Source organism: Helianthus annuus, chromosome 6 (assembly GCF_002127325.2).
Source record: "Helianthus annuus cultivar XRQ/B chromosome 6, HanXRQr2.0-SUNRISE, whole genome shotgun sequence".
In the NCBI taxonomy this organism is placed as follows: domain Eukaryota; kingdom Viridiplantae; phylum Streptophyta; class Magnoliopsida; order Asterales; family Asteraceae; genus Helianthus; species Helianthus annuus.
In genome coordinates, this window is record NC_035438.2 from 38,283,732 (window position 1) to 38,355,820 (window position 72,089).

The window sequence follows — 72,089 nt, forward strand, 5'->3', positions numbered from 1 at the left end:
TGGTTTCGATTTTGATTTCGTCATTTTTCGATGAAGAAGATCGAAGAGAGTTTTTGTGAAGAAGAGTGGGAAACTGCTTTGTGAAGAGAATATTTGGAATTCAATTCGACAGTGTGAGCCCCTGTTTGGGTTTAATCAGGGTTTTATTTTAGGGAAAAAGTGAATGCTGATGTGGCAGCGGTTATAATGATCTGACGGCTAAAAAACTGACCACGTGCCAACCCTTGATGAAATGGTAAATAATGGAGGACAATTGTTTTGACAACCACTGATGGATCAAGCATCAGTTGTTACAACGGTAATGAAATGAAGCAGGGTGTATCAGTGGATAAAACAATGATTTTAAAACATCAGTGTTTTTGAAAGAACAGAGGTTGACTATCAGCAGTGGACAGATTTTAGAGAGCAGATGTTGAGGCACAACAGCATTTAAGGTTCAACAGTGGTTAAAGACAATAATGAGAATCATTAGTATAACAACTGTTTGTGCAGCAGTGTTTTGACTTTTGACAAATAATTTTAGCATCTGCTTGTTCAGATGTAGGAATTGATTTTGTCTTGTGAAGGCACAATATCTTATCTAACATCTGTTGAGCACCAGAAATGCTATTCTTAACAAAATACATTTTAGATGTATATTATCAAGATTAAATTGCCAGCAGTTATCTACAGAAATTTTTGTTCAAGGTTTTGCCAAATGTCCATTATTCCAAACAGTGGTTTAGCATCCCCGATGATGAAGACATTTCTACTAAAGCTACTCATTTTGTGTCTAATTACTTGAACTAGAACATGAGTGTCTCAGTAGTTCAAAATCAATTTGCAATCAATTTTTGATCTGTGACAACCAAACTTGAGCTTAACATGACCTTGATATGTGTGCCATTTCCTTTTGATCAGATTTAAGGATAGTAATTTCACACAAAAATAAGGAAATTGCATCCTAACCAGAGATGAACTTTTACTATCAAAAATGAGTAAAAGTACAAAATATATTTTATAAAAATTAATATATATCTGGTTTTATTTAGAGAAAAACACCTTAAAAAAATTAAGGATGTTTTGAAAATCATCAAAAGGATCTGACAGCTTTTCAAAAAGTTCATGATCATATCATTCTCAAGTTATTTTGACCATTGTTTGGGGTCATTTTCTTGTCAATTGATTGTAAATTCTTCTTTTAAGGACAATCACTGGGGATGTTATTGTTACCTGAACAATTTCTGTATTAATGAATGCACACAGTTGCATGATTCCATTGTTTTACCCATCTTTAACCTCAAGAGTGTTTTATGCTTATACTCTTTTCTTTTGATTTCAAAAGTTTTGACTTAAACACACTTTGAGATTTGTTCATTTTCTTTTTCCCTTTTACCCTTCCCATTCACAAGTACGGAAATACTCACTGGGAGATGTTGTTTTGAAGAAGTTTAGTCCAGAATCATTTTGAAGTAATGTTTTGAGAGATCTGGCCACATTTGTACATGTTTTATTACCAGATCAAGCATTACGTATGATTTGGACTGTTTTGACACCTTATTTTCTTAATGTGTTTTGACAAAGTTGATTTGGTCCTTTTGAAGATTCTCAACCTGCCTTTGAGCACATAAGAAATTTTGACTAAAGCTTTATTTCCCTCTTTCTATGTTAGCAAAACACTAATGTTTATATGAACATAGGTTTTGTTAATCTGAGGTACATACTTTAGTATAAACTCATCACAAATCCCATAACAATAGTTGAAATCAATTTTGAATGAAGATCTACCATAGTTACCAGATAAGTTTTTCAGATCTGGAAACTATGAGTGATTTGTGCATGAATATCACTAGTTGTATGAGATCTGTGAATCTTATGACATCTTGGTTGTTTTACAGAGTGTTTGAGTCATCACTTTGAACATGATTTCTTGTTACTCTGTTTTTCAACTAAAATACGACCAACCTTTGTATCAATTAATTGTGAGCTGAACTGTTATGTCAAATTGATTGTTAGATCGAATTTGACTGTCCAAGCTCTGATATAATTGTTAGGATCTGAGGCTGTCATGATTATGCTTGTTTGTATGAATTTGACAAATCAATGGATATAAGGCAATGTAAAGTGCAGCGGAAATGAATACAAACTTTATAAACATAATCAAAGAAGAGAATAGTTTGATAAACACATGCTTTCTCATTAAGTTGAATGAGTACAATGAAAATCAAAAGATTACAAGCATGCTTACAATACTAAGCTCCCCCTCAGCCTGATGCCCCAAGGTTGGTTGTACAAGATGAAAGGATTGAATTGAGGAGAAGAACTCACTCAAGACGATCAAATGTAACAGTACAGGGTACTGTTCCATTTATAGACAATCCAATCCACTGACGCATCTCAGCTGACGTCACCATGAAAGTGACATCTAACAACCTAACAAACTCTGTCTACTTATCTATACAACTACTGCTTTGCTAACTACTGATATTGCATTACATTACATGAGATGAATTAAACTGCTGCTGCATCATTCTACTGCTGTGAACCCAGCAGTACTTGTTATGATCAGCAGTGCTTGACTCAAGGCAGCAGATTGAACAGCAGAGCTTTTAGTCTTCATCAGTCATTGAGTAGAATCAGCAGTTGTAGGTCAGCAGATGTTTATAGAGGCAGTACTTTGGAGCATATCAGATGTTTGAGCCACATTCAAGGGGAAAGCAAAGTGTAAACTGCTGCTTATTGTTAGTCCACTGATGTGATCCGGTTTTGGCTTTACATTATCTGTTCCTCTGGTAGGGTTCAATCCCAACAGTCATTGGTGCCACTTGCTCTGTGGTGTCAGTCCCACTTGCCTCGTGGGCAGGATGCGGTGTCGCGCCGCATCGCTGCCTGCGGTAACTGTTGTTGTTTCTGAGTTCTCACTCTGGCGAAGATTGCGGGATGCGGTGCCAAGCCGCATCGCCACTTGTGGTGACTGTTGTTGTTATCCAGATCCCTTGTCGTGACGAAAATGTTCATAGGATGCGGTGCAAGGCCGCATCGCTATGCGTACACCCATTTTCATACACAAGGTAAGTCTTCTTCTTATCACTTGACCGATTAGATTCGACCGCTGTGTTCGCGCGTGCCCGCACGGACACTGATAAGTTCTTGCTGGTGGGGGTTTTTGATAAGGGTAATGGTCACTCGTGGTCATGCTGACGCGAGATCTGGGACCATACCCCTTCAGAACTAAAGCTGAAGTACACGTATCCTACATCAAGAATGTCCAACTAGAGAAGCTAAACTACCATACCTAAACACTCAACATGTCTTGTTCAATATGTAAGTCTGTATCAAGTTGTTTGATATATCAACTTGATCGGGGTGTCACGCCCCGGTCAAAGATAATATTTATTTACCCAAATTACCTTATCTATGAGTTAGTGGTAGTATGGGGTCGAACCACGAAGAGTTTATGGTTTAAGTTGGGACTTGGTCGATTATTTAGTTGAGAAACTTTTGAAGCTTGCAAGTTTGATTTATTTCTTTGTTTGTTGGTTTGTTTAAAAAGATGTCGGAATGTACCGACAATGTGTTATTAACTACTAAAATTGGGTTGCTTAAAATGATGCAAAAACTTGAATACTTGATTGAAAACAATAATTTGGAACAAGGTTCACACCCAGTTTGGTAATTGTGAAACCTAGGGTTCCTACATTTTTAAGATTCAATTTAGTTGAATTAATTTATTAATGGATTTAGTGTCACGTGACTTAGGTTCCAAGAGCTATCAACGTTCAAGAACGGACCGCAATGCACTTTGTTACCAAGAACATGTAAATCCTATCCTATGATAAGGCATAATTGCACATATTCATTTCATAATTCACTCGACAATTCATGAATTCAATATAAATGCATGACAACTATCAAAAGATTCAAATTCTTAAGCTACTTGTCACAAATCATTGAGTAAATTACAAAAATCGTCCTTTATGTTAACACCAGATTGCAAATTATGTCCTTTATTTTCAAAAAGTACAAAAAAGTACTCGATGTTTGCAAACCCTTGCATGTTATGTCCTTTAGCCCTAACTCAGTTAGTTTTCATTGTTTAATTAGGTAACACAAGAGTATTTTAGTCTTTTTACCCTTTTATTTAAACATTTTAATAAACAAAACAAAATATAAACTTAAAATATTAATATAACACACATATATACCCTTCTCTCTCTATCCCCTCTCTCTACCTATCTCTCCTTTACATCATCTGCAACCACAACTTCCATGGCTCAATCACCGCCACCCTTAGCCACCACCTCCCACCACCACTCCCACCCCAACCATTAGTAACGCCGTCCACCCTCAACCATCAATAACTCCGGGCACCCTCAAATCCGGCTACTCAATCTCTCTCTCTCTCTCTCTACACACACACATACTTGTTCTCTCTCCCCCTCTCTCTCTTGAGTCCACCATCGCATACCTACAGATCAGTGGTGGTTGAGATAGATCTCATAGTTGTGGCCTTTAGAAAACAAATCGGTGGTGTTGGTTTAATCGGTGGTGGTCGTGGCGGGCGTGGGTGGTTGAGGTAGACCTAGTGGTTGTAGCATTTAGATAACAGATCAGTGGTGAAGTGCTTGATCAGTGGTGATTTGTGGTCTTTATGTTTTCTTGAACAATCGGGGGGGGGGGGGTTATTGTGGGTTTGATTGAATCGGGTATAACTCAGGTTTTGATAATTAGGTATGTTATAAAGATTGTAATGGAATTGGGTCTTGGATTTTGATTTGAGTTTGGTGGGGAGTGTATACAATGATAGCAGGTGTTTCTGATTAAAGTTTTGTGATTGGGTGTGTCCGGCATTTGGTGGTGGTGGTAGGTGGGTGGTGGCGGCAGGTAGGTGGTGGCCGGTGGGGGTAGGTGGTCATGGGCGATGGATAATTATATAATTTAGTATTTAAGGTAAAATGACCAAGATACACTCATGTGGGGTCCATTTAGTTAGATTTAACCATGAAAAGTAACTGAGTTAGGGCCAAAGGACATAACATGCAAGGGGTTGCAAACATCGAGTATGTTTTTGTATTTTTTGAAGATAAAGGACATAGTTTGCAATCTGGTGTCAACATAAAGGACGTCTTTTTGTAATTTAATCCAAATCAAATCATAAACATAATGTAAAAAACCCTAGGAATTCTTACAAAAACCTACACCGGGGTGAAACCCGGGAGATTAGCCGCTCATGGTGGACGAAACACAATCGCCGGATGTTGGAAACACGAAGGAGTCCATCTTGATTTTTGAAATGATAAAGGTTGAAGTAAGGGTTTAGGTTTGTTGATGGTAGAATGGTTTAGTGGTGAGAATGGATTGGATGATTGTGGTGTCACACCCCAACGGATGGCGGAAACATCAGAGCGAGATGAAAACGAGATTGTAAGAGAGTTCCTAACGACTATTTGTGACAAGGATTTAATAAGCAAAATTCATTTCATTACTAAATCAAAGATACAATGTTTGGAAGCAAAATACAACATCTTGTAACATAGAAATCAAGTACAATACATGAACTAAAATTTAAAGTGCGTTTCTAGACGTTCTACTAGATTTCTTTCAACATGACATCATCACGATTGTGCAATACTTATTAAAGTACATGTCAACACAAAAGAGCGTTGGCAAGCATACAAGTTTGAATTACTAGCATAAGTATAAAAAGTTTAAACAAATCCGCATTGCATAATCGTGTATTAAGGCATATCATTACAACACTAGCATGCATCACATAATTGCCAACCCAAAGATTCCACTAGCGTAATCTTGTCATCACAACGACAAAACCGTTTTTGTATAACTTAACATGACACAAGAATACGGGAGGTATGCTACTCCTATAGCGCTATACATGTTAAGGTAGGCTCGTATGAAGTTAATGACAAAGTATAGTGCAAGAATGGCTTCTAGCCTGTATGAATTTATAAGCATCATGTATTAAGCATGTATAAAGGATTGTTTGTTTATGTCAAGCATGTTTGTATGTGATTGTACGAATTTAATAAGTTATATGTATTGCACCTCAAAAGTGTCTAAAATTAAAAAAGGGTCATGTATACTTACGATTTGCGTAGAGTTTCCACGAAAGTGAGTCAGATGAGTTCTGAGTTTGGAGCGCCAAAGTTACCCTAAAAGGAAACGGAGGAGTGTGTTGATTAACGGATTGGATTAGGATTTAGAGTTAACATATAACATGAATAAACGAAAAGTAAAGTACCATGAGAATGGTCATGCAAGGAGGTAGGATGAATTCCATCCATTTAACCTCATTATATGATTCACCAAAGCACATAAACCATCAACTTTGTTGATGATTTCGGTTATTCATGAATATGAACTAAAAATGAAAAGTACATAATCTACTAAATCTTAAAACAACCAAGAGAGCAAGCTAGATGTGTGCATCCCAAACATGGAAAGTGTTTGGGACGTGTTGTAGCTTTGTCTCTTTAATGGAAATTGTTTTGAGACTTAGTGTATGAATCTAAGCTAAAAGTATAAACAAGTGAGGTAGTGGAACAAGTTTGGATAGCCAAGGCTTCCATGGTTCACACATTCACCAAAACACAAGTTATTCAACGTAGAAGGTTGAAAGCTTGGATTGTCACACCCCAACCGATGACGGAAACATCGGAGTGAGACGAAGATAGATTGCTCATCACACATAGCACTAGAATTTGCGACAAGTATTTAAATCATGAATTTCATTTTATTACTATAAGAATTCGTTTACAACATGGAAAGGAAAATACAATTACAACAACTTGAAATGAAAGAATTACATTACAAATAGTATACAAAATTTAAAATGAGTATCTAGGCATCCTACTATGTTCCATGCATTGTCAATATCATCGTTAAACCTGTAACATGTTTAAAATAAAGTGTCAATGCGAAAGCATTGGCGAGTACACAAGGTTTGTATAAATATAGCATAAGTATAATGTAACGCCCCAAAATCTGAATGTTAATATTTGTCGGATGTTCCTTTATGACACGTCATGAAATAAATAACTAGGCTATTTAACCTAGTTAAGGGTATGGTCAAAAGTATTAAGTAATGAAAGGTAGTGTCAGTTATATTTTAAAGGAAAACCCGAGGGGCTAAAGTGGAACAAATGAAAGTTGTTTACTAATTAAAAGATCGACACACACACACAAACACACATACGTGTGTGTTCGTGAAGCTTCAGGAGCTCTCAAGAACTCCAAACCCTAAACATGAAAGATCATCCAAATTGAAAGGCTAAATGATGCTTAAATCTATAACCGAGCATGGATTAATGATCACCAACATGAGGAGATCATAAGGTATGTTTTAAATTTAAGATTGGTGATCATGGGTGAAGTGGGTTATGCTCTAATCCGTGAGATAATATGAAATTGATTATGTATAAGGGTTAGAAACATCATATAGAACCTGGGTTATGTAAGGTTTGTGTTAATTTGAAGTTTAGATGCGAAACCCGTTTGTTATGGTGAGGATGATGACTTGAATCACCATTTATGTTTAATTCTTGTTAAAAGAATGATGTATTATGTGGGTATGATGAATTATTGTTAGATGAAAGTATAGGAATATGATGATGTTATGTTCAATGTTCATTTGGTATGATACATGATGATTAGTAATTGATTTTGGTGAATTATGAATGAGGTTAGAAGGATATGCATGAATTAGTTGTACATTAAGCTTAGATGTTAGTACGCACACAAGGTGTTTGATGAAATGCCTAAACGAAAATAATATGTGAAATCCGTACTATACGCTTGAATGATGTGATGAATATATTGGATTGTTTGATTATATTAGTTTCGACTTAAGAATAGTTATAGAACGAATGAGAATTCTAGAAAAGGGTAAACTTAAATGATATTGACGTTAACTATGAAGATGTTGTTATGAACGGAATGGTATGTATATATGTATATGTAACTATTTGATTATGCGACCAAATATGTCCTACAAAATGAGTATGAAGCGTAGATGGCATAATGACTATGGTCTAACATGTTAATTTGTGAATGAATGTGTGTCTAAGTTGGAAAATTGAAATGCTTGATGGTTGACCTTATGGAAAGTCAACAATGGTAGGAATGTTGTAAGGTGGATCTCTTATCATAAATGTACGGTTTAGGAAGTCAAAGTGATGCACGGTATATTCATAGCAAGATATGTAATGGCATGTTTATATTATGCGAGTAAAAAGGATCTCATTGTTAATCTATGCTATGAGTTGCAAGAAATCCACTAATGAAAGTCAATTATTGAGCATAGATTTATCGTGATTGATTCTATGTGTGGCCTTGTTTACTAACAAGGGTATCAATGTATGGTTATGTAAGGATGGATAGCATGTCTACGGGCTCAAGTATGGAGGCTAACGGGTCAAAAGGAAGCATGGAACCTATGCTTGAACTTGGGCGCACAAGGTAAGTGACATCCAACTCACTTCTTAGTATACATAAGAACCTTCTTGTTATAAATGAAGGGAAGTCATGTATGGTATGGAATGATTGAAGGTATTAAGATAAGTATTAATCTAGATAGTCGAAGATAGTTTGTGGGACTAAACGGGTTGAATAATTATGTATAAGTAAGGTATCGGTAATGAAATTCATTAAGAATGTGGACCCGAGGCAAGGATTCTTAGTCTAAAATGTAGGGAAAGGTTTTACGGACAATTGGAAACAAGTTATGTTGATATATGCATGAACGGGTCAAAATTTGGTAAAAGGGTAATAAGCCGAAGGCTTATAAGTCATAAAGTTAGGTAGTCCATATATTGGATTTTTACTCTATGTGATAGAGAATTAAATTACGGTCGCGTAGGAAAAAGAATCGGGTAAAACGGATCAAAAACGAGCAAGTTATGCGAGTTTTAGTGTGAAAGATGGGAGCTGATCTGGGCACCACCGTAGCTTACGGTGCCACCGTAAGCTACGGTGGGAACTGGGCATTTATTCCTGCCGTAAGGCAGACTAGAACTACCGTAAGCATTTGGGGCCACCGTAAGCTACGGTAGCCACCGTAGCTTACGGTGGAGGTCTGATGCAAATGTATTGTTTATGTAATTTCTTCGTTTTTCCTCGAACTCGGACCCCGTGAACCCATTCCAAGCCTCGTTAAGTCTTTATAATGTTCCTTAACCCTACCAAATGGCTTGGTAAGTTACGGATGAGTATGAAACTCACTTTTAAGATCCGAAATATATCTGAAAGATATTTTAAAAGCATTTATGACATGTGATTCAGTTCGGGATGTGTGAGCGTGTACGCGGGGTAATGAATTAAGTATGTGAGTAGGTATGCTTGTAGGTATTAATGTATGTATGTATGTATGTATGTAAGCACCTAAGTAGGTAAGTTGTACGCCGTAATGTATGCATGTATGTAAATATGTGAGTAGGTGTGTTTGTACGTAGTAATGTATGTATGTATGCATGTAAGTAAGTATGTGAGTAGGTATGCTTGTAGGTATTAATGTATGTATGTATGTATGTATGTAAGCACCTAAGTAGGTAAGTTGTACGCCGTAATGTATGCATGTATGTAAATATGTGAGTAGGTGTGTTTGTACGTAGTAATGTATGTATGTATGCATGTAAGTAAGTATGTGAGTAGGTATGCTTGTAGGTATTAATGTATGTATGTATGTATGTATGTATGTATGTATGTATGTATGTATGTATGTATGTATGTATGTATGTATGTATGTATGTATGTATGTATGTATGTATGTATGTATGTATGTATGTATGTATGTATGTATGTAAGCACCTAAGTAGGTAAGTTGTACGCCGTAATGTATGCATGTATTACGTAGTAATGTATGTATGTATGCATGTAAGTAAGTATGTGAGTAGGTATGTTTGTATGTAGTAATGTATGTATGTATGTATGTAAACATGTAAGTAGGTATGTTTGTACGCCGTAATGTTTGTATGAATGTAAGTATGTGAGCAGGTATGTTTGTATGAAGTAATGTATGTATGAATGTGTGTAGGTATGTATGTACGTAGTTATGTATGTAATGCATACGTGGTTTCAATACACTTAAGTATTGACGTTATTAACAGTGTGCCTCGAGAATGAAATGTGGTGCAGGTACTCCATCGAGGTTCGCTAAGGATTAGGCACCCGGATGGAATGACTACATCTAGAAAGATAACGGATGGAAAGAATATGTGGATAGAACAAATCGAGACTACACGATTAAGAATCTTGTTTGTATATAATGTATGCTAATGTTTCGATTGTATGTGGTGGGTGCAGGTAGTACGAATCACAGATTTTCATCACAAGGAGTAGCGATCAAAGACCGAGTCACAAGTCAGATTGTACGGGAATACTTGACTATGTAAATTGATAGTTATAAGTTATGCTTTTGTTATGTAAATGAGTATAAAAGATGCATATAATGTAAGAAAGTGTCTCATAATGAACTTGCTAGTAGGTCAAAACGTTTTTAATGAAATAAATTTTTATGGAACGAATTTCCGCTGCGTCTTTTCAGTTATAACGTGTTAGGGTGTTACAAGTTGGTATCAGAGCCCTGGTTTGAGAGAATCAAGTAACGGGAGGTAAATACTTGAACTCAAACCGGTGTGCTCTCGTGACCAAGAGCCCGTACAATCCAAGACTCGATTGAAGCCTAAAGGCAACAGCGAATGTAAGTAAGTATTAGATTATGTAATTGAAGGATACTAATAGTATGTTATGTGAAGGGTAAGCGCAATTGTTGAGAGAGATGAACTGTGAATGCGGTCTGGGACCGGCATCAAGGCAAGTAATGAGGCGAGTTGACCCCAGGTACGTAAATCTAACGTGTGGGCGTATGAAATGGTACAGTTAACCAAGTGAAAGAAAAATGTTAAACAAATTATAATAACGACATGGTAAATAGGTTTTGAAAATGTCACACATCCCGAAACTAAATCCTTCGGACATAAGGTGGCGATTACGCGAAGACACGAAACTAGTACGTGGAAGGTGTACCTGGCCAGTACACAAGAAACGTATGACGTTTGTGAGACCGCGATAATTGTTACAGGTATGTCCGATAGAATTTGGTAGCGGCTAGGCGTGTGGGTGAAATGGGTAGTAAGACTCTCGGAAGGTTGAGAGTACTATGTAAGGGTGAAAGGTATAAGTGATAAGAATGAAATATTGAGTCGATAAGAAAGTATGGATTGATAATTTATGAATGCAATGCTTGAATCCACGAAACCGATTCAAGGGATGAAAGATACGAATGATGCAAATCCCTTGCGGATTTGGTTATGCTAAAAAGGGTTATGATAAGCTATACAAGTCGACCGGTTCAAGTTGAACAAGTCGAGTAAGGATAAGGTACCATCTGTTTAGAACGGGTGGTCGTGAATGCAATAATAAATGTATGAAGCTCAACCCGTTATACGGGTAGAACGAAAGATTTATGTTGAAAGCAATTAACCCGATGTTACCGGGTTGTAAGTGGTATGCTTGAATCTCATTAGAAAGCATGAATGAATGTTTGAATCCGTAAGGCGGATTCAATGAATGAAAAAGCATGAATGATGCGCCTGAATCCGTGAGATGGATTCAAAAATATAAAAAGATGAAATTAATCCGCCTAAGAAGATGTCGATAGTTTGACCATGATTGAGTCGAACGAGTCATAGAAATGAGTATAAAGTAAAAGTGATGGTATAATAGACGAAGTTTTGTATAAGCTATGTGTTAGATGTGTTAGTAATTGACTCTTAGAAATTAGAATGATGACGGGCGGTGACCCGGACAACAACTTGAGTATGGGCGGGAATGGTAAGCTTAGTAAGAAATATTGAAACGATGTAATAAGGTTTTTGCAAGTAAGCATGAATGGAAGGAAGTACGAACGTGTACTTCAGTGACAAAATAATTAATTGAATAAAAAGATTGCATGTAAGAAATAGAATGTGCGGTACGTTATAGCAGGTACGTAGGAAATTGTAGAAGAGTTATAGGTGTGTAATCACCTAGTGTTATGAATGTTTGAATGACATATGCTAACCGCCGATGTTGTTGATGATAATGTTAGAACTATTGATGTGATGAAACCAATCGTATTGGTGAAAGGACGTGCACGAGCGGAAGCTCATAACACGAAGGAATGAAACTTGGCTTGTACGGCTAGTGCACGAGGAGAAGATGATCGATCAGGGTTGCGGATCGTGGTTGGGAAATGAAAAAGAGGTTAGTAAAATGTCTAACTCATGATTGGAGAGATATGAACTGTCTATACACGTGAATTAAGTAATGCATGAAGTGAAAGCAATAGTAATGTGAAATGAACGAAATGATTTAAAGATAATATAAAGGTATGCAAGGTATACGTAAATGTAGAAAAGGTAGAATAAGGTTAACGTTAAAGTTAAGCATATATGAGTATGTATAGATTTCGGGTAATGATTAAATTCTCGTAAGATGAACTGCATGATACACATACGTATGTAAACTAAATAATGCACGAAGTGAGAGTAATTGTAAAGTGAAATGAAAAAGATGGTTGGAAAGTAACGTAAAGGTATGCATGGTACAAGTAATTGTAGAAAACGTAGAAGGATGATCACGTTAGAGTTAAGTACATAGGTGTGTGTGTGATTACAAGTCAAAGAAGTATGTATATTGAACCGTGGTTGTCAGGCCAAGGAAATGAAAATGATATGCGAAATTATGATAAGGAAGGTATGGAATTGTTAGGGAGAAGTCAATGATATGAATAATGAAATAAACATGAAAGAAACATTAATAGGAATGTTTTTGAAATTGGATGATAGTCATTGTGATGAGCTCGTGGTTGTGTCGAGTGGATGTAGAGAAGGAATAATTAGTGTTAAATAAAGGTAAGAAAGATTTCGGGGACGAAACCTCAATTAAGGGTGGTAGACTTGTAACGCCCCAAAATCTGAATGTTAATATTTGTCGGATGTTCCTTTATGACACGTCATGAAATAAATAACTAGGCTATTTAACCTAGTTAAGGGTATGGTCAAAAGTATTAAGTAATGAAAGGTAGTGTCAGTTATGTTTTAAAGGAAAACCCGAGGGGCTAAAGTGGAACACATGAAAGTTGTTTACTAATTAAAAGATCAACACACACACACAAACACACATACGTGTGTGTTCGTGAAGCTTCAGGAGCTCTCAAGAACTCCAAACCCTAAACATGAAAGATCATCCAAATTGAAAGGCTAAATGATGCTTAAATCTATAACCGAGCATGGATTAATGATCACCAACATGAGGAGATCATAAGGTATGTTTTAAATTTAAGATTGGTGATCATGGGTGAAGTGGGTTATGCTCTAATCCGTGAGATAATATGAAATTGATTATGTATAAGGGTTAGAAACATCATATAGAACCTGGGTTATGTAAGGTTTGTGTTAATTTGAAGTTTAGATGCGAAACCCATTTGTTATGGTGAGGATGATGACTTGAATCACCATTTATGTTTAATTCTTGTTGAAAGAATGATGTATTATGTGGGTATGATGAATTATTGTTAGATGAAAGTATAGGAATATGATGATGTTATGTTCAATGTTCATTTGGTATGATACATGATGATTAGTAATTGATTTTGGTGAATTATGAATGAGGTTAGAAGGATATGCATGAATTAGTTGTACATTAAGCTTAGATGTTAGTACGCACACAAGGTGTTTGATGAAATGTCTAAACGACAATAATATGTGAAATCCGTACTATACGCTTGAATGATGTGATGAATATATATATGGATTGTTTGATTATATTAGTTTCGACTTAAGAATAGTTATAGAACGAATGAGAATTCTAGAAAAGGGTAAACTTAAATGATATTGACGTTAACTATGAAGATGTTGTTATGAACGGAATGGTATGTATATATGTATATGTAACTATTTGATTATGCGACCAAATATGTCCTACAAAATGAGTATGAAGCGTAGATGGCATAATGACTATGGTCTAACATGTTAATTTGTGAATGAATGTGTGTCTAAGTTGGAAAATTGAAATGCTTGATGGTTGACCTTATGGAAAGTCAACAATGGTAGGAATGTTGTAAGGTGGATCTCTTATCATAAATGTACGGTTTAGGAAGTCAAAGTGATGCACGGTATATTCATAGCAAGATATGTAATGGCATGTTTATATTATCCGAGTAAAAAGGATCTCATTGTTAATCTATGCTATGAGTTGCAAGAAATCCACTAATGAAAGTCAATTATTGAGCATAGATTTATCGTGATTGATGCTATGTGTGGCCTTGTTTACTAACAAGGGTATCAATGTATGGTTATGTAAGGATGGATAGCATGTCTACGGGCTCAAGTATGGAGGCTAACGGGTCAAAAGGAAGCATGGAACCTATGCTTGAACTTGGGCGCACAAGGTAAGTGACATCCAACTCACTTCTTAGTATACATAAGAACCTTCTTGTTATAAATGAAGGGAAGTCATGTATGGTATGGAATGATTGAAGGTATTAAGATAAGTATTAATCTAGATAGTCGAAGATAGTTTGTGGGACTAAACGGGTTGAATAATTATGTATAAGTAAGGTAGCGGTAATGAAATTCGTTAAGAATGTGGACCCGAGGCAAGGATTCTTAGTCTAAAATGTAGGGAAAGGTTTTACGGACAATTGGAAACAAGTTATGTTGATATATGCATGAACGGGTCAAAATTTGGTAAAAGGGTAATAAGCCGAAGGCTTATAAGTCATAAAGTTAGGTAGTCCATATATTGGATTTTTACTCTATGTGATAGAGAATTAAATTACGGTCGCGTAGGAAAAAGAATCGGGTAAAACGGATCAAAAACGAGCAAGTTATGCGAGTTTTAGTGTGAAAGATGGGAGCTGATCTGGCACCACCGTAGCTTACGGTGCCATCGTAAGCTACGGTGGGAACTGGGCATTTATTCCTGCCGTAAGGCAGACTAGAACTACCGTAAGCATTTGGGGCCACCGTAAGCTACGGTAGCCACCGTAGCTTACGGTGGAGGTCTGATGCAAATGTATTGTTTATGTAATTTCTTCGTTTTTCCTCGAACTCGGACCCCGTGAACCCATTCCAAGCCTCGTTAAGTCTTTATAATGTTCCTTAACCCTACCAAATGGCTTGGTAAGTTACGGATGGGTATGAAACTCACTTTTAAGATCCGAAATATATCTGAAAGATAATTTAAAAGCATTTATGACATGTGATTCAGTTCGGGATGTGTGAGCGTGTACGCGGGGTAATGAATTAAGTATGTGAGTAGGTATGCTTGTAGGTATTAATGTATGTATGTATGTATGTATGTAAGCACCTAAGTAGGTAAGTTGTACGCCGTAATGTATGCATGTATGTAAATATGTGAGTAGGTGTGTTTGTACGTAGTAATGTATGTATGTATGTATGCATGTAAGTAAGTATGTGAGTAGGTATGCTTGTAGGTATTAATGTATGTATGTATGTATGTAAGCACCTAAGTAGGTAAGTTGTACGCCGTAATGTATGCATGTATGTAAATATGTGAGTAGGTGTGTTTGTACGTAGTAATGTATGTATGTATGCATGTAAGTAAGTATGTGAGTAGGTATGCTTGTAGGTATTAATGTATGTATGTATGTATGTATGTATGTATGTATGTATGTATGTATGTATGTATGTATGTATGTATGTATGTATGTATGTATGTATGTATGTATGTATGTATGTATGTATGTATGTAAGCACCTAAGTAGGTAAGTTGTACGCCGTAATGTATGCATGTATTACGTAGTAATGTATGTATGTATGCATGTAAGTAAGTATGTGAGTAGGTATGTTTGTATGTAGTAATGTATGTATATATGTATGTAAACATGTAAGTAGGTATGTTTGTACGCCGTAATGTTTGTATGAATGTAAGTATGTGAGCAGGTATGTTTGTATGAAGTAATGTATGTATGAATGTGTGTAGGTATGTATGTACGTAGTTATGTATGTAATGCATACGTGGTTTCAATACACTTAAGTATTGACGTTATTAACAGTGTGCCTCGAGAATGAAATGTGGTGCAGGTACTCCATCGAGGTTCGCTAAGGATTAGGCACCCGGATGGAATGACTACATCTAGAAAGATAACGGATGGAAAGAATATGTGGATAGAACAAATCGAGACTACACGATTAAGAATCTTGTTTGTATATAATGTATGCTAATGTTTCGATTGTATGTGGTGGGTGCAGGTAGTACGAATCACAGATTTTCATCACAAGGAGTAGCGATCAAAGACCGAGTCACAAGTCAGATTGTACGGGAATACTTGACTATGTAAATTGATAGTTATAAGTTATGCTTTTGTTATGTAAATGAGTATAAAAGATGCATATAATGTAAGAAAGTGTCTCATAATGAACTTGCTAGTAGGTCAAAACGTTTTTAATGAAAGAAATTTTTATGGAACGAATTTCCGCTGCGTCTTTTCAGTTATAACGTGTTAGGGTGTTACATATAAAAACATTTTCTCAAATCCACATGACAATTTGTAAACAAGGTAACTAGCATGCATCGCAATATGTCAAACCCAAGTGTCCACTAGTATTTAGCATCTCTCGCCACAAAAGTGACGAGACCATTTAGAATGAATAAAGACTTAACAAGACCCCGACGGGTGGCGTGCTACTCCTATAGCACTATATATGTTAAGTTGGGGCTTAGCAAAGTTAATGACATAAAGCATGTATAATCTAGCATGAACCTAAGTAAACAAGTAGCATGTATATAGGATTGAGAATGTAAAGCATGTTTAAGTGTGTGATAGTGAAGTTTGTATATTAACATGTTACAACCCAAAGTGTTTTAAAAGTAAAACGGGTCAGGTGTACTCACAAAATTGCTAAGTCTTCCGATTAATGTTGACGAGTGTATGAGATTAGGAGGTTGAATGTATTCAGATTAGAGTTCAAGGAGTGATTATATCCGGAATTAAAAGCATAACAAAGTAAATATACAAGAAAATAATCACTTAGACTTAGCACTCGTTCTTGACACTATGGAAACCCATAAGGTTTAGAATGATTTCATGGGTGTAACACCCATTAGAATCGTAACGAGGAACCAAGCACTTAGGTGATGTAACTTAGTAACTTGACAAATAACCATTTTGTTATCATCAAGGGTTCGATTTCTTACATGTATTATGTGTATTTTATATATTCATATGGTATATTATGATTTTAGTCCAACAATAATACAAGTATTATCATGGAAGTCATGCATAGAGGTAGGAGGATAAATTTTCCATTTTAAAACCTCTTTTGTATTCACCGATGCACAAGTTGTCATAAGACAACAAGGATGGTCATGAATGTACAATAAGGAAATGAAATATACATACTAACTAAGATAAATCATCAAGTGAAGTGTGGATTGTAAGTAGGATAGCCCAAGCTATCCAAATAATCACACATACACAAGTTCAAGTCTTGTTCATCACTTATGAGTTAAAACCCTTTTAAAAGCATAAAGTTTAGAGGATTAAAACCTCTGGATTTGTATGTTACAACCTTTTTTTAAGCACACATAATCATAGTTTTGATTAGTGGCATAAGGACATAGGAATGTATGAAGAAAACATAAGTTTAAGTATGTTTAACAAAGTTTTTGTACAAAACAGAAAGTTTCTTGCACTTTTACCCTCATTATGGTGATGTTCCATCCTTGGTTTTCCATGGAAAACCTGTGGAAACATACCTAAGGGTGTTCCAAGTGCTAAGAAGCAAGAAGAAATGAAAGGGATAGAAGATAAGTGACTTTATGCTCAGTTTTGCAACTTGATATGATTCTAATTTGCTACTAATTTCCCATCTGATTTTAGAGTGTTTGAGAGTGAGAGTGAGGTGTTTGCAAAGTGGAAAATGTGTGGAAATGGGTTGGGTTTTATAGGGAGTGATTAGGTTAAGTTAGGTGGCCATTTAATGGAAGAAACACACCTAAACATACCAAAAATCGCCCAATAAACGAGCTGTTAACAACAATATGCGGATCCATGTCTCTGGCGGGGCATGAGAGCAAGGGTGGAGGGGGTCGCGGTCCGCGAGCCACCTGAGCTGGCGAATTTGTTTGATATTTTGACAAATCTAGTCCCTATAGTTTCATATTTGAGTGTTTTAGGATGTTTTAAGCATAGAAGTAAAGTGGAAGGGTATATTATGCAATTAAAACATAAAATAAGCATAAAACAAGTATGAATAAGTATATGTGTCGAGAATTAGTATCGTACATGCATGAATTGAGTATGTATGATAAGTATTTGCAAGTTTAACGCATTATGCAAGAATTACGAATAAGGTATCACATGTATAATTAATCCAAACGTATGAACATGTATAACATGAATTTAAATAAATACAAATTTTTATTTATGATCCAAGTCTCAGATTTACAACGATACAACGAAAAGACGAATTACAAGATTCCAAAAATAGACATACAAGACAATCTTTCTAATTAAGGAAAGTACGAAAAAGCAGGGCGTTACATGGATGGTTCCAACAACTTTAAAGTTACTTGGAACTTTTGGGCAGAATTTAAAGAGGTTTTAAGTCTTGTTTCTTGTGGAAATCAACTACAACACAAACCCACAACTATGAGCTTAGTTGGGAGCAAGGTGAGTATAAGATTCCACTAAGTTTCAAGCAAAATACATATGGTCACGATCTTAACAACCTAATGGTGATGTTGGTTTAAGAATCTTTCAAAAATACTTAACATATTTCAAGATGGGATACATAATACTTGTTAGTTTTGGTGTCTTCAATGTTTTATCATGTTTTGGGTGAATACATTGAGTAACATTACTGTATATACATATGTATAATGGATGATTCCTCTATCACCACATGATTTTCCTACATTTGATCACCAAAACTTAAACATTATCAAACAGGACACTTGCTTGGATTCTTCGCAAAATTGTATCATCCAAGAGTGTTTTCTTTGATGTTCTGAAGCATATTCAAGTTCTTTCATGGATTGAAAGCTTAAAGATGCTTCAAGACTCATGAACTTACCTTACATTTTTAGAGAGAAATGAAAGATTACTTGGATGATCTTAGAGAGAACATGGTGAAAATGAAGTGTGTTATGGGGTTGTGGTCTTTGGGGTCGGTTTTAAGAAAGGGAGACCGAGAGGAGAGAGAAGGTGGGGGTGGGGGTGGGGGTGGGTGATGGTGTGGTGGTGGTGTAATGATGTTGTGGTACTTGGATTAGATGGTTAAGGTTTGTAGGATCACATGCTAGATACCACCCTAATTCCCATGTGTTTAAGTTTTGTTTTAGTTTGATCTTATACTTAGTGACTAGATTATAACACAACACAAATCTGATTTGGAGTTATTAATCCCTATTTTTATACAATGTAGTCATAATTTATATATTATGTAACCATTTTAGGGCAATTTTAGCATATATAAACATTAGGCTATGTGTTTTTTTTTAATGCACTAGATTTTGATTTTTTCATGCTTGAACATGTAGTTTATAAAAATAGACATTTTTTATAGTCCAACATTTTATATAAACCATAGATAATACTTGAATTTGATAGATCCCAATTTGTTTATCAAATTATGGTTTTGTTGTTCCATTCAATGTATATCACCGTGTTTATTATTTTAGATCATCTATTGATCAATTTAGCTTGAAATAACACTTGTGATGAGGATCTAAGAACGAGCAAACCGAAAGAAAAAGAAGATATTTTTCTTGCAACATGGAAGGTGATTCGCTGCAAGGAATTTCTGGACCAATGACCTGAACAAGGAAAAAGAGGATACACGAAGCTTTAATGAATTTCATCAATACCACACATTTGAAGCAAGTCTAAGAACACAAGCCCAGTTAGATAAATCTTCTTTTGGTGTTGGGCTGAATTTTTGCTTATTGGATTATGTGGTGAATTTGGCCTACTCAAGCAATCAAGAATAAATTATAATTTTGGTTTTTTTTATGTAAGGGATTAAATGTGGAAAATCCTAAGGTCTTAAGTCTTTAAGTTGATTTTTTTTTTTTTTTTTTTTAAGTCCAAAAGTTAGTAGTTAATATGGGTCTAGTTTTCTCCTATAAATAGGAGGTTTTGCAAGCATTTTAATCACAACATTATCAAATCAATATATTGTGAGGTTTCTTCCTTTCACTTGTGGACTTGTGGTTCTCTTAATTGAACTAGTTTGGGTCTTGCAAGACTAGTCGGGCTTGAAATTCTCGCTTGACTTATCAACTAGGTCTCCTCCACTTAATTGTGGTGTCACCCTCCTATCTACTTGTTTTCTTGTAAGGAGTTGAGTTCTTTAAAAGATTGTGTTTCTATCTTTATAACTTTGATTACTTATTTGACTTGGTTGTTTCTTTTCCTGCCCTTTTCTTTTCTTTTCTTTCGTTCAATTGTTTGTATTCAACCCTTTATAAATTCAATGAAAAAATACAATTTATTGTTATACATTTGGACAATCCAGTTTTAGGCTAAGACATTGGGTGAGTTAGCTTTTAGAGTCTAACTAAAATTTCAGATTTTTACAACTTGTCAAATAGGTTTACCTAAATAAAAGGCAATTAAAAAAACTCATTATTTGTATTGTTTATGTTTTTCAAATGATGATGGGTTTCGATATTTGTTATCGATTGTTTTTCTCTTCAACCGGATGTGTGTATAATATATTCTTGTGATTTTGTTTGCACGTACATCGATGTCTTGTCGTTTTTCCTTTGTGGTGCTACTTTTTATGGATTAGAAAAAAAAACAAGTTTCTAAGTATATTATATGTCCATCTTGCTCACTTTTTTAAAGGCTTAATAGTAAATAAAAAACATCCAATTTAAAAAGCTTTCGAAGAGATGAAATTGTGGTTTTGTATTACTCATATATACGCAACCTACTATAATAATCAAAAGTTGTAAACCATCATAATCGACTTTTGCTCAATATTTGAACTATCAGGATAGGGGCGAACCCAATGGAGTTTTTTTTTTTTTTTTTTTTTTTTTTTTTTTTGTGTAGTTTATGATATCTAGTAGATTATTGGATTTTATGACAATTTACACATAAACAATTTATGTGATCAAAATAATACAAGGTATTTGAGTGGGTTGGCAAGACTTCTAGTATAGATGGTGAGACAATCAAATCCAACTTTCAAATTGTGTTAAGCCGGTAGTCAATAATTAGTAAAACGTGTACGCTGAATGTTTTTTTCCCAAACAAAGTTTTACGGTCACTGAAAGTAATTTTCTTCAAATGAAAACTGAAGCTGAAGCTCAAATCACTACGAAAAAGGCATAGGAACCAATAGGGTTGTCCCCGAGACTCCTTGAAACGTTTTGGGCTTGGGACGAGTAAAAAAAGCGTGTGCCTTTATAATAAAAATTAAATAATCATATAAGAAAACCATGATACAACAAAGCCATGACGAATATAATATCTGAAAATTAGTTAAAATAATATATCAAGATATGTAGCATAATCGAGAAAAACTGTTTAAAAATAACTACAACTAATTTAATATATTTTGTAGTAAAATCGTAAAAATGTATAATCTAATCTGATTTGTTTGTTACGACCAATTACTTGGCACATTTTGAGACGGTGTGATTAAACCATGACATCTCTATTTTATTTGTGTATCTATGTGCTTAGGAAACACTTTAGTTCCGATGAGATACAGTATTTTATTATTATTGTTATTGGTTTTATATTATTTAATCCCATATATTTAAAATTACAAAACTTAAAACTAAGTTTTATACATTAAACACGTGTAATACACGGAGTTTTAACCTAATATCTTAATAATAATTTATTTGCACATTACCAACTATTATTATACCTATTGTATTTTTAATTATTTAAGATTTTGAGCAACTTCTATCGTGCTAAATTATTTATCATTTCTTAAAAAATTATATATACATATTTACTTATAAAAAAATAAAAAAATAAATAGATTTTATGTTAATTAAGAGATATAATAAAAAGTTGAAAATAAAAAAATAGATTTTATAAAATTGATTTAAACTTAAATAAAATTAGATGTTAACCCAAAGGTGTTACGTTGATAAAATTAAAAAAAATGGAAGGGTATTTTAGTCATTACATTTATAATTTTGGTGTTAGTACCTAAAGGTGTTACAAAATTGAAACCATAAAACTTAAAGCTGTTAAAAAAAGTTAGCACCTAAAGATGAAACGGGCTATAAACCACAGAATCTATCTCTATAATTAACTCTTTATTTAACTGTTTAAGTTGGGCCTAATTTAGTTAGGTTCAACTTCAAAATTCATTTTGGGTTTAATTGTTTGAACTAGTATTAAACTCTAGTAGTGAGCCTTATACTATTTAGGATTAAATAAATAGATTTCTTTTAAAAGCATATGTATTATGTATATAATTTTTTTTTAAATCCGAGTCCTCGTAGAGACTGGGCCTTGGGCCGCGTCCACCTGACCCTCCCCAAGGATGACCCTGCAAACAAATACAAATAAAAAAGCCCTTATACTTATTAATTATTCCACTACGTACACTACATAACCATCCAAAAGACTTGGTTTGCAATGTGTTTTCGTGTCTACACTCTATGAAAAGACACTGATCCATACAATTTAAATATAAGTATTTTATCCATAAATAGGGATTATAAAAACCGAAAAATAATGTTTAGCCGCCATTTGTAACTTAATCTGTTCGCTTTATACTAGATAAGGATAACCTAAAAAAGGATAGCTTTAATGCCGCTACCTTTCTTACCATTCGATATCATCTGTGTGGTCTGCAATAATCAGAGATTTTATATTATGCTGGTATAGGGTAGCGCCCCTTCACCTCAGCACAATAACAACTAATAGTGCCCCCTTCTTCGTTGCCTGAGCGCCATTGGGGAGCGTCTTTGACCCCTTCGCCAGCCCATCAACGAGGAACAAAGAATGATTTGTGGGGCTCACTTCAATTTAAACGTAAAAAAAACCAAAAGAAAAATAGGAGCACCATTGTAGGGCTTTAACCCATTTTTTGGCTGTTAAAGGGGGACGCCATTAAGCTGAATTGCTTATTTGGCGTTGATGTAGCGCAATGGAGCGCTACATTTCATGCCACACAACCTTATTGTTAAAAGAACTTAATTTTATTGGATGAACTCTTAACGCATGCTTTTGAGACATGCCCTTCAGACGCGCCCTTTGGAAGGGTTGCATGCCGCTGGACTAGTCGCCCTTTGGTGGGGCCAACTAGGCATAATATATACATAGAGCACGTTAAACGTATACGTTTTGCTTTCTAATCCTACCCTGCTTTTCAAATGGCCGTTTAAGATTGCATCAAATGGCCGTTTGAATAGGGCTTACGTCATAGTCTCATTCACCTTTAAACGACCATTTGAAGATTCGACGAAAGGTCATTTGGGGTGTGGTAATAGCATGACCCTACCTATACACGCCAAGGGTTACAAAATGAAATTAACGTGAGAACAAAAATAGCTCAGGCTTGTTGAAAACGTAAAAAAGTTATTTAGAAGATTGCTTATGTAAAAGTTAGATAAAAAATTGTATGAAATATTGGGAACATATAATTAACTAATATCGTATGACAAACAAAGCAAAATGAGATGGACATAATTCTTTTATTACAGTAGAAGTTATACAAAGGAGACTTACAAACTTGCAACATATATTTATGAAAAAAACAAACACTTAATTTACACATACTTTATTTCTTGTTCTTCCTTAATCATTTTAGCTTTGAGATAAAGATTTGACCTTGATCTAAGTCTAAAGAGTGCTTTAGTGGAATTTACTGCATATATCAACACCAAATTAATAAATCAAATAACACAATTAGTCAACTAATCCTGAACTTAATTGTTGGGTTGGTAGATGAAACGTGTTGTTAGTGAACTCTTCTTGACCATCCGTCATCCATGAAGTGCTCATACAGATGTCCCATGTCAGTGGTGCCCTTTCACTGTAAGGGTCCAAAAATGGCTTTATACTATTATCATCTGATATATCTATATCTTTCCATATTTCATCCATGGAGTAATACCCTTCTTGTCCCTCACTTTTATTGCTAATTTTGTTATTGTTTTTGCGTTCCATGACGGTTAACATATCAACTCCCCCGGTGTCGTAGAAGCTTCTTTCTTTCGTCTCGGTCACTGGCATCGAACCGAAGGTAGGCTGGCTGGTGCATGCTGATGAAGAGGAAGAGCAGTGCGAGAGAGACGGGGATGATTGCGATCGTGATGTTATCCTTTTCTTTTCTTGAGCTTTTTTCCTCATATGAGTTCGCCAGTAGTTCTTGATCTCATTATCTGTTCGTCCTGGTAATTTTCGTGCAATCTTAGACCACCTGAAAGAATAAATACATGACTTAAAATCAAACCACAATAACTATAACCATGTATATATAGTTATATGATATTTTTACAGCCTTAGCTATTTAACTGGTTACAATATTAACCAACATGCAAAGGTGTCCTGAATATATATATTTATATTTCATAAGTCCAAAATTTGTACTTGCTATATATAATATAACCAACTTGAAACTTTTGAGTGTAATACAATGTTTGATAGCTTTATAAGTGCATGACACAACAGGAAACTTAAAACAATTGGAAACACTATTATTTTTGCAACTAAAAGTTTAGAAAAGGAAAAATTTGAAATGATAACATACAGTAATATTTATTAAAAAGTTGTTTATGGAGTGAGACAGGCACTAAGAATAAAGAAAGAGATGGGGGATACAAAATAGTTTCTTAATCAATTTTATTAAACTTTATTTTTTAATCATAAACAATTTTACACAATCATAATACAGATAAAAAACCATATAAACACAAGAACACAAAGAAAAAAACAAACCTTGGGCGGAAAACATGCACTAGTATATATATTATAGTCAAAAGATGCCTGCTTTTTCATTAGTGATTAATCACTGACCGGTGCAAAAATTTGCACAAATATGATTCAAAACCATGGATTTTTATAAATTACTTTTATTAAGTTCTATAAACTATATATAAATCTGTTTTATTTCTATACAACTACAGAAAAAAAAAACATTAACAAGATGAAATGAATCGAACCTAAACAATCAAACGTATCCAGTAAAATCCTACTGACTTATAAAAGAAAATAGCGCCTGGATCGAACCTGTTGCCAAATTTTGAATGAAGTTCAAGAACAAGCCGTTCTTCATGAGGAGCCAGCTTCCCTCTTTTGAGACCTGGATTCAGATAATTAACCCATCTCAACCTGCAACTTTTTCCGGTTCTTTTCAAACCTGAGAATCAAAACATCCCACAAAAGAAAAATAATCCCCAAAAAATATTTTTTTTGGGGGTTACACACAACAGAAAACGTTAATATGTGAATAAAAGTAATAACAGTTTTGATATTTCTTTTTTCCTGGTTTGTTTTATTTTATTTTATTTTTTTTTACTCCCGCCACCTTCAAACCTGAAACACTGGCAATGAAGTCCCAACGGCGGTCTCCGAACATGTGAACATGAAATACCAATTGGAAATCTTCGTGTTCCGTCCATGGACCTTTTCGTGTTGTTCCATGGTCTTGCCCCATCTTCCTTCTCTCTCTATATGGTTCCTCTCTCTAGAGTTTGAAGCTATTCTTGTATTGCAACTTGCAAGTGAGTTGGAAGTTAGCTTTGGTGGTTATTTATAGTGCTATTTTTCAATTCTTTGTGGGTGGAACGTGGAATTTTATGATAATGTTTGATATTCGAGGGCAGTTTAATCCCCCATGGTGTAAATATATCAGTTAATATATATATATATATATATATATATATATATATATATATATATATATATATATATGAGTAGGGTTCGCACGGAAAGTGTGTTTTTCCTAGAAAGTCTAGGAAGCGATCTTGTCCATTGGATTGGTGTGTTTAATGGTTGAGATCAAATCAATGGCAAGATTGTAATATTCAACTAAATTTAATAGAATGTTTTAAATGATGAGGGGCAAAATCGTCTTAACAGTGTTTTAAAACAATCAAGTATAACCGTCAACACATCACATCTCCTTAATCCACGCGAATTTCCCTCTCTCTCACTTTCTCTCTCTAAACCATCGAGGAAATCAGAAAAAATTCATACCAAAAATACCGAGAATCATGGATGAAGATAAGAGATTTTCAACCTTTTATATACGTAAGATCAATTGGACATTGGTTGCTGTGTTTTAGAAGGCGATTAGGGTTCGATAGTTGTCTACATTGAAGTGTTTTATGTTTGCAGGTAAGAAATTCAAAAAAAAAAAGAGGATTTAAACAAGATGGATTCCAGCAAAATCAAAGTCGGTGAAAGTGAAAACCCAGTATCCGGGAGCAAAGTTGTAGTAGCGAGAACCTTAGGTATGTGTTTTAGAGTAAAAAATGTGAGTATGATTTCCGATTGTTGGGGATGACTGTGTTTTTTTTGTTTTGATTTTTTTGTTGTTGGTTATGTGTGATATGGAATGTTTATATAGGTTTTACACTCTGTATAGAGTATCAATTTGTGAGTGTGAGTTGTGTCTGGACCAATTCTTTGTGTTAATGATTTTGCCCCAAATGTGTTTTATGGGTGTGTTTCCAGTGATGTGTTTTAAGGTTAGGTAGTTAGATGGTTTCAATGGACAAATGTGTTTTATGTACTATGGGAAAGGTGTCAGGATAAGGTGTTTTAAGGATAGGTTGTGTGGTGGGTTCTCCATAAACTGTGTTTGTTAATGGTTATGTTACTTGAAATGTGTTTTAATGTCAGCCTGTTACTTGAACAGTGCAGATGTGTTTTACTGTCAGCCTGTAAGTGCTTTTTTCGTAAAAAATATGTTTGATTTACACGTTTTGAACAAGATGTGTTTTATTGGAATGTTTTAGCATGTTGTGTTTTACGGTTAGGTTAATGATGTGTTATCCAAAAACTGTTTTTGTTAATGGGTTTTTTATTAGAGGTGTGCGTAAAGCATATGTGTTTTAAGGTCATTTTGGTTATAAGTTTACGGTGAACATGCTTTGTTTTAAGGTTAATTTATTAGATAAGGCAGTAGAAATGTGTTTTATAAATAATAAAGATGTGTTTTCAGTCAAACGGAGAAAAAGTGAGAGAATAAAAGGAAAATGGCTTTCAAGGGTACCCGGAAACCCACCGGACAAGCCAATAATACTGGATGAATCAGACACAGAAGAAGGATCACCTTTACAGGTACGGTTAGTTGTGGCAGTTAAGGGTGTGGGGGGGGGGGGTGGGTAACTTATATGGCCACCTGTCTGATCAGTTGTGTTATTTTTTGTTACAAACAGTTGAGCGTGTTAAAAAACATAAAGAAACAATAGACAACAAAGTATCGTCCACACAACAACCGCCTGCCGGTACCCTTCTGTCTGACATTGCACATCTCTTTCCGAACGTAATGGATAAAAATGTCGTATTACAGTCGGAACCAAACGAAAAAAGTGAAATTCCCATATGTAAGTTAAATGAACAAACGTGAAACCATATGTTTAATGAGTTAAAACACAACAGCATAATACTAACAAATTTTATGGGCTTTAAATCAGCCGACACAATCAAAAAGGGAAACAATACCGGTAAGAAGAGGAAGCACAAAAAGGCTGGAATCATACCGGATGAAAAGAAAGCTGCGAATGTACAAACAGTTAAGCCGATTAAAGAAGTAGCACACGGTAAACTTAATATTAAGAACTAAATTTCAGATACTTAAAAGACTGACTTGCTGACCGGCTTGGTATATTGGTGTTTTGTCAGGTACGACAATAGACGATTCTGATGATGATTTTGACAACCCACCTTGGAAAAAAACAAGGTCAGGTGCGGGTCCACAAGTTGTTGAGAAAACACAACAACCCGCAGATGCTACATCAATCAAAGACTCTAAAACACGCAAGAAGCGACAACCGGTAAAGAATTACATACCACTTGCTGATGGGAAACTAACTTTGCGATTGGCTCTTAAGCACATGGGGGAGTTAGTGGAATCTTTGAACGAAAATCAACGGGGGGTTGTCCGAAACATAGGTTTCGGGTCAATACTTAGCTTTCGAATGGGTCAGATTCCCTCAAGTCTGAGTTGGTGGTTGGTAAATAATTACGACACTAAAACACGGGTCTTGAATTGCGGTAGCCACCACATTCAAATAACAGAGGAATTGGTGCACGATGTGTTCGGAGTACCGAGAGGGAATGAAGAAATAAAGGAAGTCGGGGGAGCAAGGGCTGATTTCCACGAGGTTGTGGCAGAATGGAAAGGACAATTCGAAAGTGATCATGCACGCTTGACGCCTGTTCAATTCAAAACATACATAAAGGGGCAACAACCTAGCGGACGGATCTTTGTGTTGAACTTTTTGTTGTTCTACAACACACTTCTGGGAGAGACAACTACGAATTCATCAATTAATATGAAGTTTTTACCAGCCTTGCATCGAGGGAAGGATATCAAAAGTTTTAACTGGTGTGAGTACATGATCAGATGTCTGGATCGAACGGTGGAAGCATGGACACCAAAGGAGCCCTTCCTTGGACCAATGCCATTGCTAGTGGTATGTTCTAAATACATATGTAATTTCCTAAGTCAAAACAAAAATTAATGTGCTTTAAAACACATCTGTTTTTGGTAAAACACATTAATGTTGTATTCGAAAAAATGGTAATGCACCGATATACTCACAAACATATTTTGAAGACCATTATGTATATAAAAACCATCAACACACATTCTAAGAAAAGTTAAACAGTATTATAGGTGATATAACACAACCTGAAGTATACCAAAACTTTAAAACACATCTGACGTCAGTTTCGTTATTTGGTTTTTTACAGGCTGCGTTGATACGTGACCAGAAGATATACAAAGAAGGTGAACAAAGAGCAACGCATCTCATCGAAGATATCAATGATGACGATATCGAGGCAGTAAGCATAAAGTTGGACTCGGTCAGATTAGATCAAATCTTAGTGGAAGAGTATGAGTTGCAACCGGAACAAAGGTATCCATTTGCAAAAAAGAGTGATGATGACATCGAAGCAGAAGTAGTGAAAACAAAGCAAAAAGATGAACCCAAGGCTGAAAAACACATTACCAAATGTGTTCCGGAAAAAAGGAAAAAATCTGTTGTGAAGCCGGCCGGTAAAACACATGGTAAACCTCCGGTCTCACCGGTACCGAAAAAAAAACAGACTGAAAGGCAACTGCCGAAAGCCGGAGAAGCTGGGAAGAAGAAAATTTGTAATGAAAGTGGCCCGGAAAATGCGCGTGTTGTAGATGAAATCCCGGTTAATGCGGGTTTCCATACCGATTTCGCAGATTGCATGAATGAAGAAGCTGGCCAGGAACGAGTGCCTTTTATAGATACATCTGATATAGAAAGATACTACCGAGAAACCGGCGAGTGGGGACAAACACAACAAAGTCAGCCGGGAATTAGCTCATCTATGGCATCTCAATATGGATCGACACCAGCGACACAAAGCGACGAGGTAATCTTTTAATTTTCCAAGTATTTACACTTAACATCTTAAAACACAATCATAATACCTAAAAACCATATTTGGTATTAGTAAAACACACTGCTAAATGTTAAAACAGAATAATGATGGAAAAAATATAAAAACCAAATAATGATTTATAAATATCATTTTTCAATATGGTAAAACACTTTAAGAATGGTAAAACACATTACAGGTTTAACAGCCTGATCATTTAAAACACACATTCTGTTTGCTAAAAAACACATTCAGAATACCAAAAAACTGAATCTGGAATTATTAAAACACACTATTTATTGGTAAAACAGAATACTGATGAGCATAATAAAAAAACAAACTAATGATTGGTAAATATCATTTTCCAAAATGGTAAAACACTTTAATAATGGTAAAAACATATTGCAGGATTAGGAACTAGCACAAATGCTGATTTAATACACCTTCTGATTGCTAAAACACACTGCTGGTAGGTAAAACACAAATAACAAAAAAAAATTAAAAAAGAACCACAAATATTGATAGGAAAAAACACATTATAACTCTGGTAAAAACACGTTGCATAATTGGAGAAATAAGAATATAATAAAGTGTGTATGATGTAATTCAGGTACATGCGGGAATGTTGGAGGTGTTCTTGAATCAATTCGACGAATGTGTAAAAAGGATAACCGACACTTTTACAGAAGGTTTCCAATTGTACCCCAAAGTGAAAAAATCAAAGAAGTACACAAATTGTGGACAGATAAGTTGAAAAAGGTCGGATCAACGTGTACGACAACCAAACAGCCACAAACTCCTGATGATAAAACACCGGAAAAAGAGGCAAATAAGGAGAATTTGGATATGTTACAGTTGTCGCAGTGGACACCTTCATTGGCAGAAGAGGTATGCAAGACGGTTGACAAGACAACCACACAGACGACTCGGCTTGCAGTAATTGAGCCGCCCGCACAGAAGACTCAGGTTGAAGAAATGGAGAAGACCGCACTCGCCGTCACACCAATCTCTCAGAAAACACAGGAGGAGTACGAATATACGATTAGACGTGGGCAGCTTATACACGATCTGGACCTTGGAAAGCCGAAAATAAGACCGGAAAGACAAACAGAGTTGACCGATGCTCTAAGGTCTCCTTACGTGAAGCGGGCAGTGTCGATTAAGGCAAAGCTTGAAAACGCTGAGCTCTCCGTCAGCTCATACATGTTCTCAGCCTGGGGATCAATGTGGTATGTTATCAACATGCACTTTAATTTAAGAATGTTTCTACAAATAATATTTTCACACAATAGTTTGAAACTGGTTCTGATGAATAAATTGTAACACATTTAATAAAACACATTTGTATACATTAGGGATGTTGTCTTTAGAACTAAGAAAGGAGTGCCGGTGATGAGATCTCCGCTCGAATCATTATTGCCGGGAATCGAGGTGCACATATTGGTAATAAGCGCGTGGGCGGATTTGTTGAATTACGAAGAAAAATTCAAGCTAAAGGGGAGCATCGCACGCCTGTTCTGTTCAGTAAATATGTTGGTAAGGCTGATCATATTGGAATTGCAATTTAAGTTGTCAACTTTAGTAATATTGTTTAACACGATTAATTTGAAATGCAGAATGAAGACGACTACATTAAAAATGCAAAATCAAGAGCAAAAACGTTCGGAGACAACATGGAACCGGTTTTAGTTTCAGCTGATGTCAAAAAGATACCTGAACATGCCCTCATCTTTGTACCAGTCTTACACGAAGCTCATTTCTATTGTGTATGCTTTAATTTAAGGGACATGAAGGTAGAAGTTTTGGACAACAGCGCTAAGGATGTCTCAATGCAAGCGAAATACAAAAAAAGGCCGGAAAAATTGGTACGCCCGTCTATATATAAAATACAAAAGTCCTGTGTTATATAAATGCATGCCATTTGATTACAATTTTTTTATAAACACAAAAATTAAAAACTGCAAAAAAAATGTTTACAAAAGGTGTTCGGATAGATGAATAAGGTTTGATGTTAAAACACATGTGATAATAAAATGACTCTAAATGATGATATTATAAGTTTAATGTGTTAAAACACATTAAACTGTTACTTAAACTGTTACTTAATGTGTTAAAACCCACTTCATGAGAATTATAAGTTTAATGTGCTAAAACACAGTTGATAAAATGAATGATACGTTATCAGCACTAGTGAATGTTTAAAACACAGTGTAAAACATAATAACATATAATATTAAATTAAAACACACTGTTACTTAATTCTACGTTGTATTGTGCCTCTACATGTGTATTACTTTATTACTTTACTACAGTATTGTGCCTATACATAATAACGGTATTAAGAGCTTAAAACACACTGATTCAGAACTTTAAATTTATCTCTTTGTTAATTACGTTGATCATTTTAATGCATTCAGTTTAAAACACAAGCGCTGATTTAAACTGTTTATCGTGCAGCGTGATGCTTTATCGGTGTACTTGGAAAAAAAATGGGCATCCGGCGGGCGGGGTGATCGATAAAGTTGAGCCGGTACGATTGGAAATGCCATGGCATACAAAAAATAATGTAATCGATTGTGGCGTCTTCCTGATGCGCCATATGGAAACATACAAGGGCGTATCTGGAAAAGGTTGGGAATGCGGATTCTCAAATGAGTGCACTGATGCGGGTGAGATTTCATACAAGCAGAGCAAAGAGATTGATGATCTGCGGCGTAAGTACATTACGAAGATGCTCCTAAGTGAAGGAAACGAGTACAGAGGTTTTGTTAAAGCTGAGGTTGCTAAATATAACAAGTTGACGGCGGATGAAAAAAAGAGGCTAGAAGCAAAAGCCTATGACACAATCCTTGCAAGATTGGATAACTAGCTTAAAATGACATGTTCTCGAAAAAAAAAACTTTGTTAGCGGTAGTTTGTTGACGTATTGTGCACTGATTTTCTTAAAACCCAGTTTAACCGTTTTGTTCAGTTATCTCAGTGACTTTAACAAGTACGAATATGTTAACTTTGAACCTCTTCAACCTTGTGAATTTATGGCTATATTATTACTTTGTTTCAATCTACAAAGGACATACAGTTCTATGACCTATTAAAACACAGTCTAGATACTTAAAACACAGTGCCAATAATGTGATCTGGGAACCAACCTATCTATGTCATCAAGTATCTATACCTTAAAACAAACTTAAAACACATTAATATCAATACAGAAACTAAAGAGTTTACAAAAACCTTCAAGTATTAAAAAGATTGACTTCAACTTCGAATATCTGTGAAAACACATATTAAAACAAAGTTAAAGCACTTTAACATCAATAAAAGAAACTAAATAGTTTACAAAAACCTTCAAGTATAAAAAAGAATGACTTCAGGTTCGAATATCTGTGAAAACACATTACGTATAACAGGCGGATGGATTCTAAGGAACATAATCCAAATTAAAAATGTTAAAACACATTAACATTTAAAAGGCTTGTGTTTTGTCTGGAACAAAGTTAATACTTAAAACACAGTTGAAAGACTGCACTTTATAGTTAAAACCACATGTAAAACACTTTGGTGCACAGTAACCAGTATGCCCAAAACCACGAACAAATCAGAAATCGTATAAAACACATATGGCTAGTAAAACACATTAACATTTAAAAAGTATGCTCGTTACTCTGGAACAAAGTGAGTACTTAAGACACAGTTGAAAACTGCACTTTATGGATTAAAACACGTTTAAAACACATTTTTAACGAAGTAAACAATATGCCAAAGCCACTAACAAATCAAGAATCCCGTAAAACACAGATGGCTACTAAATAAAGAGCTTAAAACTAAAACACAAAAGCAACGATTTTCATAAAATGTCGAATACAAATCAGTCTTAAATTCACCAAAACCAAATCCCAAAACAAACATACGATAAAAAAATAAAACTGAAAAACGGATAGTTCAGCAAAATACTTAGAATATTGATAAAAAAAAGATCCTACTATGCCATCTCCTCATCGTCCATATCTGCATCGTTTCGAGATGTGTAAAACACATCATCATCATCATCGTTCAATCCAGTACCATCACCTTGAACAACCATAGCTGCATCTCCTTCAGGAATTGTGTCTTCATTACCTCCAGCATTCCGCGAAGAACCTGCCTCAGCCCCAGCCACGGTGTATTTCCAGCACGTTACTCTGTTATGACCGTATTTTTTACATAATGAACATTGACGACGTTTACTTCCAGACTGACTTATGGCTCGCTCCTTTTGAGATTTAAGGCGTTTATGAGAACCACAGCCCTTGAACCTGGTACCAACTGGAACACGGATAGTGGTCGTGCTCTCCGGAGCAACTCCTAGCAGTTCAGCAAATCGATTACGTCGTGTCTTGGGAGGTGCATTTATTTGAGCTTCATCCGCGACTGACATAAACTGCTTGATATGGTCTCGAAAATCAGACAACTTATCAAAATTTGAAATCAACTTGTTCACGACATACTCCGTTGCGTGACTAATCTCCCGAACACACCGGTTAACCTCGTCACTACGATCTGGATCTCCACCATCCGTAAGAATGGACCCGGGGGAACTATTTGGAACAGCTTCACGCGTCCAACGCCTCAATATATATTGTTTAGGAAACTCCCTTATATCAAGAATCCGTAACACGCAAAAAATGTGACTACACAACAGCCCAAACTGCTCAAACCTGTTGCAGATACACTTAACAGTAACATCCTCCTCGCGTATCATAACCTGTAACATTTAATATCAATAAAACACAGTTCATAAACAAATAAATAATAAACAAAAAATAAGAACACATAAAGAAAAATAAACAATCACCTCGAAGAACGAAGAACATGGCTGATCGAGATCCTTTATAAAAAACTTAATGAAATCACCGACGTGATCTAATCTGACACTCGTACAACGATGAATAGCATGTTGAATCTCGAGTTGAACATCCAAAAATAAAGTTCTAGTATATATTTGAGCTGCTTGCTTCTCGAGAACAAAATCACTCCACTCTCCAGGGTTGGTGTATCGAGTGTCATGATCGTTTTTTCGGTGCTCATGCCTTTGCGCTTCAATAGCCGTATCAAAGTGGCTAAGAAATTCAACCAACGTGCACTTTGGATTGCTAATTTTTCCAAAAAAGTGATTCTCGCTTTCGGACCTAGATGATGTCCGCATAAGACCAGACATTTCTTCTTCACGATAGTAAGCTGGAATCCATGATTCACGTAGCCCATATATATACGTCAGCCATTCATGGTCGGTTAAACCGAAATCATGAATAATAGCGGCCCATTCAGCCTCAAAAGCTTCGGGCAATAGAGAATCAGTCCAAACAACTGCAGACAATCTTTTCCTGAAATCTGTATTTGAACATAGGGCAGCCCCGACCTAAAATGGCACATTGTATCGTGAATGACAAAAAAAAAAGAAAAATTTTTAAAACACAGAACAAATCACACAAAAATAAAAAAAATAAAACCCTGCCATATAAAACCCAGACCTTTGTAGTGAGTTTATCCATGATATGCCACATACATAACCGATGCCTCGACTCAGGCCAAACATCAGCTATAGCCCTTTTCATCGCAGGGTCTTGGTCAGTAACGATTACAGGAGGCGCGTACCCGTATGCGTTCTTGATCGCCCTAAGTAACCAGCTATACGTCTCTGCCGTTTCCGAACCGAGAATTGCAGCACCAAGTGTCACGTTCCTATTATGATTATCAATCCCAGTGAAAGGGACAAACATCATGTTATACCTTTAAAAAAACACACAATCAGCGATGAAAAAAAAATCATGATGTATTTATAACACAGTAAGATTTAAAACACAATGAATATGTAAAAAAATAAACTCATCGTTACTTGTTACGCTTGTATGTAGCATCAAATGATATAACGTCCCCAAACATATAATAATTTCTCTTCATATCCTCGTCGGCCCAAAAAATGCACTTCAACACACCTTCGTCTGTGGTTTCATATTCACAAGAGAAGTTCGGTAAAAACTCCTTTTTCCTCATCAGACGCTTGACAAACATTTCCGCATCAAACTCTCCGATAAAAAGATTTAACTCTTTCTTGAAATTTTTAAAATCGACTTTGGTAGCACCGACTTTGTCGAACCCACCATACACTTCCTTCATAATGTTAAATGCACAAACAGGCCCGATGTTGAGATGTGACATCTTGTTTATCATCTCTTCGTGTGCACGATTAATACCCCTGTTTTCCTTGAGAAGATGTAAATCTTCTTCATGCACAAAATCGTGGTTGTGCGCCTCTATAAAATGATAAAGCAAATACTTCTTAGCATCGGTAAGTTTTATTCTGATCGCAGCCTGGCATCCGGTCCTTTTGGATGGTACCCTACGTACCCACCTATCGGACGGCTGTTCAACTAAAGTATCAACTGGTCGAAAGTCTTTTTGACCCTCCTTTGAACAGAAAAAGTACTTGTTTATAACAATACCACGGTTCTCGTGCTGTGTGCCCTTCCTTACAGTCCAACCTCCCGCTTCTGCGTAAGTTTTATAAAAGTTATATGCGTCATCAACTGTGTCGAATAACATTCCCTCTGCTGGCGTCAACGAAGAGGGTGAATCCGGAATATATCTCTTCGTTCCAGTGTTTGGAGAAACTTGTTCAACACCACGTAATTGGTAATTAGGTGCATCTACAACACATGACAAAAAAAGGGTATAAAACACATTACTAACCAAACATAATGCAATTTAAAAAACAGCGATTCAATGATAAAAGGTGAACCTATAAAAAAACATTCACATCAAACTCAACAACTGTTGAAAACACATCACATATAACAAACTGATGTTTACACATAAAGAGTTTAAATAAACATGAACAAAAAACTGCAACTATGGAATTTAGAACACACCATTCAACTATGTAAAAAAGGGGTGACCTTCGGACTACAAACCATCATCCAACTCATGTGAAACAATGAACAAAAACACCCTGAACATGTATGACTGTTAAAACACAACACCAATAACATGATGATGGTTTGCCACAACCTCAGCATCTGTTGAAACACCTAATTGGTAAAACACATTACAGTTAAAAAACATCATTTAATAAGAAACTACAAAAAAGAACTCATAACTAGTAAAACACATTACTTTTAAAACACAACATCCAATAAGAACACGTAACTAGTAGAACACAGTACATTTAGAACACATCATTCAATAAGAAACTACATTAGAACACATAACTAGTAAAACACAGTACATTTAGAACACATCATTCAATGAGAAACTAAATTAGAACACATAACTAGTAAAACACATTACTTTAAAAAACACAACATCCAATTTGGAACATTAAAAAAAAATTGTCTTCAGACTCAATAACTGTTAAAACACAACACTATTTAAAAGACAACATTCAGATGATTTATATAAAACGTTGACTACAACCTCAATATCTGTTACAACAGGAAACTTGTTAAACACAATACGGTTAAAACACAGGCAATAAGAATCTGTATGACTGTTAAAACACATCACCAATAACAAAGCTTGATGGTTTTGCTCGTAAAAAACAACTGTGGATTTTAACAAGGTGACCTCTGTTGTTAAAACACAGCATCAAGATTAGGAAAACCATGTGTAATCTTATGTACTTACTAAAGCTCAATAACTCTGCTGTTAAAACACAGCATCAAGAACAATCTGAATATTTTGAATAAAGGTTATAGTAAAACAAGACAAACTGCTAAAAAAGTAACTGCAATTACCATCTCCACCATCAGCGAGGGTGTTCGAAGCCATGATCTTTCAGACTTAAAAAATATAGAATAAGAACTTTGCTGGTGAATAATAGAATGATCGGATTATAATATATAGATGTGTGTTTCGTGTTCGTGGAATTTGGAATAAATTTGGATTGAAAAGAAACTACAATCCCGAATTTGATGCATAGAAATCAGTTACAAAAACGAAACATGCAAAAATATATAAATTGAGATAATTACCAAAAATAAAAAAAATATATGCAATTACATGTTTGCCCTTCTAGTTAAAATACATCCCTGCCACATGTCACTATACTATTGCTTCCTAGACTTTCTAGGAAAATATGACTTTCCACACAACTCCTACTCGTATATATATATATATTGGAGAGTTCAAATGAGAAGAAACTCTTTGTAAGAAGAAAAAAGAAGAAATTTCAACCAATAACAATGCTTCATTAGACTTCATTTAATATTTGTACTTAATGTAACTATAAGGGTATATTGGTAAACTTACATACATCATTAATTGGTAGTTTCATATTTAATAACTAACTATATTAAATTTGTAACTTATTTTTAAGATATATATTTTTCTCAAAAAATAAAAATAAAAATGCATATATAGTGTAGGATAAATTACGAGACGTGTAGGATAAATTTCAATATGTGTAGGATAAATTTTGAAATGTGTAGGATAACTTTTGATGTGTGTAGGCAAATTTTTTTAGTGTGGAGGATGATAGTCTTAATGACTAATTAATTAGTCAAACATAATAATAAATGAGATGAGAAAAAAAACGATTTAATGTTTTACAATTGTACCCTTTTGTTCTTTTTATTCTTAATAAAATTTTCTTCTCAAATGAACCTTCCCCTATATATATATATATATATATATATATATATATATATATATATATATATATATAGGATTAGGTTCAAACGTGAACAAAATTCCAAGAGTGAACTGCGTGAACTGATCTGTGCCCTTGATTTTTATGATCTTGAGATTAAAGTGAGTGGCATGATGGTAATTATTTGGTTAATTTTTTTCATTTAATTAAATACAAAAAGGGTATATGTGTAATTTCAATCTTAAATTGATTGCATAAATCTCTCACAAATCAAGTAATCAATTATCCTTTTAAATTGATTGCATAAATCTATCACAAATCAAATCAAGGATTAGGAAAGATGTAACTTAATTCAATTATTAAAATAAATATTTGTTTAAATGCGATGTACACAGGTGTATTCTGATTTTGCCCTCTTTTTAATGCGATGTACACATGTGTATATCGTCTGTTTTTGTGATATTTCAGAATTTTTTTTGTATTGAATGTTGATGTACACCTATGAATTACTGTACACATATGTACGATGCTGAGTGCACATGTATATCGTTCTATTTATATCCAAGTACACATGTGTATATCGTTGAAATATGAAGGTTACGTGGATCTTAAAAATCAAAATTTGAATTCTGGTGATGAAATCTGAAATAAAAATTAAAACTGAAATCTGGTGATTTGTTGTTCGTTTTGATAATTATTTTATTAATAAATAAACATAATGTGGATAATTAATTTAAATTAGGAAAGATGTAACTTAATTCAATTATTAAAATAATGATTTAAATCTAATTTTTTTATATAATTACAATCCTACCCTTAACAACTAAAAAGGAAATTAATGGTCCATATCTGTTCACGCAGTTCACTCTTGGGAGGTTGTTCACGCTGGAACCCTACCCTATATATATATATATATATATATATATATATACACATATATATATATATATACATATATATATACATATATATATATATATATATATATATAGAAAAAGTGTATCGTACAATTGGCCTTAATTAACGTACGATGCGTACGTGATTAGAAATCATATGTTATACACAAACCCGGACATGTCATAATCGCATGTTATATATCAAAATCGCATGGCTCACAAACCCGGACATGTTATAAACTCGCATGGCTCACAAACTCAGACTCATAAAAAATGGTTGTTTGCATGTTATATCTCAAAATCGCATGGTCATAAACTTGGACTCACAAGCTCGGACAACCAAAATTACAAAATCGCATGTTATACTTATATATCTCCTGTGTGGGAGACTCAAACAATCAAGCCCAAGAACACTTAAATATTCTCCAATCTTCATCATTAACCTACGATGAAGGGTCCGGTTAAAGATAAAGAGAAGGTGTTTTCTTAGTACCTCTAATCAGATAGTGAGTGATAAGAAGGTGTTGAATTCATAAAGAGTCTGTGGTCCGTGTTAAAAACTAAAAGTTTGTTTGGTATGAGGTAATTGAATGGATGAGGTTATAGAATGGACAAAGGAATGAAATTGATCATTACCATTTTGGAATGGAATAACTCATTACCTTGTTTGGTTATGTTTGGTTACCATTTTGGAATGAAATAAATCATTACCTTGTGTTGTTTGGTAAGCTAGAAAAGACGAAGAAATAAAATTGGCAATGGGAGGCGGTAGTGGGCGGCAGCGGCGATGGACGGTGGCGGTAGTGGCAGCGGTGGAGGTGGCGGGGCCGATGGTGGTAGTGGTGGTGGGTGGTCATAGTGGTCGGTTGTGGCGTTGGTCGGTGGCAGCAGTAATGGGTAGTTGTGGTCAGCGATGGCGTTGGTGGTCAGTAACAATGTCGGAAATGGAGGGTAACGGGTGGCGAGGGTCGGTGGTAGCAGAGGTCGGTGGCGGAGGGTGGCGACAACGAGTGAGAACGTCAGTGATCGTGGTGGTGGTGATCGGCGGTGGCGGTGGTGCAAGTGGTGGTGGTCGGCGATGGAGGTGGAGGTGGCGGTCGGCGGCGGAGGGTGGCAGCGGAGGCTGTAGTGGTAGGTGGTGATGACGGTGAGTGGCGGGTAGTGGTGGTCAGCGGCAGAGGGTGGCGGCGGTAGCAATGGTGGCGGGTGGTGACAACATCGGGTGTTAGTGGTGGCGGGTAAGTGGCGAGTGGTGGTGGTGGTGATTAAGGATGAGAGATGGAATGGAATGAAACAACGGGAGTGGATGGAATTAATTTGAGGGAATGGAATGTCGTATGTAATGGGTGATTCCATTACTTTGACAACCAAACACATTTTTTTTCATTCCCTGGTAATAGTTCATTCCATTCCACCACTAATTCTTGCATACCAAACGCTATCTAAGTTGATTAGAAAAAGGTTTATGAAGCTTGCTAATTTTATCTTTTGTTTGTTTGATTTGAAAGAGTGTTGGAACGTCCAACTGTTTGTGTTCAATACTAAAATTTAGATTAACAATTAAAACTAACAATGTGAGAATTTGATTTTTGACTAAAACAATATTTGGTAAAAGATTCACGCCCGATTCAAAGTTATACGCCCTAAGATTCTCTAACACGACTAGAATTAGAATCAAGATCACAATTTGGTATTAATGAGATTAGGTTTCAAGGCTTAGGTGTCAATAATTACCAACATCAAGAATGGAAAAAAAATACGCTTCGTTACTCAAGAACATACAAACCCTTATTTCTTGTTAAAGCATAATTAACCGAATTCATTTCGCAAAGTCAATAGTGCGAAAAAATTATCGACAATTCGCGAATACAAAACAAGAATAACACGATTATTCAAATATTTAAACGTAACAATGATTCACAAACTAAATTAATGTATTAAGAACCCTAGAATGTTACAAAATCAACATCGGGAGAAACTTGAAGAGTTAGCCACTCATGGATGCGAGAACTTGAAACCCGGATGAAGAAAACCTGAACACTTGCATTCGATCTTAAGATTTCGGTCTTGTGTGAAGATTAGATAGTTGTAGGATGATAGATAATGATGGAGAATGATCCCCAAATTGACAAGTAACCCCCATAATTCAAAATTCCATAATTAATTGCAAGAATTCTGAATTAAACAACAATTTTGACCAATTGCGTAGTGTTGACCAACTAAGGAGGTCGCCGGCGGTCAAGATTGGTGTCTACGACAGGATAATGGCTCCGACACAGTTTCTTGTTGCCGGCGGATCTTCCGACGGAGATCTTGTAGGTCTAAACTTTGATTTTGAACAAAATATTTCTTTTTGTAAATATGTTAGCATGTGCGGAATCCAAGTTAACACACCAGACCATGGCACCACATGACCAATACATACAGAGGATATACTCAAAAGTTCTCATATATTGATTTCAACAGAGTTTCGGTACAAGGTTTACAATGAACGCTCACAAAGTCTCTATTCTAGGGTGTTAGAATGCAAATGACAACTGTGGTATATATACACAAACCACAGTTGTTCAAACAACATCAAACATCAACCAAACGACATGCCATGTCATTTTGTTTCCTTCTAAGCGACACCCTGACGTCGTTTGTTGTTAACCAAATGACAAACAACAATCTAAACGATACCATATGTTCCAAAGAACTCCTGATGTTGTTCGGGAAATCATATGTCGTTTACAAGACCAGGACGAAGTCAAACGACAGGAGGATGTTAAAATTGAAATGGTCAATACATACAAAAGTCAAACTTAAACAACTTTAAACATTTAGACGAAGACCGAAATGAATACAAAATGAATAATTACATGCTATAGACATAAAGGCATCAAGAGATATAAGCCGTCTGCAACGACTTGTAGGCTTGTCGTCGACGCCATGCCTTCCCAAAATTGCTCATTTTCTCGTTTCTTTGATCCCGGGCCTCCTAGCTCCGTTCCAAAGCCTCGTTTAACTCCCGAAATACACCTTAAACCACTCAAAACCTGCAAAATGCAAACCATACCAAAGTAGAGCATTTGGGAACTAAAAATTTACATAAAAACACGAATTTAAACACGAGAAACTAAAGACTTTCAACCACTTTGTCAATCATTAAAGTTTGTCTCATGATATTTTGCAATATTCTGGTGGATGTGCCCCTGCATAGACACTTCGAAGCGCCTAGGATTACTCTATGACATACATTTGTGAGAGCCAAATCATGGTCACTGATTATGACACGCGACTCCATGCACTTTTGCAACATATGTTTTATCCTCTATGATGATAAAGTCGGTTGGTACTACCGCTTGGTTTGTTTGAATTAAGACATCCTCAACCATTCTCGTGGCATTAATCATTTTTCGGTTAGAGAGAATAATATGAATCTTAAGAGGAGAAAAATCACTAGTACCCAATTTTTCGAAAATATAGTTTGGCATTATGTTAACACAAAGATCTTTATCAATTAGCACGTTATTATCAAAGATGTTTTGAAAAAAAACATGGTACTGGTTTTATGTTTAGTTCATGGTATTCATCTTTTATTAAGGAAGTTTGATCATTTCTTAACGTGACGCTTACTAATTCTTCGATTTTAGTAGTAGTGTTTAACTCTTTTAAAAACTTAGCATGAGAAGATACTTCGATTTTTGAAAATTTTGATCTAGTTTAAAATCATTAGTTTTAGACTTACCTTCTTTTTGGTTTGGTTCATGTGTGACTTTTTCGTTTTGTGGTTCTTCTATTTTTACCTCTTCGATTATTACCTCTTTAGTACAAATTGCCTCTTCCTTTTCACGAAATCTATAAATTAAGAGTTCTAGATCTTTGAGAGTTTGTATTAGGCGTTCGGCTTCGGGATTAATTGTTGGTGGTGTGTCGTAGGTTTCAAACGGTTTGGCATCCCAGCCAAAGCTTGACTTTGGGAGCTCAAACTTTGGTTCTTCATAAGTGCTGTATGAAGAACTTGGCGTGGTGTATGTAACACCCCGAAAATATGAAACTTTATATTAGAATTATAAAGTGTATAATAAACAAGAATAAGCTAACTAGGATAAATAACCCAGTTAGTTAGGAGTCTTGTAGTAACACATGAATGAGTTAAAAAGCCAAGGATATAAATTAAATAAGAGTGGAGGGGCCTAGGTTGACAAAATTGAAACTTATATTATTAATATGAATAAAAACAAAACCAAACACCCCATTTGAGGTGTCTGGTCGATCAAAGGCAGGAGAAGGGCGACCCCCACTCTCAAAACCCTAACATTCACCAAACTCTCAAATTGAAGGCTCAAACCAAGCTAAAATCGAAATCTGAACATAGATTCGTGATCACCTCGTTAAGGGAGTCATAAGGTATGTCAAATTAGGTTGTTTTGATTCAACCCAAATTCTTGCATGTGAATGAAATCGAGTGTTGAGCTTAATTGTGTGTTGTAAACATGAAATTGGAAGTGATATAAGGTTTAGGGACAAACCCTAGACAATTTCTTGTCAAAATCTTGCATGATAATTGTAAGGATTAAAGTCACCATAGTGAGTGATTAATAAGTTAGTAGAACTTGGCAAACACTAGGATTTAGACTCTTGTTCTAGTGTAAACTGAAAATTATGAGATAATTGCTGAAATATTGATGTTGAAATATGTGTGTATTAGCTTAATTGAAGTTAAATCGAGTGAAAATTTCAAGTCATGAACTTGGTTTTTATCATATAGAAATCTGAACCGTTAGGTGTTTGATAAAACGCCTAAATGAGGGTTGAAATGTTAAAAGATTGGGTGAAAACGCAGATTTGACTATGTTAGAAAATAATGCGTTAAAGCTTATGAAAGAGTTCTAAACTTGATATGAATTGAACTCTTTAGGCAAGGAATCCGGAACGTCAAGCGGACACGCCGGAGGAGATACACGCGGAAAAGGGGTGCTTTAAAGGTACGTGACTTTAGTCTTGTTAAATTACGCATATATGTTTGAGTTTAGTGTATAGATAGAATCGTAGTGTAAAGGATGCGTTTGATGTGTTCTAAAGTGGCGTAGTTCACTCGAACATCAAACGGGTCAAAATAAAGACTTGGGATTGGGTTTGGCTTGCTAATAATGTGATGGTTTTCACTAGATAGTCAAACGGGTTGAATAGATGCCATAAAAGGAATCATGACAGTAGCGACATGATAGTTTCATAAGTTGTAAAGTGTTGGATTGCACTACGCTTATGAATCTAGCTATGATACTTTAAGTTGTGAATCCAGGATATTGGATCAAATAAATGGAAGTATGTTGCCAAGGTCGTTTAAAACGGAATGTTGAATTCCGAGGAAACGAGCTTTTAGTTCCAAGGAAACACAAAGCCATGAATGGCGCAAATGCATCAAGATGTACAAGCCCGGGAACTTGGGTAATTGCATCTAAAAGGTTTTAGAATAAGAAATTGGAAATATACACTTATAGTTAACGGGTCGAATAATTATAACAAGGATTTTGTAAACCGTTTATTTGTAATTCGGTTTTCGTAAAATGAAATTTACATGGTTAGCTCCGTAATTTTATTACGGACTCATAGGAAAAAGAATCACGTAAAACGGATAACCGAGTAAAAAGTTATGAGGATTTAAAGTTAGAATTTTATGAATTTTTGGAGCTGGGAATAATGCAGATCCAGAAACTGGACCTGCTGGAAAACATCTCCCTCGCGCCATGCGAAGGGAGCCTAAGGATCTGGCGCGACACGCGGGGCCTCCCGCGCCACGCGAAGACCTGTTGCGCCACTCGACAGGGGCAAAATTGAAATTTTGTTTTCTTTTCGATGTTTTGATGCTAGGACTTGTTTATATGCATTATAATCGTGTCAATACTAACTTTCCAAGTGGTTTTAACCCTAGGTAAAAGTGTGGACGCTTCGGATGGTGATCAAGCATGCTTTCAAGAACCGAACACTAGATTTTAATGTTTCCGCGCTAAACTTAACTTTGTCTAGACTATGATTATGTTGCAAAGAATTGATAACTGTGTTTTGTATGTTAAAACTAGTCAGTAGTTGTCTAGTATATGTTGCCTTAAAACTTGGTTGGCACGTATCATGAATATATATATGGTCTATAAACTTGAAAACTTTTTGAAATCTGTGAATTAGTATGAATTTCAAATAATTTATACATTAAATCTCGTCCTTTTAATAAGGGTCTTACAGTGTATGAGGTTGATGGTTTGAAAAGGTAACAATGTTGTCCCGAATTGAATTCACCACAAATGGTACAATAAGGTTCCTCATAATCATCCTCAATATAGTAGGTGTAGTCTTCTGAGTAGTAATCCATTGTATTGGAAGATACCCAGAAGAATAACAAACCTCGGGATCAGAAAACAGAAGTTAAAATTTAACAGATTGTTGACCACGACCCTGTGCTGAACTGGCACGACCCCGTGGGCAGTTCTGTATCTGGGCGTTTGAAAAAGTTTTTAACAAAAATTGCAGCATGGGGGCGTGTCCCAGTAACACAACTCCGTGTTAAACCTACTGTAAAGAGAAAAAGTTTTGAAAACGGGCGCGCAGTTTTGAAAAATGTTAGAATTTTATTAGGCCGCTAATTTTAAGCTTTCTTAAAATCCTTGTGTCCCCGGTAACGACGCCAAAAACTTGACGTGCGTGCGTGTGTATATATTTTTTAGATATATTTTAGCTCTTTTTACTCGCCGATTCAAGTTTTAAATTTATAAAACACGATATACTACTATTACTCTACACACACGTTAGGGCTGGTGCACCCATCGCGGACGTTGTATAGTGACGACAAGATACCGAGGTCGTCCAAGGACACAAGAGCTTTTAGTACCGGCTTATCGTTAACGTCTAATCTAACCAAACTTTGATGAAAATGTTTTAAAGTTATAAAAAGATAAACTAAAAAGTAAAAATAAAATATAAGGAAAAACAAATAGACAAGAAGGAATCAATTGGTTCGAACTCCTCTTTTATGTATCCTTTAATGATTTTCGCACTTTGGGCATTTTAAGAGATTATCTTTAAGTTATAGTAGTAGGCCCCCTTCTAGGCAGCGTTACCCTCAACCTATTGGTCTGAGTCAGCAGGGATACAGTCCCGCAAGGTCGGATTATTCAAAGATAATTAAGTTATTAATGCGAAAAGTGGTAGGCCCCCTTCCAGGCAGTGTTACCCTCAACCCTTTGGTCTGAGTCAGCAGGGATACAGTCCTCGCAGGGTTGGTTTAAAGTTTTAATAGTAGTTTATAAATAAGGGATTCAAGTGGTTTCTTACTCTCAGTCGGGCCAGTCATTCCCGGCCAATCCATGGAGTAGTATTAAGCTTGAACCAGGTTCTCGCAGGATCTATACATTAAACGAGACATAGAATTACCCAACCACCTTTCTAACCCTCTTCCAAGTAGTTAACGCGCTTTATATAGACCGTAAAGACACGAATATATGAATCAACAACATATGAAGAATGGTTAGATAAATTCGCATTCAATATAAAAAACTAGTTATTAAAGTCATTAATACGTACCCAATTAAAATGAAGCCAAAGCTTGGAAATAAAAAAGAAATATATAAAAGATTTGTCTTCACCAAGTGATGTAAGAGTTTAGCCAAACATGGCCATTGTTTGATAAGAACTCTTACGATCGATCTTCGATCTCGAGACTACTACACACTCTAAAAGATGGATGATGGTGGTGGATGATGGTGTTGTAGTGGTGGTGGAATGGTGGCAAGTGTGAGAGAAGTGGTTTACCAAGGGATGAGTTGAAATGAAACTAAGCACCCTATTTATAGCTAAAAACAGACTGTCAACACGGCCCTGTGCCCACCTGGCACGGCCCCATGTTGGTCACTCTCTCTCTTCTTCATTAACTGCAGTGTCAGGTCTTGTACTAACACGGCCCCGTGTGTCAACGGCATGGCCCCGTGCTGAACTGGCACAGCCCCGTGTCAGCCTTCTGACTTGTTGTTTTTGGTCTTGGGGTGAAGCTTGGAGGGTCGGTATGAAGTGTCAACTTCTTTTCTTTTGTATTTATGTTGGTTTTTGCCATTATTTTGCTTCTTTTGTGCGTGTAAGCTCTTTTGACCCTGTAAATTAAAAAGAAACAAAGAAACATGCTTTTTCCAAAATTAGTGCCGAAAAAGGGTTGATTTTACGCCATATTTGATATAATTTATATGTTGCATTTTACGCATATCATAAGGAAACCATATATAATGGATAAAAAGGGGTAAAACGGTAAATTGGTGACGTGTTGACAAATGAACAACGAGATATCAAAAGTTACATTATGGTGTAAGCCATGATGGGTAAAAAGGGTAAAACAGTAAATTAGTCACGTGTTGACAACGAATTACGAGAAGTTACCTTATGGTATAAATCATAATGGGTATAAAGGGAAAAATGGTAAATGGGTCACTTGTTGACGGATAAATGATAAGTTCTAAAAGACACCTTATGTCGTAAGCCATGATGGGTTGAACGAGTAAAGGAACGACCTTTAAGAATTATGACCTTATGGCGAAAGAGCCATAGTAGGTCAAAAGTGTGAAATGGTACATAAATACCATTCCGTAATACATATAATGTTTGGTAATTTAGGCCAAATGGGTCAAATGGTGATGTTATCACCATTTGACAATAACGATTAATGTTTGCTTGTCGAGTCTTATGCTCACAAGGGCGAATAGCGTATGGGATTGCGTTGCTATTAAATAGCCACTAATAAGGTGAGGTATGAAAACGGGTCAATGCTTTGACCCGAGCCAGGTATGTGAAATGGGTTAAACTCTAAATGAGGTCTTAGGGCCGAGGAAAGCTAATTGTGTCGTGGGTAAACATTGGATCTACCTAAAGTGAGGTATATCTAGCGATTTGAATTTGAGATATTATGTTAGTAGGGACATAATGGATTTAAAATGGAATACAGGTTAAAAGAGTATATTTGGTCAAAACAAGCTTTCAAAATGTCCTTCATAGTTAAAAGTACCCAAAACTTGACTAAAACACCCCCGAATAGCAAATCGGACAAATAACCCTTAAGGGTAGTTTGAATATGAGTTTTATAATTTGGTAAAACCTTCCGGTAGTATACAGTGGAAGGTTTAACTCTTTTGGGCATAATGCTACATAATGGGTCAATTTAGTAAAATTGTCAAACTTGAGGGTAGGATAGGAAAAATAATGATTTTCTATCACAATCCATCACAAATGAAGTTGTGATGATAGTTAAATAAAGATCATAAAGTGGGAACGCGGGTTATGAATGGTGAAACTAAGATATGGGTGATGAAACAGTGGTTAACTGGGGGAGGTTAATTCACTAGTCTCGTCAAGTAGGGTTAATCCCTTCTTTCCGAGGATCGGTGGCTGGAACGTTCGCTAACCTGTCTCCTGCATAAGAAAAACACCATGACTCATAACAAGGAGGCTGAGGTAGGGGTACTCCTTGTTACCACTCTTCGGCGTGAGAATCAGTATTTGCTTGAGAGCAAAGTGTGTATTTGTAGTAAGTGTGAGAGAGAGCAGATTAGTCTTACTTCAAACCTGGTCCGGGATGGATATTTATAGCCGAAGAGTGAAGGAGGGTAATTGAGTGGCTAGACTAACAACGCGCAGCCCTTTGAAGGTGTGTCAGAAGCGCAGGTCACGGAAGTGTTGGACGCTTCCTTGGGTGATGCCACATCCTACTATGGGTGTCAGTCTGTGTGCCACCTTTGCATGCATATGGGCTGGACAGCTGATTGTTGTCAGTGCCACTTGCTGGTTTGGACACTTAAGTCAAAGTGTCAGTCCCACTTGTGCCGACGATAGGATGCGGTTCCGAGCCGCATCGCTATGTGCAGTAACCGCGGTTTTGACCGCATCCCTTGTTGTGACGAAAACAACCGTTTCCATGCAAAAGGTAAGTCTTCTCATCACTAGACCGATTGGAACAGTCAACTGGGTTCGCGTGTGCCCACACGGATGCAGATAAGTCCTCCTTGATGGGAGTACTCGAGTTGGGTGATGGTCGCACGCGTCTTGCTTGGCGCGAGATTTGGTACCATACCCCTTCAATGGGTTAAAATAGTTTTTGTTTGGTTAACGTAATCAAACAGGTCAAAATAAATGCGTATACGCAATCCGGTAATGGGAGCGTAAACACATGTTTAGTAAACCCGAAGGAGAGTTAAAATTTGTAAAGAATTGACCCTTACCATAAAAATGTGGATAGTATAGCCAAATGTGATAACGGGTCGAATAATCGCTTGAATAAATTGTGAGTCGACGGTATAAGATGAAAAAGTCATTATTCCGGGTTGCAGATTTTGAGTCTAAATTGTGGGCGATTAATTTACGATCACGTAGAAACAAACTTCGTGTGAAACAGATAAGTATTTAGAAAGTTACGGACTTTTTGGTGAAAGGGCAAAAAAGGAACAAGCTGCAGCCAAGGGGTGCCTTAACCTACGGCCCTCTGCTGTAGGCTACGTCAGAAGATGTCTGTTGTTTTGTTGATCTGGATGCCGTAGGCTACGGCATGCACGTCGTAGCTTACGGTGGGCTTCTTAAACAAATTTTGTTTCATGTTTTTGTTGAGCACAAGTTTATAAAACAAGTCTTAATCATCTTATAACTAGTGTGTGGGATGGTTTTTGACTTATAGGTGATAGCTATGTTATTTTGGATGAAGATCAAGCATAACGAAGAACCGAATATAACCTAAGATCAAGCTTCCGCTTTTGTTTCGTATTTTAGGAACTGAAATACTTATGAAATTTATAAGTGTTTTAAAAGTTATTAACGTGTTAAAGTGTTTAAATACTTTTGAACTTTTATCAAGATCGAAATTTTGTATAATCGCTTGTCGCATCTTTTGTAAAAAAATACAAAAGTTTCTTAGAAATTCTCAGTTATGTAAACGGGTCTTACACTTATAATAGTGACAAGTGTACCCAATTTTTTTATTATATAGATATAGATGTTTATAGTCTTACTTATCATTGACTTTTAAATAATACAAAAAGTAACAACAATCAGTATAATTTATCAAGCATAAAAACCAAATTCATAACTTTGTTTTATAAGGTGTTTAACTTTTGAGGTAAATTGCATTATTTTCATCCTTTATTCCATGTTTGTAACACCCCAAAAAAATGGTTTACTATAAAAATAAAATAATAATAAGTTAAAACACTAAATAAGTCATGGAAAGGGGCCTAATTAAAAATATGCAAACATTAGAAGGGCTAAATTTGGAGAATACTAAATTAGAAGTATTAGAAAATGGAAAACCCAAAACACAGACACTTGTGCGTGTCTGGGATCGATCGAACAGGAGGAGCAAGGTGAAAACCCTTGCTCTTGCTAATTCACTCAATTGATCAAGGAATTCAAGTCTAATTTGTTGCATGTCTCAAGTTTTTCGATTATCTATACATACATAGTGAAGTGGTAAGTTTAATTTCTGAAAATATGATTTGTAGAATGAGGGGTTAAACCCAATCTCGATTTCTTGTATCAAATGTGGGAAATCTGAGTTAGAATTGATTTCTAGAACAAGAATCATGTTTGATTTTAGGTTGCATGAAAGGTTGTAGTGAAAACCCACTTTGTGAAATTGTGTTATGATTAGGAAGATCATAATGATTATGGTTGTATGTTATCTTGATATATGATCTTCTTTGTAATACTTGAATGCTAGATAAATTGATGTAGGAGGAAATAGTTATGCAAATTAGAATAGATGTGAATGTTGGGTGATGATGAACTGTTGGTCAGTTCTGTTTAGACATAATGGAAAACATGAAAACATACCTTTGATTGCATCAGTACAGGCCAGCAGAGAATCCAGATGGAGACCGGGCAATAGTGTTCGACATGATTGTCAGCTTGATCTGGTTCCTCCTTAGGGTGCAATCTAATGATGGTGATAAGAGAAACCGATAAAGGGTAATCGGCTATGGAGAGGAGGTCGAATTGATGTTATGAGTAATTAGGGTTTTGTGTAATTGTCTAACCCTTTAACCTCCACATTATTCTCCTTATATATGCACCCAGGAGGAAGCCCTAATTAGTTAATAAGGGTAATTAGGCCCATCAACAATTACCAACTAATTATATAATAAGATTGTTATATATTTTGATCCATATAATGTAAATGATAGAATGGCTACCAGATTAAATATAAAATAATATATTTAATCTTACATTCTCCCACTTAGCCGAGTAATCATTTACTATGAGTATTAGATAAGCCTGATCAGGAGTTAATACTCATTTTAGCCTTAAACAAGTACTATAGCAGAGAAATACTGCCGTTGAATCATTATGCGACTCAGGACCCCCATTAATCATACTATAGCCTTAATTTAAAACCTAATCATTATGATCAAAATATGCATAAGCCCTTTGTTTGATTTGTATCTTTATTTGTCTATATGCCATTATGTCGACTTGACATATTCTTAGAGACATACAAAATCAAACTGATGAGGAAAATTAACTAATACTTAGTCATTCATAGTACGATATGCGGTTGCGCACGGCCATTAATTAATACCCGTCTATGAGCTCTCTTAATAAAACTTATGGGTAATAGCCCTTCAGTTATAGGATCCTTAAGCATATCATGAATGTATTCGACACAAAACTTAGTTTCCTCAATTCGTTCATAAACGAATAATTAATTGCGTATCGAAATTTAGTGCAGCACCTCTTGAACTGTTACTGTTCAAGGAGTTATGGTAGCTGACTTTATCACACTAATTCTTCAAAACATTAATTATATGGAGTTAATAATCTTATGAGTCCACTGATAAATTTCCAACAACACTTAGTGACTATATTATGTCGTTATAACTTAGGTTGTTAATATCAGTGCATTATGACTCCTCCATGAGATAGGTTTTGTCTGCTGACATAAAGATATACCCGAAATTACATTTTGTCATCTTTGAATATCACAAAGTTAGAGTAATAAACCGGTTTTTAGTTCTCATTTTTCTTCAAATTTGAGCCTCTCGTTTCTTTTAAAGATATTGTAATACTCCATTAGATGCTTCACATTAATCTAGACAAATCTAGTGTGTTGCAATGTGAGTAATATCTAAACGAGTATAGACTTAAACTTACATAAGGCTTCCAATTAATGAAGCGTAAATAAATAATCTCATTTATCCTATTATCCTCTAAAGGAGAGCAATATTGTTTGTTACATATGTAAGGACCCATTTAAGGTTAAACTCATGGAACAGAACTAAAGTCCCATTGGGTCAATCTCAGCTTGTTATGATATCAATCACGTAAGAGATATCTCTGAGATCTATTATATCAAAGTTTGTGTTAACAATGCTTTGACTTATGAAACATATACTTGTCAAAAGAATATCATATATATTGGCAAGTTTATCTTAGTTGCTCCCACTCATTTTGAGGTAGGTACATTAATCCACTTGATTGTTGATGAAAATAATTACATTAAGATTTCATCACATTATGATGTTTGCATTAACCCATACATGGATTTTATTGGCTTACAAATAAAGTGTTCTTTAACCTTCAGTTTAGAACTTTCAGGTTGTTTTATGAACATGTAAATATGTCAGCCATTTGTTAAGGAAAATTGTTTTTAATGTTCATCTAATGTAACTTTAAACTATTATAAGCTACTAGAACGATGATGATCCTCAAAGAAATCTTTTGATAATTTATCTCTTCCTTAGTATAACCTTTGACAATCAATCATACTTCTTAGTGTCTTAACGCTTATATATCAGGATTTGGTTTAGTTATGAATACTCTTAGGTAACTCAATCAAATCCCAAACGTTATACGAACACATAAAATCAGTTTTACTAGAAAACAGTTTTATTCCATTCAGATGATTGATTGACTCTAATGGCTTAATTCGAAGAGATAGGATCAGTAAACTTTTCCAAAATCCATTTCAACTTCAGTTAGGGAGGTTATGTAATCATCAAAGTTAGTAGGCTTTTAAACCTAGATGACCTCCTGAGTTGATTATTGGGTTTCAAAAGTTTCAGTTTTATGGATTAGCTCTTGGTTAGGTTGCTATCATTTTCATTCTAAGTTTGTAAGAGTTGGTGCAGTATGGTGTACAAGAGGTGTAATCGGAGTTAAATTCAGAGTGAAATTTAATGACACTCTTCCCCCCGCCTCTTGTATTCCTTACAAGTCATGATAAGAACTTTAACCGCTCCCACTAACCTTAGAAATCTTTGGGAACTCAGCATGCTTAGGGTCAATATGTAACGACCAAAAAATTCTAATAGAGAAACACAAATTAATGACGTTAGTCGTTATAGTTTCTCTTTTTGAGGATTATGTTGGTTTAGGTAAGAAATCTAATTGTGCCCACAATTAAGCAACAATGAAACTTTTGTAAGAGTAGCATTAGATTTTAAGGAGACAAGTTATGATATAACAGTGTCAAGATGGAGCAGTGTCTTGTACAAGAGGTGTAAATTTAGGTAATGTAAAATTTTCACTCCCCCACCTCTTGCAACTATTGCAAGTTATTATTAAGACACTTAATGCTCCCACCGAGCTTTAATATCTCTAGAATGCTACAAGAGAAGTTTCAATGAGCTACGTGACGTGGGAACCTATCACATATACGTTAGACTTTATTTGATTTCTTTAATGTCCAGATATCATAAAAAACTTTAGGGACATATTTAATAGAAATCTTATTAAGTATATATATGAATAGATTTCTTCTAAGACCGTGTGCCATATGCAACAAAATTTTGATACAAGTTGATAGTCTGTTAAATGATAAATGAATTATGTCTGAATATTCCATTTGGAATAAGTTCCACGAATCTCAATGAATGACTTATGATGGACCCATACTTATTCCTTAAGCCAAGTAATATTTAGGGCTGTAACGTCATGATTTAAAATCACTTAGAATGAGATTAGATGAAAAAATCATCCTCATTAACCATGTCATGATTTCTCATGAATTTTGGTTATAATGGATGAAATTTATAAGTCTCATTTTCCTTTTGTCAAATTCTCATTTGCATGATGACAAAAGTTGTGAAAATGTAAGGTATCATCTAGTTTTATCTTAGTAATGTTTCAATCCAGATATTTAGAACAAATAAGATTAGAGTTTAAGATAAATGTGACTTTATGTTGACTGTGCAAACCTCACAATCTTCATAACATTGCTTAATTATGATACTATATTCTGATTAATCTTCAGAATATATAAGGTATCGAAAAGCGTTGTTAGAAGTCTGCTTATTATGGTTTTTATAGTCTTAACCTTTAATTTTGTCACTAACTCTCACGTTAGTTATTTGTTGACTTCTGGTAAGGAACGTTTAAAACTAGAGTCAACTAATCATGTGTTAATAGGAATATTAAAGAATTATTAGACTTAAATATCATTAGTAAGTGACTATCTAATTAATTTATCCAACTGTTCTTTAGAATAATGGATAGTCTCGTTGCTTATGCCTAGTCTAATGCAGTGAGATTTTCCCTTGAAGAACCTTAAAGCTAGATTTTTACTTGTAATTTGTCTATGGACCTTAGAACAATTCTCTTTTAAAGTATTAGTGGCTGTAAGGTTAATAACATCTTATTTTCCAGCTTCAAACATTTATTTTTTTGTACATATGTGTAACACCCCGAAAAAATAAAACAGTATATCATAATTATGAAGCGTAAAAGAATGGGGTTTTACTAACTAGTAATTCTAACCTAGCTAGTTAACTAGTCTAAAAATAGCTTATAAGGTGATTAAAAGTTACCAAACTATATGTGGAACAAAATGGAGGGGCCCTAATTGTTAAAATCTGAAACTTAATTAAAAACAAACCAAACACTCCAAAATTTGAAGTGTTGGTCGACCAGGAAAGGAGCAGGGGGCGACATCCCCATTCCAAAACCCTAACTTCACAAAACAATCAAATTGAAGGCCTAAATCTGGTCCAAAAGAAAATCTGAGCATAGAATCGTGACCCTCATCACAAGAGGATCTCGAGGTATGTAAAATTTATGAATTTCTCTCAACTTGAAATTTTCATGAATTGGAAGAAAATCTGAAATTAGGGATGCATGTGTGTGTTTTGATGATGGAGGAACAACTATAGTGTCTAAGGACAAACCCTAGATTGATAGAAGTTGAAATCATAAGAAATTTTAGGTGAATCCATAATCACCTTGGTAGGTGATTAGTGGGTTATGTGTATTTGGATGAACACTAGAAAGTAGATTGTTAATCTAGTGTAAATTAGCAATCTGGAAGTGATTTCAGTAATTAGAAGCTAATATACATATAAATTGGTTGAATTATACGAAAATAGGGTTAAATGATAAACTAGAGATGTGAAGTTTAATCATGTAAAAATCTGCCTATGAAGTGTTTGTTGAAATGCCTCTATGAAGGCTTAAAAACTGAAATTTCGAGTTTAAACGCATAATCATGATGTTCGGTGTATAATGCGTTTTATGATTTGAAAAGAGTTCTAAACATGACTTGAATTGAACTCTATAGAACAAGATACCGGAACGTCGGGTGGACAAGCCGGTGGTGACTCACGGTTGAAGGGCGTGCGCTAAGGTATGTAACTTGTTTCCGTTACATTTATTATATCGGATGATTCAAATATGTAATTGAATTATGAATAAGAGTGTTTTGAATAAAAAGATGAAGTCGTCGTATCGATTGATCGACTAAATTCGGTTGGTACTCGTTGGTAGTCGTCATATAGGAGGGTTCCTTAGACGAGCCAAACGGGTCAAATAATCAAGTAAAACATGATTTATATTCCGGGATATGATGGATTGTTGTAAGTTATTGGTTGACATTTATCACATGTTAGAATTACTAGAATTGGATGCAATGAGTCTAAGAAAAGCGAATCACAAGATTTCTTTGAGTGAGATGAACAAAACCAAAACAAGACATGGATTTCCAGGACCCACCGTAAATTACGGTAATACCGTAATTTACGGTAAGGGTCGGACATTTTATGGTGAATGTCTCCTGGTTTACGGTGACCAGAAATCTCCAGGACTCACCGTAAATTACGGTGATACCGTAATTTACGGTAGACCCAGAATAGTTGTTTTGTTTTTATTATTTTAAATGTGATGTTCAAACTTGTGATTATATTATATATTAACATCAAAACTAATGTTTTAATGGTTTTGATCATAGGTAAATTTGCAAATCTTACGGGTGGCGACCAAGTGATATATGAAGAACCGAACACTACATTTCTAAGCTTCCGCTATGTTTTGAATCCTTAAAACTTTGTATATGGGATGTAAACATGTTTTGAACATCTTTTTTTCAATGCTTTAACTTAGTCATTAGTCGACTAAGGCTTTTGTTACTTATGAACTTTTTAAATGAAAGTCATGTACATAAACAATATTTTCACTAAAATGGTGTTGTTTATTAGTATAAACGAGCAAAAAAAAATTAAGGGTGTTACAAGTTGGTTATCAGAGCCTAAGGTTGTTTACAAAGTGTTCGGTTCAAGCTTGATCGACCGTCCGGTAAGAACTAACTTCTGTTAATAAATTTTATATTACGTAAAGAATGAGAAATGAACAAATATGCATGAAAAGAGCAAGTAAGCTCATTTAAATACAAGAAATCAAAAGCAAGAACGATCAAATCAAGTTGTGAACTTGATTGAATCAAAAGCAAGAACGATCAAATCAAGTTGTGAACTTGATTGAATCAAAAGCAAGAACGATCAAATCAAGTTGTGAACTTGATTGAATCAAAAGCAAGAACGATCAAATCAAGTTGTGAACTTAATTGAATCAAAAGCAAGAACGATCAAATCAAGTTGTGAACTTGATTGAATCAAAAGCAAGAACGATCAAATCAAGTTGTGAACTTGATTGAATCAAAAGCAAGAACGATCAAATCAAGTTGTGAACTTGATTGAATCAAAAGCAAGAACGATCAAATCAAGTTGTGAACTTGATTGAATCAAAGCAAGAGTGATTAAATCAAGTTATGAACTTGATTGAATCAAACAAGTACAGCATGTGTTATAAATGGAATGTTTTAACAACTTGTGTAAACATTTCAGAAATAGAGATGGCTGATAAAGGTAACGATGATGCGGTGCCAAGAGTCACCGAACAAGTGAGGGAAGTGATTGCCGAAGAGGTCGGAAAGGCGATCGAAAACAGTTTGACAGGCTTCATTGATAGAATTCAAAACACAGTTTTATCAATGGTAGAAGATAGAATCAAGAAATTAGAAGATAATTCGAAATCAGAAAAGGAAAAGCATGGAGGACGAAAGCCTTGTTCATACAAGGAATTCATGGCTTGTAAACCACCGATATATAATGGGGAGGTTGACCCAATAGTGTGCCAAAGATGGCTAAGTGATATCGAAGGGGTATTCGAGAGGACCCATTGTGATGTAGATGATTATGTAGCCTATGGTACGGGTCAACTAAGAAATCAAGCGAAAGATTGGTGGGATAACAAGAAGAGAGAGATCGGTATTGAAGCTGCTAAGGTCATGACTTGGGAAGAATTCAAGACGCCATTTCTGAAGCATCATAGCCCCAAAGCGGTTATGAATAAAATCAAGGAAGAGTTCATGCAGCTTAGGCACAAAAATGAGACCATAGACAAGATTACGACAACGTTTATGGATAAGATGAAGTTTTGTGACGATCTGGTGACAAACGAAGAGCAAAAGATATACTACTATCATAACATGTTGAGTGCCGAGTATAGGGAATTTATCACCCCTTCCAAATACGAGACCCTTACCGAGATTATAAATGCTGCTCGGGAAAGGGAGATCGAGCTGAAAAAGAGTATCGAAAGGGGTGAACGGAGAGCACATGATCTAAATCCAAGCCCTACTAAGAAGGCACGAACAAACGAAAGCGCAAGGAAACCTGATACGAAAGGCGGGTCGCCAAGTTGCAGAATCTGCGGGAAGGGTCATAAAGGCGAATGTCGTTACAAGGATAAGCCTTGTCCCATATGCAAGAAAACGGGACATATAGCCATATCATGCCCGGAGAAGGTGACGGTTTGTTACAATTGTTATCGAACGGGTCATAAGAAGTCTGAATGCCCGGAATTGGTTGAAAAGAATGATGGGCAGGAACCGAAGGGTGAAGCCCCTAAAGCAAAGGCAAGATCTTTTCAACTAACCGCCGCAGAAGCAAAGATTGAACCTGACGTGGTCTCAGGTATATTTACTGTAAACTCGATTCCTGCACGTGTGTTATTTGATACGGGTACGAATAAATCCTTTGTTTCATATGGATTTATTCAACATCCTTCATTTGTTCTAACTAAATTACATGTGCCCTTAGAAGTAGAGATAGGTAATAATAAAAGCTTTATTGTTTGCGATGTATGTGAAAATTGCAAACTGAGCATTGACGATGAAGAATATTTGATAAATCTAATCCCGATGTCGATGGGAGAATTTCAAGTAGTCGTTGGGATGGATTGGCTATCTCGGCACCATGCAAAGGTCGTGTGCTTCCGTAAAGAGATAAAACTGACATCTCCGAGCGGGAAACACGTCACCATTTATGGCGAAAAAGGAGGCAATCCCGTAGTATGCTCTATGTTGAAAGCTCACAAGCTAATGAAGCGAGGATGCAAGGCATTTATGATATACGCTAATGAACCCGAAAAAGAATCACGAAAGATTGGAGATGTACCTGTAGTACGAGATTATGAAGATGTTTTTCCGGAAGATTTACCGGGGATACCGCCTGAACGGGAAGTAGAGTTCAGGATCGAATTGATTCCGGGCGCGAAACCCGTAGCAAAAGCCCCGTACCGACTTGCACCGTCGGAATTACAAGAATTGATGTCCCAAATCCAAGACCTGCTTAACAAGGGATTCATAAGGCCGAGTGTGTCTCCTTGGGGCGCACCGGTATTGTTCGTGAGAAAGAAAGACGGGAGCATGCGCATGTGTATCGATTACCGGGAGTTAAACAAACTCGCGGTAAAGAATCGATACCCGCTCCCGAGGATAGATGACTTATTCGACCAACTACAAGGTGCGAACTGGTTTTCCAAAATTGACCTTAGATCGGGGTATCACCAACTAAAGGTCAAAGAAGAAGATGTGTCGAAAACGGCTTTCCGCACAAGATACGGACATTACGAATTCCTCGTGATGTCATTCGGGCTAACAAACGCACCCGCGGCTTTCATGGACCTCATGAACCGGGTTTGCAAGCCAATGCTGGATAAGTCGGTCATCGTGTTTATCGATGATATATTGGTATATTCGAAAAGTGAAGCTGAACACGCACATCACTTACAAGAAGTGTTAGAGACCCTTAGACGAGAGAAGCTATACGCAAAATTCTCTAAATGTGCCTTTTGGTTACGAGAGGTACAATTTCTTGGCCATGTTATAAGTGCCGATGGAGTATTGGTGGATCCGTCAAAGATTGAGGCGGTGTCAAAATGGAATTCCCCGACGAACCCATCAGAAATTAGAAGCTTTTTGGGGCTTGCGGGATATTACAGGAGATTCATTCAGGATTTCTCCAAGATTGCGTCACCACTAACAAAGCTAACACGAAAGAAAGAGAGGTTCATTTAGGGTGTTGACCAAGAGAAAGCGTTTCAAACGCTAAAAGAAAAGTTAACTCAAGCTCCGGTACTAACATTGCTGGCCGGAGTCGAAGACATGGAGGTGTATTCGGATGCTTCACTATCGGGACTCGGTTGCGTATTGATGCAACGGGGCAAGGTAATAGCCTATGCCTCGAGGCAATTGAAGATACACGAGAAGAAATATCCCACACACGATCTCGAGTTGGCGGCAGTAGTGTTTGCATTAAAAATATGGAGGCACTACTTGTATGGAGTAAAATGCACCATATTCACCGACCACAAGAGTTTGAAATACTTCTTCGATCATAAGGAGTTAAATATGCGACAAAGGCGATGGCTGGAAACGGTGAAAGATTACGATTGCGAAATACGTTATCACCCAGGGAAGGCTAATGCGGTGGCGGATGCTTTGAGCAGAAAAACGGATTATGTCCCGATACGAGTAAGATCGATGCAACTTGTGGTAACCTCGGGTATACTTGAACGTATTCGAGGGGCGCAATTAGAAGCAGTAAAAGAAGAGAATTGGAAGAAAGAAAGAATAATTGGTCAGTTGAAAAATTTGTCGGATGGGAATCACGGGTTAAAGACTCGATCCGGAAGGATATGGGTCCCACATACCTGTGGAGTAAAGGCACTCCTACTTAATGAAGCCCATAAATCCCGTTATTCAATTCATCCGGGTGCGACCAAGATGTACAATGACTTGAAACAAAACTATTGGTGGCCCGGAATGAAGAGAGATGTGGCGAAGTATGTGGAAAAATGCTTGACATGTTTACAAGTCAAGGCGGAGCATCAGAAACCATACGGCAAACTCCAACCGTTAGATATTCCGGTTTGGAAATGGGAACATATAACAATGGACTTACTGACCAAGTTACCTAAAACGAATCGCGGTTTTGATGCCATATGGGTAGTGGTAGATCGATTGACGAAAAGTGCTCACTTCATTCCGATTCGTGAGACTTATACGTCAGAAAAGATGTCAGAAGTTTATACCAATGAAATCATAGCACGTCATGTGGTGCCGGTGTCCATCGTATCCGATAGGGATACCCGGTTTACTTCGAATTTCTGGCGAGATTTCCAAGAGCAAATGGGGACCAAATTGTTCATTAGCACTGCGTACCATCCTCAAACGGATGGACAAAGTGAAAGGACGATACAAACATTGGGGGATATGCTACGGGCGTGTATAATCGACTTTGGAGGCAGTTGGGATGTTCACTTACCGTTAGTTGAGTTTTCGTATAACAACAGTTACCAATCTAGTATTAAGATGGCACCATACGAAATGCTTTACGGTAGGAAGTGTCGAACCCCAGTATGTTGGGGTGAGGTGGGTCCACGAGAACTCGCCCACCAAGATATAGTACGAGCCATGAATGAGAAGATCGATAAAGTTCGGGCACACTTGAAAGCGGCTCAAGACAGGCAAAAGGCGTATGCCGATAAAAGGAGAAGGCCGATTGAATTCCAAGTTGGTGACATGGTCTTGCTAAAAGTCTCCCCATGGAAAGGTGTTATTAGATTCAGAAAAAGGGGGAAGCTAAGCCCAAGGTTTATTGGACCATTTAAAATTATTGAAAAGATCGGCAAAGTAGCTTACCGCCTCGAGCTACCGGCAGAACTAAGTGGAATCCATAGCACGTTTCACGTGTCTCAATTAAGAAAGTGCCTAGCAGATGAAACAGCTTATATTCATTTCGATGATATTGAAGTAGATGATAGCCTGAATTATGCGGTGAGACCGGTGGAGATTTTAGACCGGAAAGTCAAGTACTTAAGAAATAGACAAATTGATCAAGTCAAAATCAGATGGGAGCATAGAAAAGGCTCGGACACTACGTGGGAGTCCGAGGAAGAAATGCGACGACTCTACCCTTCATTATTTGGTACGTATTTCGGTTTCGGGGACGAAACCCTTTTAAGGGGGGTGGAACTGTAACACCCCGAAAATATAAAACAGTATATCATAATTATGAAGCGTAAAAGAATGGGGGTTTACTAACTAGTACTTCTAACCTAGCTAGTTAACTAGTCTAAAAATAGCTTATAAGGTGATTAAAAGTTACCAAACTATATGTGGAACAAAATGGAGGGGCCCTAATTGTTAAAATCTGAAACTTAATTAAAAACAGACCAAACACTTCAAAATTTGAAGTGTTGGTCGACCAGGAAAGGAGCAGGGGGCGACATCCCCATTCCAAAACCCTAACTTCACAAAACAATCAAATTGAGGGCCTAAATCTGGTCCAAACGAAAATCCGAGCATAGAATCGTGACCCTCATCACAAGAGGATCTCGAGGTATGTAAAATTTATGAATTTCTCTCAACTTGAAATTTTCATGAATTGGAAGAAAATCTGAAATTAGGGATGCATGTGTGTGTTTTGATGATGGAGGAACAACTATAGTGTCTAAGGACAAACCCTAGATTGATAGAAGTTGAAATCATAAGAAATTTTAGGTGAATCCATAATCACCTTGGTAGGTGATTAGTGGGTTATGTGTATTTGGATGAACACTAGAAAGTAGATTGTTAATCTAGTGTAAATTAGCAATCTGGAAGTGATTTCAGTAATTAGAATCTAATATACATATAAATTGGTTGAATTATACGAAAATAGGGTTAAATGATAAACTAGAGATGTGAAGTTTAATCATGTAAAAATCTGCCTATGAAGTGTTTGTTGAAATGCCTCTATGAAGGCTTAAAAACTGAAATTCCGAGTTTAAACGCATAATCATGATGTTCAGTGTATAATGCATTTTATGATTTGAAAAGAGTTCTAAACATGACTTGAATTGAACTCTATAGAACAAGATACCGGAACGTCGGGTGGACAAGCGGGTGGTGACTCACGGTTGAAAGGCGTGCGCTAAGGTATGTAACTTGTTTCCGTTACATTTATTATATCGGATGATTCAAATATGTAATTGAATTATGAATAAGAGTGTTTTGAATAAAACGATGAAGTCGTCGTATCGATTGATCGACTAAATTCGGTTGGTACTCGTTGGTAGTCGTCATATAGGAGGGTTCCTTAGACGAGCCAAACGGGTCAAATAATCAAGTAAAACATGATTTATATTCCGGGATATGATGGATTGTTGTAAGTTATTAGTTGACATTTATCACATGTTAGAATTACTAGAATTGGATGTAATGAGTCTAAGAAAAGCGAATCACAAGATTTCTTTGAGTGAGATGAACAAAACCAAAACAAGACATGAATTTCCAGGACCCACCGTAAATTACGGTAATACCGTAATTTACGGTAAGGGTCAGACATTTTATGGTGAATGTCTCCTGGTTTACGGTGACCAGAAATCTCCAGGACTCACCGTAAATTACGGTGATACCGTAATTTACGGTAGACCCAGAATAGTTGTTTTGTTTTTATTATTTTAAATGTGATGTTCAAACTTGTGATTATATTATATATTAACATCAAAACTAATGTTTTAATGGTTTTGATCATAGGTAAATTTGCAAATCTTACGGGTGGCGACCAAGTGATATATGAAGAACCGAACACTACATTTCTAAGCTTCCGCTACGTTTTGAATCCTTAAAACTTTGTATATGGGATGTAAACATGTTTTGAACATCTTTTTTTCAATGCTTTAACTTAGTCATTAGTCGACTAAGGCTTTTGTTACTTATGAACTTTTTAAATGAAAGTCATGTACATAAACAATATTTTCACTAAAATGGTGTTGTTTATTAGTATAAACGAGCAAAAAAAAATTAAGGGTGTTACAATATGTTGCTTATCAACACACTCGTTATACTTTGGTACTTTTGAGTGTTATAGTTGATTTATAAGGCGTCAAATTGTATAAGTGAAAATCTTAGTATGTAATGTACTGGAAAAATGTACTTATTTCCATGCGTAATCCCTTAACTTTATGGGTCATGGTATTGTACATTATTATGTATTCACATATACCACTTAGCTTTATAGTTTATAATTTTAAATGAAGGCATGCATCTTAGGAGTTCTAGTGATTATTCCACAATTATAGATTAGTCTTAGGAAAGACTTAATCTGGAATAACCTTTTAGTGACAACACTTATTCTTGATTATCATAAGAGACATCATGTTCGATTTATCCTAATCATCATGCTATACTTTTCTTCTGTATTACTCATTTTCAGAAGAGAGCAGTAGGATCATCGTGTCTTAAGAGATAATCAAGGATTTAATTTAAGAGCCAACTCTTATAGAAACTTTAAATAAAGCAAAACATATTAGATTTAGTAATTAGAGTGGATGAGATATAGATTTATAGAAGAAAACTACAGTGAGTAAAATAATGGGTACTAAGAGTAAGGCAGACAAAATGATCACAAAAATTAATTGAGGATCATTAATTAAGGATCATTATGTGAAGAGGTTGTGATATGTCTATTACTAACATCAAAATAATAGACTACTTAAAGTTCTACTTAAACGAAGACAAATCAGCTTTGGCCAGAAGTGTAATCATTTAAGCATGTGTGCAAAGTGGTTGTAACAAATCAGCTTTGGCCAGAAATTGAGACAATCACTTTAGTTATGCACTTGTTAAGTATGCCATCTATGAAGGAATTAAATCAGCTTTGGCCAGATATTAAGACATTCATGTTTATGATGCACACTTAACATAGCTTTCGTAATACTTGGATGATAAGTAGATGCATCAAATCAGCTTTGGCCAGAAGTGATACATCAGAAGCTCATTCAAGTAGCCATTTTGGTTTTGTAAAACATTATTTGATCCTCATTAATTAACTAAGTAATTACAAAAACCAATCATTTAATAGCTAAGTCTTAGTTCACATTAAACCACCTAAAATAATGAGGTTTCGAGTGAGGTCTCGAGTCAGGTCTCGACTGAGTTATGAGATCTCGAGTCAGTTATGAGGTCTTGAGTGAGATCTCGAGTCAAGTCTCGACTCAGCTTATAACATTATGAGGTCTCGACTCATTAATGGTCTCGAGTAGCAACCTCAGTGTCTCGAGTCGTAATCATGGTCTCGACTACTGTGAATTATGAGATCTCGACTCCTTATGAGGTCTCGAGTCGCAACCATGGTCTCGAGTTGTGACCTTTATGGTCTCGAGTCGCAACCTTATGGTCTCGAGTTATGACCTTATGGTTTCGAGTCGCAACCTTAGTCGAAACCACCTAATTTCGAAACTTATTCTCCAAGTCTCGAAATCTACTGATTAAAAGCTGTTAGTTGTGATAAGTTTGAAATTCAATTTTTTTTAAGGATTATGGGATTTAGTTTCCTATTTTAATGCTAATCTAAATTTATCAAAATATTTCAAAATAATATCCATTTAATTTTATAACATATTTCGAAATCATAAGAGATAAAATTTAGATCAAAACTAGGAAAACACCCAATAATCCTTAGTTCATTCCAAAATAAGGGAACTTATTCAAATTTCACTAAGAACACGAAGTACCCTAATATCAATAAAATCATAATTTCTGGAACCCGAAACCTGAATTCAGTTTCATACAGATTTCGAAACAATTAATGTTGCTATATGAAAGTAGACGTGAATTATTCCTTGCATGAATATTTGGTGGCCAAAAAAAGTTGCAGCAAATTCACGTGAAAAACATAATTATGTGCTTCTAAAATCGAATATTATATATATAAATAAAACCTTTGAATTAAAAGATTGGATGCATGAATAATGATCATTATACGAAAAGAATACATGTAATATTCGATTCATTTATCAATTCTGGCCCTCGAGAACATTAGACGAAAAGGAATATATATTCTATTCCTTTACCTTTTCTTTGAATTTTTATTAAGTTGTTAAAATTGTGTTTTCCAGATTTCAATTCCAGAATTATAGATACGGAAATTGAACTGACTAATCAACATATGCTCTGATACCACATGTTGGTCAGTTCTGTTTAGACATAATGGAAAACATGAAAACATACCTTTGATTGCATCAGTACAGGCCAGCAGAGAATCCAGATGGAGACCGGGCAATAGTGTTCGACATGATTGTCAGCTTGATCTGGTTCCTCCTTAGGGTGCAATCTAATGATGGTGATAAGAGAAACCGATAAAGGGTAATCAGCTATGGAGAGGAGGTCGAATTGATGTTATGAGTAATTAGGGTTTTGTGTAATTGTCTAACCCTTTAACCTCCACATTATTCTTCTTATATATGCACCCAGGAGGAAACACTAATTAGTTAATAAGGGTAATTAGGCCCATCAACAATTACCAACTAATTATATAATAGGATTGTTATATATTTTGATCCATATAATGTAAATGATTAGAATGGCTACTAGATTAAATATAAAATAATATATTTAATCTTACATGAACTAGTAAAGATGTGCTCTAAAGACTTGTACCTTATACCTTAATTATGATGCCTACCAAGTGTTTGATGAAATGCTTAAGAGATGAATGATGTGTAATACGGAAAAATAGTGGAATGAAGTAGATAGACTAAATAAATGAATGAATGTTGTAATGTAGGCGTGAAAGAAGAAGGTACGAGCACTAGGAAAACGGAAGGCACGCAAGACCGAGGTATGTTCCATTGCATACAAAACCTTAGTTAAATTGTTGTTAATAAACATGAAAAACAACCCTTGTTATAATGATTATGATGGTTAGTAAGTAGATAGCAAATCCCTTGTGGGTGGTCATGAATGCAATTACGAATGTGTGAAGCTCAATCCATTATACGGATAGAACGAAAGATTATGTTGAAAGCAATTAACCCTATGTTACCAGGTTGTAAGTGGTATGCTTGAATCTCATTATGAGTGTATATGCCATTCCCATTTAATTGGGTAATCGAATGCGTAAAAGAAATGAAAATACATAAACGAATGGAACTAAATTGATGGTATTGTAAGCATAACAAGTATTATGACTAACTTTTTAAAGTTTTGTTGTTGAGTGTAGGTAAATCCTCAATTTAGGCGACTTGGAGAATTGGAGCGAGCACGTGTTCATGATATGCCATACCAAGCGCTTCCGTTAGTTTGCACTAATGTTTTGGGTCAAAATTCCTATCTTGTACAACTTGTTAGTAGACATACATTTTAACACTTGATGTCTTGGTTTTTAGTAGTGTCATGTCGAACGAATTGTAGAATGGTATTTGTTTTATTTATGGTTAAAACAGGGGTATGTCCGTTCTACGGACGGGTCATGCCCAAATTTTGTGAAAAGTATGTATTAATGTTGTTATTTTGAAGTCTTTAAATCACTCTTGTAAGTTATTTTATAAAGACGAAAAAGCGGTCCTTACAAGTTGGTATCAGAGCCTAGGTTTGAGGGATTCGAGCGTATAATGTGATGCTTAAACTCAAACCGACGGCTCATTCGAAAGTGTGCTCGCTCCAAGATCGCCAACGAGGTAAAATTTAAGTTTTTGGTAAATGTTAGCATGTGTGATGCACTTGAGATACAAAATTTAAGTTAAGTACGTGAAAAAGTATACATGGGGTCGATACGGGAAGTTCCAGGAACCGTGTGACTGGAAACGGACCCGAAAAAGGAACAAATCACCCATAAAACCAACTGCAGCAAATCGACAATGGACAAGCCGTCGCCGACGCTACTACTGTGCGTCGCCGACGCCCTCAAATGGGCCGACGGCCTATATTGCTGCTTATGGGCTTTTTAGCCGACGGACACTTACAGCAGCCGTCGTCGACGCCACGCACAAAACTCAGCCACTGTTTTGTTTTGTTTTTCGTATTTTAAGTCTCCGAATTGTCCGAAGGCCTATTAAATGTTCATGTAGGGTCCATATAAGGCCTAATAAGATATGTGTAACCACAATTAGTGATTACGATGGAAGAAATTTGTAAAAGTCGAAAGTGAGGTGTCGAATGACACAAACGAATGATGAAAGTTTAAAAAACGAGTAAAGTTTCAAATGTAAGAATGCGAATGAAGTGAATACGAAACTAATGAACCATGTTGTATTGAAAGCTTATGATTTGTATTAAACGTAAACATGACAAGGCGTAGATGGCTGATGCAAGAAATGTTAACGAGGATGATGACACGGCTCGTCAAGAAGCATTTAACAGTAAGGTCACGGAGGTGGCGGAAGAGGTTATGCAAGCTAATCTTCCACGATTAGCTCAAGAAGTAGAAAGTTGGGTGTTGGGAGTCGTGGATGCCATGATGACTATCAAAATCGAAGAGTTCAAAGAAATGATTGAGGGATCTAAAAGCAAAAGCAAAGAACGACGGTGCACGTATAAAGACTTCATGGCGTGCAATCCCGCAACGTATGATGGTAAAATCGACCCGATCGCATGCCAAAGATGGATTTCAAATATAAAAGCGGTATTTATATGAAGTCGGTGCGATAAGGAAGATCAGGTGATGTTTGCTACTGGCCAACTCACTCTCCAGGCGAAAGATTGGTGGGATGCGCATAGCAAGGAAATAGGGGAGGATAGACTCCAAATGATGACTTGGCAAGAATTTAAGGAGCCCTTTATGAGATACCATTGCCCTCAGTCGGCTATTGATAAGATTCAGGAGGATTTCTTGCGCCTCCGACAGAAAAACGAGTCGATAAATGAAATATCAAATACTTTCATGGATAAGATGAAGTTCTGTGGGGATTTTGTGAAGACTGAAAGAATGAAGATCAATCGTTTTTACGGGGTATTAAAGGCGGAATTTAGGGAGTTCGTCACTCCCTCGAAATGTGAGACCCTTAATGAGCTTATCAATCTGGCACGGGATAGAGAAATTGAAATTAAGAGGCAAGAAGAACGTGGTGAAAAGAGATCAAGTGAAAAAAAGTTCGAGTCCATCTAAAAAGGGGAAGTATCAAGAGCAAGGAAGGAAAGATAAGTCGAAGGGTGGTATTACTCCTTGCAAGACTTGTGGAAAACTTCATACTGGAGAGTGTCTGTTAGGCAAGAAGGGGTGCTACAAATGTGGTAAGGAGGGACATTCGTCTTATCAATGTCCAAATAGCCCGAAGACTTGTTTCAATTGTTTCGAAAAGGGGCACATTAAATAGGAATGCCTAAAACTTCAGCAAGAGTCGAAAAAGGAAGACAAGAAACAAGAGGGTTCTAGGGCTAAAGGAAGGATGTTCCAAATCACATCCGAGGAGGCTAAGGTTCATCCAAATGTTGTTTCAGGTATCTTCTTATTAAATTCTAAGCCGGTTCATGTTTTGTTTGATACCGGAGCCACTATGTCGTTTATTCAAATGAAATCGTACAACATCCTTCATTTAAGATTGAACGAATGCCGATGCCTTTAGAAGTAGAAATAGCCGATAGTAAGACCTATATGTTAAACGAGATTTGTAGAAATTGCAAATTCACTATAAAAGATGAAGAATTAGATATCGACCTCATACCTATGGTTTTGGGGGAATTCAAAATGATAGTGGGAATGGATTGGTTGGCACGACACCGTGTAGAAATTAATTGTGAAAATAAGATAATGTTTGTTCAAGCTCCAGGTGGAAGGCTTTTGAGTATTCAAGGGGATAGAAATGTGGAGACCAAATGGTGCACCCTTATTCAAGCTATTAAATATGTGCTTAATGGGAGTAGGGCATATCTAGCTTACGTGGTAGATACTCACCAAGTTTCCCCGAAGCTTGAAGATGTCGAGATTGTGAATGAATTCCCTGACGTATTTCCCGAGGAATTGCCGTGGCTCCCTCTCGAACGAGAAATAGAATTTCGTATCGAATTGAATCCGGGTGCGAAACCGGTTGCGAAAGCTCCCTATAGGTTGGCTCCCACCGAGATGCGGGAGTTAATGACACAATTACAAGATCTTCTAGATAAGGGCTTTATACGCCCGAGTGTGTCGCCTTGGGGAGCGCCTGTCTTATTTGTTAAGAAGAAAGACGGGTCGATGCGCATGTGCATCGACTACAGAGAATTAAATAAGCTGACCGTAAAGAACCGCTACCCTTTACCTAGAATTGACGATCTTTTTGACCAATTGCAAGGGGCGAGTTGGTTCTCCAAGATAGATCTGCGTTCGGGGTACCATCAAGTTAGAGTACGGGGAGAAGATATTCCAAAGACCGCGTTCAGAACCCGATATGGTGAGAACGCCTCAACGTGTGAAAACGGTGAGAATGATTCTCAGCCAAAAGATCTTAGTGGTTTGTGGCTGAGATTGATGCGGTGACATTTTTGTAAATACTAGGGGCCTTGGAACTATCATGAGGGGTAAAATAGAAAGATCCAAACAAGGGTGCATAGGCCTGTAAATGAACCGAACGAACACGAACATAGGCATGTTCGTGTTCGTTCAGTTAACTTTAGCCGAACACGAACACAAATACGAACATATAATCGAACACAACTTTTTGTTCGTGTTCGTTCATTAAGTAATCGGGCATGTTCGTATTCGTTTATGTTCGTTCATTTAAAGCCTTAACGAACATAAACGAACACAAACGAACATAAACAAAAAAAACTTAATTGAAAATATTTGAATAAACATAAATTAACATGATTGAACAAACATAAACAAAAACAAATGAACGTAATTGAACATACATAAATAAACACAGTTTAACATTAGTGAACACAAACAAACAAGTTTAATATATTACAATTCATCCGAAACACATCTAAATTAGGGTTCATAGACACTAAATTAAGTAGCTTTTTTATATAAATATTAAGTAAACGATTAATTTCATTTTTATAGCTAGAAAACCCAATTACTAATTAGTTATATTTATATAAGTAGTTAGAAAACCTAATATTTATATAAATATAACTATTTATGTATTTACTAAAATTTAAACGAACTTAAAAGAACGTAAATAAACGAACGTTCACGAACATAAACGAACGTTCACGAACATAATTGAACGAACACAAGGTGTGTTCATGTTCGTTCATTTAATTGAAAACAAAAATTTTTGTTCGTGTTCGTTCGTTTATTAAATAAACAAACATAAACGAACTTCCCGCCGAACAAGTTCACGAACAGTTCATGAACGTTCGGTTCATTTACAGGCCTAAGGGTGCACATGCTAATCACATGTCATTTCCCCCCGATCATATTTAAACGCCAATAACTTTTTTATACGCACTTATTTTTTCAAAAAAAATCACACCATAAATTTGAGCGTTTTTTTATCTCTACAAAGAGTATGCTATTGATATATTTTTCGAAAAAAATGAAGTGGGTTTTTTTATGGCGTTTTAAACTTTGTTTTTTACGGCGTTTTCAACTGGGTTTTTATGGCGTTTTTCTGAAGTGGGTGTTTTTATGGCGTTTTTCAACCATTTTTATAGCGTTTTCTGAACTAAGTGTTTTTATGGCGTTTTCAACTGAGTTTTCATGGTGTTTTTCTGAACTGGGTGTTTTATGGCGTTTTCAATTGGGAATTTTCATAGCGTTTTTCTGAACGAGGTGTTTTTATGGCGTTTTCGAGTGAGTTTTTATAGTGTTTTTCTGAACTGCGTGATTTATGGCGTTTTCAAGTGGGTATTTTCATGGAGTTTTCTAAAATGGGTGTTTTTATGGCATTTTTATTTGAACACACAGTTCATGTTATTTTTTTAATTTCAAAAGTATAGCAATAATATACTCGTTAGAAAGATAATAAAACACTCGATTTTATGGTGTATTTTTTTTTAAAAAAATAATGACGTATAGAAAAGTTACGAGAGTTTAAAAAATAATGGAATATGCATGTGAGTGACATGTGCATGGTCTTTGACATGTGAGTGACATGTGCATGAGCTTTTTGACAATATTACCCTTAGGCCATGTGTAGTCGTAAAGCCACTTTGGGGGCGTTATGCGATAAGTGGCGAAATGCGTAAGAGATGGGGCTTTATGAGGCTTTATATCACAAGAGGGTGTAGTGGTAAGGGGGTTATATAACTCTTAAATTATACATACATATGTATGTATATATATGTCTGTGTGAGTGGGGGAAACATTGCGCAGAGGATTAACGCCGCCAGGATGATAACGGGAACTCCACTTTTATCCCCCATAGCGCCGCCAGTAATGGTGTTGGGCGGCGCTATGGGGCGCCATAGCCTCCCAATTCATGATATTGCGCTACATTACGGAGGGTCCTAGTGTAAGTTAGCACTAATGAACATTTTTGACATTTAAAAAAAGCTCTTTTTGAAAATGTTATACGTCAATAAACATTTTTGACAAAAAAAAAAACATTTTAAGAGTTAAATAGCAATCCCAAACACCTTCTTAAATAAAAAAAGTTGTGAATATGGAAAGGGATTTCATGAGGTGTAAGGGGATACGGGGTGGGCGGCAAATGGGTTTGCCGAGCGGGAACACCACCGCCGACCTATTTTGCCGCTCCG

The 72,089-nt window shown here is 35.9% G+C and overlaps 3 protein-coding genes and 2 long non-coding RNA genes across 5 annotated transcripts; 3 read left to right on the plus strand and 2 right to left on the minus strand.

Annotated features, from left to right (window-relative positions):
• The first annotated feature begins 7,291 nt into the window (after nucleotides 1–7,291).
• On the plus strand, nucleotides 7,292–10,490 carry LOC118479771. The gene is made up of 3 exons (XR_004860549.1): nucleotides 7,292–7,332; nucleotides 8,368–8,454; nucleotides 10,297–10,490. It is a non-coding gene; the product is annotated as an uncharacterized LOC118479771 (long non-coding RNA).
• Nucleotides 10,491–13,259: 2,769 nt separating this feature from the next.
• LOC118479772 lies at nucleotides 13,260–16,453 on the plus strand. The gene is made up of 3 exons (XR_004860550.1): nucleotides 13,260–13,300; nucleotides 14,339–14,425; nucleotides 16,251–16,453. It is a non-coding gene; the product is annotated as an uncharacterized LOC118479772 (long non-coding RNA).
• A 7,201-nt stretch (nucleotides 16,454–23,654) lies between these two features.
• LOC110865259 (transcription factor MYB59) lies at nucleotides 23,655–25,735 on the minus strand. The gene is made up of 3 exons (XM_022114496.2): nucleotides 25,517–25,735; nucleotides 25,211–25,340; nucleotides 23,655–24,401 (listed from the first exon to the last, which is right to left on the minus strand). Exons 1-3 carry the CDS (start codon nucleotides 25,635–25,637, stop codon nucleotides 23,888–23,890), a joined length of 765 nt encoding a protein of 254 aa, XP_021970188.1. The 5' UTR covers nucleotides 25,638–25,735; the 3' UTR covers nucleotides 23,655–23,887.
• A 1,380-nt stretch (nucleotides 25,736–27,115) lies between these two features.
• Nucleotides 27,116–32,089, plus strand: LOC118479547. The gene is made up of 10 exons (XM_035974113.1): nucleotides 27,116–27,293; nucleotides 27,367–27,534; nucleotides 27,625–27,750; nucleotides 27,833–28,626; nucleotides 28,907–29,563; nucleotides 30,180–30,278; nucleotides 30,359–30,798; nucleotides 30,925–31,105; nucleotides 31,186–31,434; nucleotides 32,027–32,089. Exons 1-10 carry the CDS (start codon nucleotides 27,116–27,118, stop codon nucleotides 32,087–32,089), a joined length of 2,955 nt encoding a protein of 984 aa, XP_035830006.1.
• A 1,310-nt stretch (nucleotides 32,090–33,399) lies between these two features.
• On the minus strand, nucleotides 33,400–36,434 carry LOC110865258 (protein FAR1-RELATED SEQUENCE 5-like). The gene is made up of 5 exons (XM_022114494.2): nucleotides 36,348–36,434; nucleotides 35,445–36,255; nucleotides 35,080–35,338; nucleotides 34,404–34,967; nucleotides 33,400–34,313 (listed from the first exon to the last, which is right to left on the minus strand). The coding sequence occupies exons 2-5, from the start codon at nucleotides 36,149–36,151 to the stop codon at nucleotides 33,552–33,554; spliced, it is 2,292 nt and encodes a 763-aa protein (XP_021970186.1). The 5' UTR covers nucleotides 36,152–36,255; nucleotides 36,348–36,434; the 3' UTR covers nucleotides 33,400–33,551.
• Nucleotides 36,435–72,089: the final 35,655 nt, after the last annotated feature.

What these genes read in the sequence shown, in the direction of transcription:
- LOC110865259 (XM_022114496.2), bottom strand. Translation starts at nt 25,637, where the DNA reads ATGGGGCAAGACCATGGAACAACACGAAAAGGTCCATGGACGGAACAC. An exon ending in CTTCATTGCCAGTGTTTCAG is followed by an intron (nt 25,341 to 25,516) that starts GTTTGAAGGTGG and finishes TTTGATTCTCAG; the next exon opens with GTTTGAAAAGAACCGGAAAA. An exon ending in CATTCAAAATTTGGCAACAG is followed by an intron (nt 24,402 to 25,210) that starts GTTCGATCCAGG and finishes TTATTCTTTCAG; the next exon opens with GTGGTCTAAGATTGCACGAA.
- LOC118479547 (XM_035974113.1), top strand. Translation starts at nt 27,116, where the DNA reads ATGTGTTTTATAAATAATAAAGATGTGTTTTCAGTCAAACGGAGAAAA. An exon ending in GATTAAAGAAGTAGCACACG is followed by an intron (nt 27,751 to 27,832) that starts GTAAACTTAATA and finishes GTGTTTTGTCAG; the next exon opens with GTACGACAATAGACGATTCT. An exon ending in GACCAATGCCATTGCTAGTG is followed by an intron (nt 28,627 to 28,906) that starts GTATGTTCTAAA and finishes GGTTTTTTACAG; the next exon opens with GCTGCGTTGATACGTGACCA.
- LOC110865258 (XM_022114494.2), bottom strand. Translation starts at nt 36,151, where the DNA reads ATGTTATTCGACACAGTTGATGACGCATATAACTTTTATAAAACTTAC. An exon ending in TGGATAAACTCACTACAAAG is followed by an intron (nt 34,968 to 35,079) that starts GTCTGGGTTTTA and finishes GTGCCATTTTAG; the next exon opens with GTCGGGGCTGCCCTATGTTC. An exon ending in CATGTTCTTCGTTCTTCGAG is followed by an intron (nt 34,314 to 34,403) that starts GTGATTGTTTAT and finishes TAAATGTTACAG; the next exon opens with GTTATGATACGCGAGGAGGA.